Genomic DNA, 71,412 nt, shown 5'->3' on the forward strand with positions numbered 1-71,412 from the left:
AAAGAGAACAAGAAAAGAAGTGGAAAGAAGGGAATGGGGTGCAGATTCAGACCCCAGTGTGTTCACTAAATTGTTTTCTCTGCTGCTTGTTAGCATGATTGCTTTGTTTACCTTATATGTAAATGTTCTTCCATTGTCCTCTGCCTGTAATCAAGCTAGTCAGACAGGTAAATCCACATTCCTTTGTCTAGGGGCAGGCTTGATCTATCCACTGCCTCCCAAACACATTTTAAGAACATATTTCCAGCACACAAACATAATTCTTGATACACAACCTGTACATAATCACACAGTGATATTCCTGACCAGTGTGACACTAACTTCCATAGGATACCTTACAAGATACCTATCATGACAACAGTGTGTTAGGAGTAGTGAGTATGTCAGGCTGTGATGGGGCATCTGCCCCACACTGGCCTGTAAGGGGTTAATGTTGCCCTAGAAAAGCTGCACAGAAAGCAGCCAGTAGGAGAGGGACTGGGAGGAGCAGCCAATCAGGGCCTGGCAGGCCCACATAAGAAGAGCTGCAGAACAGAGCATTTTCAGTTGCTCCCTGGAGTTTGAGGAGGTAGAACTTGCTGCCTTGCAGGTGGAAGAAAGCTAGCACCTGGGGCAAAACAGTGCTGGGCAGGATCAGGGGAGTGAGAGTGAGCTCCTGGCTGGCTGATAAGACTGGCATGCTGAAGCCCTGAGGTAAGGCTGAAGAAGGTGCTAGGGCTGCGGGTGAAGTGGCCCAGGAAAAGACTGAGCAGTTGGAGGGGACGCAGCAAGTAGCAGCTATTTACAGGGTCCCTGGAGCAGGAATAGTGGGCAGGCCTGGGTCTTCCCCTACCGCTCCTTGCCACTGCGGAAATGGCTAGACAGTAGACTGCGGTCACTACTGAGACTACGTCTACACTACCCGCCGTATCGGCGGGTAGCGATCGATTTTTCAGGGATCGATATATCGCGTCTCATCTAGACGCGATATATCGATCCCCGAACGCGCTTATATCGATTCCGGAACTCCACCACCGCGAACGGCGGTGGCGGCGTCGATTTGGAGAGCCCCGGAGATCGATCCCACGCCGTGAGGACGGGTAAGTTATCGATATAAGATACTTCGACTTCAGCTACGTTATTCACGTAGCTGAAGTTGCGTATCTTATATCAATTTTTCCCCTTAGTGTAGACCAGCCCTGAGAGAAGTGGCTGGACAGGGACTACAGAGATGTCCCCCAGAAGTGGGGAGCACAGAGTGCGGCACAATCCCCAGGACAGCCAGGAGGAGCTGCCACAGTGGTGAGATCCACCCAATCACACAGGCCTGTTATGAGTTACAGTATAGTGGGTCCTTTGCCTGTTAGCACTGAGGAACTCTTAGGTCACAATATCCTCTCCTATTTATTTCTTCTCTAAAGTAAACAGTTGCAATACTTTCCCGTTTCTCTTCAGTTTCAGTTTGGCAACTGTAGTTCCAGGATGACAGACATAATTATGGAACTAACAATGACATTATTGAAAAGTTTTTACAAGAATTCAGAGAAATTAAAATGTAAACTGGTAGCAAGTTAATTAATACAAAAGCAGAAATAATAACAGTACTCTTCTGCAATTTGAAAAAGCAATCAACAAAGTGGTATGTGAACCTTGAAAATCTGAGTCCTGGACCAACATAGCTATAGAATATGGATCAAGTGACCAGATACTTAGAAGAAAGCAACATCAAAAGAATGGTTGGTGGCCTGTGGTGAGAGGGCACAGACTTTAATGCCTACGATGATGGTGAGGCAGATGACTTGTTTGTAGTAGTAGTATAGAAACAGACAAATTGTCACTACTAACACTAGCAATGATTGGAAAATGTTTCTGTGGGGTGGATTAAGGTGGGTAAGCACTGGAATAAATTGCCTAGGGAGGTTGTGGAATCTCCATCATTGGAGATTTTTAAGAGCAGGTTAGACAAACACCTGTCAGGGATGGTCTAGATAATTAGTCCTGACACAAGTGCAGGGGACTGGATAAGATGACCTCTCGAGGTCCCTTCCAGCTCTACGATTCTATACCAGCAGACTATACTGGCAAAGAGCTCTTTGTGTTGAAACAGTTTATATTGGCAAAGCTGTGCTGCCAGAGCTGGCATAGATTCTTCCACACTCCCCTGAGCAAAACAACCTATGCTGGCAAATGCAGTTTTGCTTGTATAATTGCATCTACAGTAGGGGCTTAGCATAGTTATGTCAGTCTGGGATCACACCTCTTCATACCCTGGCCAGCATAGCTATGCTAGTAGATGTCTGTAGTGTAGATGTAGCCAAGGAGAGAAGCTAGGCAGAGATGATACTGGTTCTGTATCTGTTTCATATTGTATATAACTGATCTGTAGAATGTTGCAGAGGATAAAAAAAAATCTACCAAATGAGAGAATAATAATAATAAAAAAAAAATCTTAAGACTTCCAGCTTCACACATAGTTGGAGTCAGAGCATCATCTAGTGGTCAGTTATTAAAAATAGAAATCTGGAGCCCAATTCATCACTGCCTTGCATCTTGTGCAGTCATTTACACTATTGTTAACTGACAGCAAAGTTGGTACAAAATGCTACCAGATCAGGATAGCATATTGTACCCACTCTGCACTGGTGTAAATGACAACAAAGAAATACCACATATTTGTGCTGCAGTTATCATCATCTGCCCTAATACATGTAATGTACATTGCAGTCCCAGTGGAAAAATCTTGAGATCCTTATTCCATGTTTACACTTTATCTAGGTAAACTGTAAATGAGTCAAATCCTCAAAATTTGGTCCATTGTATGATAAGCAAAATGAAATGTAGCAACTATGATGCTAACTCTGACAGGGACTGTCTTTTGTTAGGCACTTATACAGTGCCTAGCAAATGGGGCCTTGGACCATGCCTGCGGCTCCTAGGCACTAGTACAATACAAATGAATAATAGTAGTAATAAGAACCATTATGCTAACTGTGTGATATTTAGTCCTCTGTCTTTACCGGTTCTAATGCCTCTTTGTCACAGTACACTATTAATTTTAATACTCAGCCATACAGGATTCCTACTATGAAAATCTGATTTCCCAGCAGCATTGTCATTTTGACCATACTCATGGATTGGTATATTTTTTAATTTTCTTTAATAATTAAAACTGTTTTCCCTGAGACTACTAAAACAGCACACTGCTATTGAAATAACCCCTGCCTGCCTGATGTTCTCTCACAAGCTGACAGGAGATGCACTATGCACAGGAGGATCTGTTTTAAAACTGTCTGAAAATGAATGACTGGTAATATCCACACCCTTTTTCCACTTCTCTATTCTGCATAACTATTACTGGAGAAAGGATGGTCTAGTGACCAAGGACAGAGAGTCAGGGGATCTGGAGTGTGATTTTGGGGGTTCTCATAGAGGGTTGTTGCAGTCAGAGCAACTCTATGTCAGGCCCAGAATCTAGAAGTGCAAAGACAATGTAACGTGCTAGTCTCTCTGAAGATAACTCAATACTTCCAGTGTTCTGGTCTGATATGAAGCTCCACTAGCTGAAGAACTTGAACATGCTGAGCTGATGACAAGTTACAGGCCTCTGTGAAGTTACTGATTCAGCAGCTCTGAGCTGAAGTCATGGTGTAAGTCTTTGTGAAATAACTAGCTAAACAGATTTAGCATGCTGGACTGAAGTTGGTGCGCAGCCTTTTGGCCAATTACTAGTTCAATACCTCTAGCTTGCTGGCTTCACATCAAGGAATAGGCCTTTGTGAGATGGTCAGTGACAAAGTACCCCTAGATTGTTTAATTGATGCCAAGAGGCAGGGCACTGTGAACTCACGAGCTTGCTGGACTTATTTCAGAAGCATAGGCCTCTGTGCATATACCAGCTCAACAATGAGACAATATGGACAAGGGAATACATGTATCTGAAAGGAGTCATGTTCCTAAAATGGGAAAGGATAAGCCCAACAACAAAAAAATGTGTGTGGATCTGGTGGTTGCTGTCTGTGGTGAGGGCATGCTGGATCAGTAAATTGTATATGGTCCCATCAGGTGCTGGAGCTGCTACACCTGGACATTCCCCCCACCCACCCAACCAGTGGATGTAACCTGCTTCTGCAACAGGATGCACTGATGGAGAAGTTCTGCTCCAAATTATGTACCCTCAGAAACAGCAAAATAACTTAATATTTTTAACAGGTGAATACATGATACCAGTCTAAAGGTGTACTGCAACTTAATGTGACAAAAAAATCTTGATCTTCTGAGAATATATACAAGATATTGGGAGTGCACTGAAATTTATGCATGACTTTGACGTTTGTATGCAATATGAAAAACAGAAATCATTCAAAGCCATTTGGAACTCGGTTTTTTAATCTTGCAATGTTGAAATTGGAACAAAATGTTCCTGGGTACTAAATGATAAATTAGCCCTGATCCATGAGTAATAAATGTATACTGTGATGCATATTCCCTGACTGATTAAACTAGGACATTTTTGTCCACTTTGAAATAAGGCAGAAAATATTTGAATTTTAAAACAGAATGAAAGGGAAATAATGAATTTTGACAAATGTCAAATAAATTTAGTCAAAAGGCTGGAAAGCTAGAAATCTGTTCCTTCTTGCCAGAGGTTTGGCTTTCCACGTTGGTATTTAAAAAGTCTCATGCTTGGATCCCTCTCTTGTTATGCCTTAACTCTTTTGAGAAAAAACAAAAAAACTCCACCCTTTTCTGTCTTTTGTACTCATGCCTCCCACACAAGTAGGTATATACTTTATATAAACGTTTTTGGGGAAGAAGGAAATTCAAGATTGCAATGTCCAAATCTTGCTTGACAGAGTATTTTGAGTTAGATAGCTCTGAGCAAGATTAGGAAGAATTAGAATGTCAATCCAGTGCACTGCTTAGGGCATGTCTACATTTCCCTGCAGTTTGGACTACAGGGGTGTTAATAAGCAGCGTGGTCTGAAGTGCTGTTCTGTAGCTTCCCCCATTTGTACACTGCAGGCATGTACGACAAGGTTCCTAGTTTGCATTAACATAGTCCTGTTTGAAGAGGAGTATGTTAAGAAGAAGTAGGAACTTTTTAGTTTGTGCTCACAGCCTCCACTTGGAGTTATAACACTTGGTGCATGCTTCTATTAACACCTTTGTAGTCAAACTGCAGATGAGTGTAGACATACCCCAAGTTTAAAGGATGCTCATTTCAGTATACAACGGAATGTTTGTTCGAAATTTTATAGTTCACTAGTTTCTAATATAACTGTGGTTGCATTGGATGAAAAATATACCCACTAAAAATATAAAAATGAATGCAGAGTGAAAAGTAAGGTTTTGATTCTGCAATCTGATCCACATCTGTGTACGGGTCAGTGCCGCAGCCAAGACCAAAGAGTTGGGCAAGAGGATGTCAGCCTATTTCAACAATTCATAAAAAATGAAGATATTCTTTAAAAATGGAAAAGCAAATACAAAGAAACTCACTTAGTGCAGCACCTTAGCACTCAGCAATCTGAGAACAGACCCCCTAGAATTATTTTTAAAATTAGCATGTAGTTTTTCTTGGTCATTATCTGTTAAAAGCAGTTTTTAATAGTTCTTTATTATTAAAATGTAGCACTTGAAACTAATAAAGAGGAGGTGTACTCACTAGAAAACTCCTGCTCATATGCAGTAAAATAAATGTAAAGCTGTCTCAGGTATAAAAACAGTGCTTTTGCTTTGAACAAAAACTTCAAGTGTTCATCACTCAGATGAATAAAAATGCAACCAGAACAAAGGGTATTAAGAAATAAAAAGGTCAAAAGTCATTCTTCACAGAGCAAACTCTGTTTGGAGAGAAAGAAGTGATTGGATGCTTTTGTTGGGGCTGCATTGGTGGTGGCAACTTTTTGTTAGGGGCATTGTGAACATGTGGTTAGCATCTGAACTAAGTACATAAATGACACATAAACAATGTGGTGATTTCTGTCTTGAATAGGACATCAAGGGATACTGGAGTTACTCGAAAACATGTTTGATACTCTTAAACAAGAGGAACTGATTTGAATTTAAAACTATGCCAATACTATTCTTAAACACTATAGGTGAGATTATCTCCTATACCGGAGAGCTGCTCAGTGCAACAGAGATGGGACCCTCAGAGAGCCACTTACAACTCTGTGATTCTTAGAGCTGACTCTGGCAGGATTTAGAGCTGTTGCCATGCAGCTCTAGATTGCACCACTGATGGAAGATCCTCAATGGAGCTTATAAGTCATGGAGGACTGTTGTAACAGCATAGCTATGCCATTTCCCATTCCTACTGCCTTTCTTCCTAGGCTGGAGAGGAGCTGGGAAAAGGGGACAGAGGCAGTGCTTAATTTGTAATGAAAGAGGTGCTGGGGCTCAAGCAATTTTTTTTACATTCATAACTAATTCAGCAAGCCCAGAGGTGCCGGGACTATGAACTGGCAAACCTATAGGTGTCAGCCGTGGCACAAATTAAGCCCTGAACAGAGGTGCAGACTCAGCTGTGGCACAGTTCTACTCAGGAATTTGCACCTAGATTATGGCTCCTTTATTCCCACCTGATTGGTGCAACAGACCCATGCTGCGGAGAATCTGGCTTTATACATTACAACTATGAAAGAGAATGTTTCTTGAATAGAAAATGTAATTCCGTTTGCCACTAGGCGACTTAGCACCAATTCAAAATTGTGAATTTATCATCAAGAAATCACACCTCAGCAAGAGAACTGAATGAATGCTTTTAAGATCTAAAAGCATTATGCATTATGCTCATGAAGAAATGCTTTCATCTTAAGTGCATCAACATGAATATTAACTCAAACTTCATCTTCAGAGTTCATGAAAACTTATGTTCACTTCACCTCCAGATTGGCCAGTTATTTTCACTATGAACTTGCTTTCAGTGTTTAGAATTTGTTTGCAAATAGCTGCTTGGAATAGCATGGGTACTAGGTGGGGGCAATGTTCAAATTGTTTCAAAATTTCTTGTACAGTTTAAAAATTTGGAAAAATATCAGTTTTTAAAACTTCGTTAAAATATTTAGTTTTGTTTTGATTTCTTTAATAGTAAAGCTCTGAAGTCTCTCGTGAAATCAGACCTATTTGACTGGTTCCTAGCCCACCAAAGACAAGAGAAAAAAATGTGCATCTATATGAGTGGCTTTCAAGTGTTTTCACTTTCACTTCACTTTACTCTCAAAGTTACCTATGTTCCACACAAATATTGTGGCTTCTCACTTATTGTTAAATTCTTTAAAACAGAAAGTCATGAAAATTGTGGGAACTGAAACAGCATTTACACTCAAGGAAGGAATTCCACAACTTCAAATTTCCTTCATAACTAACTTTTGGCTTCCCTTATCTTGGATCTATCACACAATTGGGCCTTTGCAGCTTGTGAGGCATAGTTTGGTACAGTACCACATTTCATTTGGCTTGTTCTATCCATTTGATTCTTAACTGCTGAGCTGAGTAACATTTAACTTTTAACTCTGTTCTCTCCTCTCCAGCATCTTATAAAAACAAACTTTTTAGAAATAGATGCTTCTTAAGTCAAGAATTTTGAAAGTGATACACACAATCACAGCCAGCTAGGGGCTGTCAAAATCTGTACTGGTCTGCAACTATGAAGTTTATCAGCCTCCCGTATCTGCAGCAGACAAGATTTTGAAACTTAGTTTAATTTAGGAAATGGTTGATGAAGACCTATCAGCAACCTGGTGGATCTCGGGATTCAGGAAATGGTAGGGTGGAAGCCAGGATGGTAAAGCTCACACCTCCCAGTCCTTGTGTCTCCCCCCCCTCCACCTCCATTCCCATTTAGCATCCCCCAGATGAACAATGTCCAACTGGCAGCCTCATCTCATTAATTCTACGTTGTCCAAAGTAACAGAAGTCCAACTCAATATGTTTAAATAAAATTATTTCTAAAAGTCAGCAAAAGTTGGAGACAAATTGACTGGTACAAACTGGATTGATTAAGCTAGAACTATAATAAGGGGCCTGGAAGGCTCCAGGTAAAGTCATGGGTTGGCTTGGCAATGACTAAATGTTTATAGAAACGGGAGGAAATATTTATAGCTGAAATCATGAAAATGTGTTTTGCTAAGTTAATGTTTATCTGATCCCCTTCTGTACATTGTTAATATGGGCATCACTAAATGCAAGTTGGGGCGGGGGGGACACATGGACAGGAACAAGTGACCTTTGCTATCCCTAAGTTGAAGGGAGAAATGAAAAAAGAGGAAAGTGAAATTATTTGAATACAATGTTACAATATTACTGCACTGTCTGTGTTTCTATGACATTATCTCACACGTGTCCTGTCAAGCTGATTCTTCATTAAAATGGGTGTTTGGAAGTTCCTGTCCTCTGTTGGTGTCAAAGTATTCACGCAGCAAGGGATTGAAAAGCAAATTAGTCAAAGTGAACAATGCTGGAAACTCAGCTGCCATAAAGTAAACAGTGTAAAAATGAACACTGGCAGTCCAACTGCCACAGATTAAATGTCCTGAGAAGCAAATAATCAGTACACTACTTTTTTCTATCCAAGGTAAAAATAGTGCAAACTTTCTCCCCTTTAACTTTTCTCTCTTTAGTATGCATTCACCATCTCTGCACTTCTCTGCCTGGTCTCTGGGTTCTTCCTCAACGGGACAATGGCAAGTGCAATTAGAGGGGGAAAGGTGTGGGACAGCAGACCAGTATTAGTGGTGATGGTCTTAACATTTTTTCAGTATGTGGTAGCACTGTAAGATGTGAACTTGCTTGAGATCTCTAAGGCCTGGTCTACACTAGGCGTTTAAACTGGTTTTAGGAGCGTAAAACCAATTTAACGCCACACCCGTCCACACTGAGAGGCCCTTTATATCGATATAAAGGGCTCTTTAAACCGGTTTCTGTACTCCTCCCTAACAAGAGGAGTAGCGCTAGTATCGGAATTACCATATCGGATTAGGGTTAGTGTGGCCGCAGATCGACAGTATTGGCCTCCGGGTGGTATCCCACAGTGCACCACTGACCGCTCTGGACAGCAATCTGAACTCGGATGCAGTGGCCAGGTAGACAGGAAAAGCCCTGCGAACTTTTGAATATTTCCTGTTTGCACAGCGTGGAGCTCCGATCAGCACGTGTGGCGATGCAGTTAAAAATCAAAATAAAGCAAGAGCTCCAGCATGGACAATGCGGATGTGATTGCTGTAAGGGCAGGCAAATCTGTTCTATCAGCGCTCCGTTACAGAAGACGAAATTCAAAATCATTTTAAAAAAATCTCCAGACAGATGCCATAGCAGGGACTCAGCGCACTGCTGCGTGACAAGCGTAACGGAAAGCCAAAGAATCAAATGGACGCTCATGGAATGGAGGACTCAAGCTATCCCACAGTTCCTGCAGTCTCCGAAAAGCATTTGCATTCTTGGCTGAGCTCCAAATGCTTCTAGGGTCAAACACCGTGGGTCAGGGCATAGCTCGGCAATTTACGCACCCCCCCACCCACCTCCAGAAGTGAAAGGGAAAACAATCCTCTCTTGACTCTTTTACATGTCACCCTATCTTTACTGAATGCTGCAGATAGACACGATGCTGCAGCACTCAGCACTAACATCCTTGCTCCCCCCCGTCATGGGTGGCTGATGGTGCAATAAGACTGATATCCATCGTCATCATCAGCCTATTGGCACATGGGGCAGTGCAAAAGGACTCGTAACCATGCCGACTAGCATCCGTGAGGTCGATCAAGGGCGCCTGGCCCTAATTTTTCCTGGTAGATGGTGCAGTATGGCTGGTAACCGTCCTCATCATAGCAACAGGGGGCTGAGCTCCATCAGCCCCCACCCTTCATGTGTAAAGAAAAGATTCAATTGCCCCTGGACTAGCAGTGGGATGCTGGGCTCCTCTCCTCCACACTGCTTAATGTCCTGTCTGGACTATCATAGCAGCTAGAGGCTGCCTTCCACTCATTTCTCACTAACAAGTTACTGTGTCTTATTCCTGCATTCTTTATTACTTCATCACACAAGTGGGGGGGACAATGCTACGGTAGCCCAGGAAGGCTGGGGGAAGAACGGAATCAACAGGTGGGGTTGTTGCAGGAGCACCCCTTGTGAATAGCATACAGCTCATAATTTCTGCGGGATCTGACACAGAGCAGCTGTGTTCTCTGGTTCTATGATACAGTGGTTCTCTAGTACACTTGCCCATATTCTAGGCAGGACTGATTCTATTTTTAGATACCAAAAAGAAGGGATTGACTCAGGGAGTCATTCCCAATTTTGGCTTTTGCGCCCCTGGCTGATCTCAGCCAAGGGCACTTATGACAGCAGCAAATGGTGCAGTGCAAAAGGACTGGTAACCATGATCATCTTATTACCAATTTATGGTATGGTAGATGGTACAGTATGGCTAGTAACCATCTCTGCTGTCATGCAAAAGCAAAAGCATGCTGCTATATAGCGCTGCTGAATCGCCTCTGTGAGTGGCATCTAGTACACATACAGTGACAGTCACAAAAGGCAAAACAGGCTCCATGATTGCCATGCTATGGCATCTGCCAGGGCAATCCAGGGAAAAAAGGCGCGAAATGCTTGTCTGCCGTTGCTTTCCCAGAGGAAGGAGTGACTGACGACATTTACCCAGAACCACCCGCGACAATGATTTTTGCCCCATCAGGCACTAGGATCTCAACCCGGAAATTCCAAGGAGCGGGGGAGCCTGCGGGAACTATGGGATAGCTACGGAATAGTTACCCACAGTGCAACGCTCCATAAATCGACGCTAGCCTCGGACCGTGGATGCACACCACCGATTTAATGCGTTTAGTGTGGCCGCGCGCACTTGATTTTATACAATCTGTTTTGCTAAACCGGTTTATGTAAATTCGGAATAATCCTGTAGTGTAGACGTACCCTAAGTGGAAGAGAGAACGGTTGTTCCAGGCTTCTGGGAGAAAACCATCAATTGGTGCCACGGAACTGTTTTGTTGTCTGGTGACTGAGGGTCAGATTAATGACTGGAATTAATGAGCTACATGGGGTGAATGTGGGAGGTTTGCTCTGCCTAGAAACCTGATAGACCATTTCAAGTTCCTGCTAAATGAAAAGTTTGCCTGCCCCATGACCCAGGAACAAACTAAAATTCAGACCAACATAAGCAGGATGCTGAAGTAGGATGCAGAAGCATAAAACCACCACAAATGTGCCTTTGCAACACCTCCCTCCCTTCTACCCACAGCAGCTGATACCAGAACTGTATTTCCAAGAGACTTTGAAAGCGGGAGTACTCCAGACTTAATATTGCTGTAGGCCATGCACTGGACCTATTTCCTATGCCACTATCATCTTCAAAGTTCTGGCTGCCTCTGAAAATGCTATTGCCATGGTGAGAAAAAGTAAGTAAAGTCCGTTTATTCATGTCTGAACACAGGCACTGGCATAGCAGAATTTTCTGAAGCATTCTGGAGCCATCACCAGCTTTGCAAATTCAGCAGCTGACCTCCCAGTGATTTGTCACTCACCATCTACCCACACGCTCACCTGTCCTGTCGTCCCTACTAAAATGACCTGTCACCATTCCTTCCATGATAACTTTCTTGAGGTTATTTCCATCTCTATGCCTGATGTGCCCAAAGTTTGTGCAGAAAAGCACACTGCTATATATATATATACTCTGCAACTATGCTTGCTTTTGCAGGCAATATCTGGTTGGTACTTAGTCTGCTTTGCACACATGCAGGCAGTGATTTAGTGTGGGGCACACTGATTTTTTTATTCCTCCCTCCCCCCGTTGGAATCCATCTTGGACCACATGTGTCCAATGGGGAAAACCTCAGGAGTTAGGTTAGCTTAAGCAGGGGGCTCCCCAGGTTACATAATTTTTCACACTCTGGGCAACATAGCCCGGCTGATCTAATTTTTCAGCGCAGAGCAGCCAGCAGGCCGGGGCAGTCGGCGGAGGGCGCGGCTACCCAGGGCAACTGATAACCGTGCGGCCAAAGCTGCCCCAGAACAGCCCCGTGTGGACGCGTTCTGAAAGCGAAGTGACTTCGAACCCACTTCTACTGCGGAGCGCAGAGCACGCAGGGGGAGTCAGGGGAGCGAAGCCCCGGGATCCCTTCGGCCCCGCCCAGGCTCCACTCCGTGCCCGCCGCCCAAGGGGCCGCCCCCTTCTCAGCAGCCGAGGCGCGCGCCGGCACCGCCCGGAAGCGCACAGACTCTCGGGAGGTTTGCGTTCCCCGCCCCTCACGGCCGGAGATCTCGCGAGGGTTGTAGCTGCCGTCGCCGGGTGTCGCGGCCGGGTTCGCACGGCCTGTCTGACCTCGGTTCCCCCCCCCGCAGGATGGCGGCCCCCGGCTCTGAGGAGGACAAGGCGGCGGCGGCGGCAGGGGGCGGGCCCCCGGGCGTGGGGCGCTGGCGGCGGCGGAGCCGGACGCTGCTGGTGCGGCACCTGCCCGCCGACCTGACGGCCGCGGAGAAGGAGGATCTGCTGAGGCACTTCGGGGCCGCGTCCGTGCGGGTCCTGTCCGACCAGGGGCGGCTGGTAGGAGCGGGGGCGGCCTGGCGGGTTTCTCGCGGGAGGGTCTGAGGCGGGCGGGGCGGGGGCGTGGTTACCCCTCCCCCCTGCTCCGGTGCCGCTGTCTTTGCGGGAGGAGGCTCCACCTGTCCCCGTCCCATCGTTCCCCGGAAGCCGCGGCCCCCGGGGGCGCGGGGCGGGGCGCCTGACCCGCGAGGGGGACTGGCCTGGCCTCTCCCCTCTCCCGCCCCTTTCCTGGTCCCAGAGACGCGTTTGTTCTTGTCCGGCCGCCTCGGCACCGCTCCCTAATAATGATGTTTGAGAAGGAACCTCCCGGCTATTGGCACCTGTTTGCTGCAGAGTTAGATCTGTGTGGGGCTCCGTAGCGCAGTGGTTAGGGACCCAGGTTCCAGTCCCTGAACATGTAAGTTGGGCACCGAGCAACAGCTCCCTCGGGAGAGCAGGGGTTTGAACCTGCGTCTCCCACAGTGCAGCGGAGCACCCTAATCGCCACTTTCGCCAGGCTATTCTGGGGCATCCTCCCATCTCTCCATCCTGGACCCAACTGAAGTTTTGTTGAAACTGTTACGTTCCCATAAAACTTCAAAACATGTTGAAAAATTCCCGACTGGCTCTCACACAGAGCTTAGTTGATTTCAGTGGGCCTCCAGACAGACACAGGAGTCTGTCCACATAGAGCTTATTTCAGGATCGAGCTTTTGTTGTGACAATGATAAATGGATGACAGAAGATTTGTTTGGACCCTAAATAATACACCAAAATTATGCAATATGATTCCCATGCCCAATATTATTATGAAAGCATTCTGAAAATAACCACACAACTTTAGTTTTTATTGATGTATAGTGGGGCTAGCCTTCAGGGTCATAGGAGTAAAAACAATGTTTCCAGTTTGGGGTTGAAAGTTGTCAAACCCCATTGAATCAGGAATTTTAGAATGGCCTTTATAGTAAATAAAGGTATTTCAAACTCTAACTTAGAATTCTGTAGTGACAAAAATTATTATAATGGTGCAAGTGGACACTTCAGATCTCCCAGACATCAAAGATGTGTGGACTGTTGGTTAGAGGTGGGAAAGCCAAATTGTTTTTAAACTGCAAGATGACTTAAAAGCCTGAACTAGTGCAGTTAATAATTTATGTTGGACAGCTCCAGAATAGAGAAGCTCAATCCAGGAAGTAGTTGTGGCAATGCCCTATTAAATATTTGGTCTGTCATCTTGAAATGTGAATTTTCTTTATCATCTTCTGTTAGACCCTTAATGCTTTTTCACTATAACAGACTATAATGTTTAAACCTCCGTCTAAAATTCAGTTACTGGAACCATTTGGGAAAATAAAGTTAAGTATGTGTTTTTAGTGTTTGCAGGGTCTTTGTAAAAAGATGCAAAACAAATGCCAAAATAATAGTAAAATTTGGTTCCAGTATATACATATAAAATTATGCCAGCTAATAAAACTTTAGGCTGAAGTCTAAACTATTAATCAAATGATAGTTTGTTTCAGATTTGAAATCTGAGAACGCATTTTGGAACAAGTGGCTTGTACGTAGGAAAAAGAGGTAAATCATCCAGGCTAGAAAATAAGCAGAAAAACCTCCCAAATGTCAGAACATAGCATTAGGTGTGATGTTGCCTTTGCCACAGGAAAGGAGCGTTGGTAAGAATTGCTTTGATAAAGATGTTTCACCAGTTGGCACTGTTGACTTTGATTTTATTCACTAGAAAAGCCTGTATCATAAACTATGTCTAATACACAATTCTGATGACTTAGATATAGTATACTCACGTGAAAATCAGGGCTTGATAAACTTCCCCAACATCTGCTTGGCCACAGACTAAGCATGCTTTAATTTTACATTGGCAAATCTTCACTTCTTCCCCACAACCCTCTACCTCTTTGCAGACCTCCATTGCCTTCATGGACACAGAGCTGACTGTTTTCCTCCCTCTTGTTCCTTTTTGTGAGCCATGCATTCCCTGGTCATCCATCTCTTGCCCCAAACATACATTTAGTAGACTAAAAACCAGAAAACTTGAAACCTGCAAATAACTTAATTAACTTTGAAATTTTCATTTATAATTTACCTTTAAAATCTAATTTAAATATAATTTTTAGTGCTAAATCTTTGGTAAAAAAACTGTAGTCCAAAAGTGTGTGTATATGGCTGAGATCTCTCATACTCTGATCTAAAAAGCTGTAACCGACAAATAATTATGTTTTTTTTCCAGAAACATACAGCTTTTGCTACATTCCCCAATGAAAATTCAGCTGTAAAGGTTTGTATTGGACTTTTCATTAAATATTTTAGCAAATGTTTTTTCTAAGTTTCCAGCTAAATTTTAACATTTCCTGGATCTCCCAATATTGGAGTTTGGGAAAAAGATACAAAATAAAGTAATGCACATTGGAAAAAATAACCCCAACTATACATACAACATGATGGGGGCTAATTTAGGTACAACGAGTCAGGAAAAAGATCTTGGCGTCATCGTGGATAGTTCTCTGAAGATGTCCACGCAGTGTGCAGAGGCGGTCAAAAAAGCAAACAGGATGTTAGGAATCATTAAAAAGGGGATAGAGAATAAGACTGAGAATATATTATTGCCCTTATATAAATCCATGGTACGCCCACATCTCGAATACTGTGTACAGATGTGGTCTCCTCACCTCAAAAAAGATATTCTAGCACTAGAAAAGGTTCAGAAAAGGGCAACTAAAATGATTAGGGGTTTAGAGAGGGTCCCATACGAGGAAAGATTAAAGAGGCTAGGACTCTTCAGCTTGGAAAAGAGAAGACTAAGGGGGGACATGATAGAGGTATATGAAATCATGAGTGATGTTGAGAAAGTGGATAAGGAAAAGTTATTTACTTATTCCCATAATACAAGAACTAGGGGTCACCAAATGAAATTAATAGGCAGCAGGTTTAAAACAAATAAAAGGAAGTTCTTATTTACACAGCGCACAGTCAACTTGTGGAACTCCTTACCTGAGGAGGTTGTGAAGGCTAGGACTATAACAATGTTTAAAAGGGGACTGGATAAATTCATGGTGGCTAAGTCCATTAATGGCTATTAGCCAGGATGGGTAAGAATGGTGTCCCTAGCCTCTGTTCGTCAGAGGATGGAGATGGATGGCAGGAGAGAGATCACTTGATCATTGCCTGTTAGGTTCACTCCCTCTGGGGCACCTGGCATTGGCCACTGTCGGTAGACACATACTGGGCTAGATGGACCTTTGGTCTGACCCGGTACGGCCTTTCTTATGTTCTAAAGTAGAGTAAAATTTGTTTCAGGTATAAGTATGCTATTCATACTGCAGGTTATATCACAGGTTTGGTTATAGCAAACATAAAGTGTGTGTCCAACTACAATTGAACATTTGCTATAACGATTGCTGAAGGACTTCACAGGTGGTGATGTGTGCAGATTCAGGACCGTACCCTGAAAAAATGTTTGTCCTACTTTGATAAGAGCAGGGATGTTGTCATGTTGATAGGCACCTTGCAAACAAGATAGAGAAGTAATAATAATGTTATTTAGCACTTCTTGTTGGCAGATTTTATATTCATTCAAAAAGGAGGTAAGATTCATTATGTCCATTTACAGTTGGGAAAACTGAGGCACAGAGGGGTGAAGTGATTTGCTCAATGTCACCCAGCTGACCAGTGGAAGAGCTAGAGATAGAACCCAGGTCTTCTGCATGCAGTTTTAGGCCACACTGTGTACTATAATTTTCAAGAAAGTGATGTTGAATGTGTCAGTTGAATAGTGACTTGGCTACAAGTGGCTCTGCTGTTCTTTATCATGCCACAAATGTGAAAAAATGTTAGTTATCAACTCTAGTTGCACACCAAAATACAGGCTTGCTGACTTGCCAGAGCTTCATAAATTCACAGTTCAGGAATCTTGGTTCTAGATCATTGTTTTATATGCAATGAGATTTGAACCATGCTAACTACAACCATATTTAAACATGGCTGTTGATTCTAGGGTTCTAGCATGATTTTCTTGAGTTGTGTGGAAAGGAGTATTATGTTTGAGAACTGTTTTAGAACAGAATGGAGTATGTAGAGGCCCCCATATTTTCCTGAGTTGATATGATTAGAATCCTGTAAAGTGAGTGAGTAATTTGCAATTATTAATATTCAACTTCACTTGCCATTGTGTTGACTAGCTTGATTAAATGTCCCTGAAGTTCCTCAGTCTTCACTGGACAGTTTTTGATCCATACTTTCCCTCTCACCACATGACTATTTAGATTCTTTAATAGCCTCTTGTGAAGAAATTTCTCAGCATGTGTCTACACTGCAACTTAAGCCCAGGATTATTGGGATTTGAGTCCACTGAGCCGTGTTCGGGTGCACTGATCTTGAGTGTCTACATTGTATTTTAACCCTAGGTTAAGACTTTTATAACCCATGCTCAAACCTAGGACTTTGGCTTCCACAGTGCAGTGCACAGACCTGAGTCAAAGTAACTATATCCCAGAGTCCCTAGTGTCCCCTCTCCCCCACAAAATGTCTGCTCTAGAACCGTGGTGCACCATGGGAAAACTTTACTGCCTGCCCTGCACGCAACCAGGAAGCAGCTCGCTGTGCAAAGGGTTTGATTGGTTCGCACTACATTGCAAACTGAGAAGGTTCTCTGATAGTGTGCTTGCAGATCAGTGATCAGAAGAAAATGGGTGAATGCTGATCTGAGCTGCTACCATTTGCAAAGGGTGGGTGGCTTCCATTTTTAATAGAGTGGATTGTAGATGGTTGGGATAGAAAGGACTAAGGAAGTTGTCCCATGGAACTGTGGGATTCTTCTATCTGACTCCCAGGACCCAAGTCAATGGGGCTGTGTCTACGCTGCAAAGCAATAGGGCATGGGCCCTGCTTAAGTCAAGCTTGGACCCTCCACCCCTATGGGGTTCTGGGACCCTGTGTCTGAGCCCTTGGCAGTGTTCCCTCTAATTTTTTACATCCATGTGCAGAATTAATTTTGTTATGTGCACCAATATGAAGGTGATGTGTGGTGCACATAACAAAATTCATGTGGTGGGGGTGGGGCTGAGGGGTTTGGAGTGTGGGTGGGGGCTCAGGGTTGGGGCAGAGGGTTGGTGTGTAGCAAGAGGTGAGGGCTCTGGCTAGGGGTGCAGGCTCTGGGGTTGGTCCAGAAATGAGGGGCTCGGGGTGCAGGAGGGGGCTTAGGACTGGGGCAGAGGGTTGGGATGCAGGGGGTGCGGGCTCTGGGGTGGGCCCAGGGATGAAGGGTATGGGGTGCAAGCTGCCCCAAGGCTGCAGTGGGGAGAGAGGACCCCCCCCCTCGCTGCAGCAGCTCAGGGCTGGAGGAGAGGCACCTCTCCCCAGCTGCAGCAGTTCCTGTGGGGCGGGGCCGGGCTGGGCCGAGGGAGGGGCTCCTCTCCCCCAGCTGCAGCAAGTTCAGGGCAGGTCTATGCTGGGGCGGCGGGGAGGGCACCTCTCTGTGCCGCGGCAGGTCCGCACTGGGGTCGGCAGGGAGCGGTGCCTCTCCCAGCCGCAGTAGGTCCGTGCTGGTGGAGAGGCATCTCTCCCCGCCGCAGCCCTGGGCCCCTGCTCGGCTGTGCAGCTTAGAGGGAACTTAGGCCCTGGGTTAGTGCAATTGCAGTGTAGACACAAAGGGGGTTAGGCCTGAGTCTGGCTTCAAGCATGGGCTTATGTTGCTGTGTAGACATACATACCCTCAAAGACCTCTTGAAAGTTTACATACATGATGCCACCTGGTTTTGTTTCATTCATTGCTTTGTTGACATATTCAAAGACTTCTAATAATAGGTGAGAGATGATTTGCCTTTGGAGAAACTGTTCTGGTTAGACCCTATCATATCATATGATTTTCCAGGTGTTCTACCAGTCTATTTTTAATCATTGTTCTATTAATAAATATAGAATGTTTTAAGTTCTACATGGAGAGCAACAGATTAGCTGAATAGATTTTGGCTTTACTTTCTTATTTGAAGGATATCTGACTGTTACTAATATTGATACAGGTGTCATTTTTCCTGTACAATATCAACATTTTTCAAAAATAACTTGCTATAACCAAAGAGGCTTGATCTTTGTAAGCTAAAAATAAAATATGTAATCACTAAAACTTTGATTGTTGACAGCCTTGACTTAGCACTTCAGAAAATTAATACAAGTTAATGCATTTACTTTTCCCTTTACAAAAGCAACTTCCACGCAGGTTGGCAAGTGTTGTGGTAAGCTTTTGCCTGTTCCATTGTATCTAGTAGAAGTTTAGGTGAAAAATATCAGGAAGAAAAATTGATCCTTGAAAAATGATGAAAATATTATTCTTATTGGACTGTATTTCAATATTTCCATTTATTAACTTAACTGAATGTTAATATTCTTTGTTGCTATTGTGGTTATTTTAAGGCATTGTCAAGACTGCATCAGCTGAGACTTTTAGGTCACACTTTAGTTGTTGAATTTGCAAGGGAACAAGACAATGTTCATGTTCTTAGCCAATCTTCACTCTCAGAGAAAAATAAAAGGTATGTATGTGCATAATAGCTTGTTTCCATGTTTAGAATTTTTTATAACTTTGACCATAACAATAAGAAAAAACATTTTTAAAATGTTCACAATATCTTAATTGTCATTTATTTTCAGTCAAAAAATAAAACATGTCCATTTAAAAACATTAACATATTTTAATTCAGTTTCTACAGTAAGAACAATAATAGATCTCTAGACTAAAGGCCCAAATCCTGCCCACATTACTGACTTTAGGTCCAGTTGTGCCACCGTTATATAGAATAGTACCCTAATCCAGTGTTTCCCAAATGATTGATCTTGACTCACCAGTTACTCATGGAAAGATTGTAGATGGGTCACAGGTCTTGTGCAGAGGGCAGTCCATGAAGAAGGGGGATGGTTGGAGAGTGAGCCTGCCCTGCACTCACCCCACAGTGGTGGCTCCTGTCCCCTGAGGAAGGGCCCAGCTTCCTGCTCTGGGCATTGTGACCTGCATGACCTGGCTTGGGCCTTAGTGATTAATTCATAATATTATCGAATTACTTTTAAGATTTTGAATACAATACAAAAATGTGTAGTTATTCTTCAAAATATAAGCCTTTTTTAGCCCCATTCATTCTAAATCTGTAAGTATATAACCAATGAGTTGATAGTTTGGGTCTCATTTTATAATCTTTCATATAATACTTAATTTCCAAAAACACATTAGGGGATCAAGTAAAAGAATGAAAGACTTAAAATTTCTAAATTCATGATTTCAGGTCACAAGATTTAAAAATTCAAAATTATATCAGAATAGATCTGACTACCTGGTTGCCTGACTACTTACATTATACAGTGTATGAAAAGCTTTTGTCTGTCAAATATGTGTTTATGTAAAAGTAAAATCAACCACAGAGTAAAATAAACATTTGACTTGTACACACAAAAGAAGAGAAATTGAAATAAGGCTGAAATATTTCTCAAATCACAATTTTGTACTTTGGTATTGTACAAACCTCCAAGCATTAGGTAATATGACATTGTTTTTTTTTTCATAAGATTTGGCACTGTGGGGGCAAGGGGGTGGAAGGGGAATGATGCATTTAACTCTGGATTTCTTTGCTTTTTTTGAAGAGCTCAGGACAAGTCTTAAAGGTCTAGGCGCTATAATTACAGTACTAGCACCATCTACAAAAGTTGTAAAGGCCAGTAGACTAACCCACTGTATTTTGGAATAAATTTATGAATGTTACATGTGAAACGTGTTTCATATTCTTCTAGGCATTGTGAATCACATATTTCATTGGAGTTTTGCCCAACTTTAATTAATACTAATCTGTTTTTCAGGTCAGAACCACCAGTGGAAGAAGAGAGAGAACGGAAAGAGCCAAGCTGTCCTAAAATAGAGAATGGAATTGCTCCCAGGCATGGGTGAGTACTGATTCTTTGGCTGCTTAACTATTATATTCCTGGCATAGTATAGTTACTGTATTAGTCTGCTATCCTCTAAATACTTATTTATATTATTAACTTTACTCTAATGCTTAAAGTTTTAAGTATGGGCATAAGGGTTGGTGGAGTTGGGGCCTTAATATAGATGTGTAACCACACACAGCTTATTGGAGGTAGGGAGGGTGCACTGTAACTATTACAAACTGAGGAAAGAAAAGTCAAAGTTGTCTACAGTATGTTGTGGTTAACATATTTTAATCTTCAGGAATTGCTATACTGCATCTGACTCAAAGCCCAACTATCCTGTTTCAAATAGTAGCCAGCATCAGATGCTTCAGAGGAAGGTGTTAAGCAAACACCTGCAGAAGACAGATGATGGAGTAATCTATCTGCCCCCTTTTGTTAGGTCTTCTCTGACTACTAGAGGTCAGGATATCAGCTTAAGCCCTGAATCATGAGGCTTAATATCCTTTCCACTGGGTTTTATTTGTTTTTGTTTTGTATCATTAAGTATGATAACTCTGGACAGGAGATCAGTTCTTAAATTCAAGGTTTAGTTTTGTGCTGTACTTTTTTTGGCTGAGATGTCTGGATTTTATGCAGTGCTATATTCTATTAACCATAGTTGGCTTTGAGGATTTATTTTAAGAGGTATTTCAGAAGTTAAATATTTCTTTAATTTTACCTGTAGGGTTCAGGAAATGTAAGATTATTTGAAGTTGCTGCTGGTTTATTGATTTTTTTAAATTTTCTACAATGTTTATTTTTCCTCAGGCTAACCTTTCCTATAAACTCTTGCCTCAAATATCTGTATCCACCGCCTTCAAGTACAATCCTAGCAAATATAGCAAATGCCTTGGCAAGCGTGCCTAAATTTTATGTACAGGTAAGCGAAGAAGGAGAAAAGCAAAGGAATACAAGTCAAATACTAGTATTTTCTTTTTTTTTAAATAATATATACTATAGTAACTATCCTATAGAATAGTGCTATTACTTTAGTTCCTGTGGATAATTAAGACTTGATTTTCCAGTGCTAGGAGTTAACATTTTGCTATTAAATAAGTTGAGATAAATATAGAGAAGATTTAGTTGGCAAGAAGTGGATGTAATTTCACTAGCATTGAATACTTCACTGGATAATTTCTTTGTACTGTTTTTGACTCAGGTACCCAATACTGTAAATTGGCTCAGAGCAAACCCTTTGTGTTAATTGTACTTAGCCACTGTCAGGTGTGTCTGGCCTCCATTGCTAACTCATTAGCTACATTTTAAAAGTTTAGTCTTTATTTCTTCATAGCAGAATGTTAACTTCAAAGCTAAGCTTCATATGGAGTTAGATCTTCAGCTGGTGTAAATTGACATAGCTCTGACTTCAGTGGAGCTACACCAGTATACACCATTAGGGATCTCACCTGGGGTGCTTAGCTAATTTACAATAATAATGCTGATAGAGTACAATATAAGTGTTAAGTACTTTTTAAAAAAAACCCAAACCAATAACAGTAACTGTTTTTATTATAGTTGTACTGAGTTTTAACGTATACTTCTATTTGAAAAAAATTGCAAAAAGACACCCCCCGTAGTGGAGTGGAAATGGAAGATTGCAAATAGCTTATATGCTAGAACCTCAGAGTTATGAACACCAGAGTTACGAACTGACCAGTCAATCACACATTTCATTTGGAGCCAGAAGTACACAATCAGGCAGATGCAGAGACCAAAAAAAAAGTAAATACAGTACAGTACTGTTAGGTGTAAACTACTTTTTAAAAAAGCATCATTTTTCTTCTACATAGTAAAGTTTCAAAGCTGTATTAAGTCAATATTCAGTTGTAAACTTTTGAAAGAACAAGCATAAAGTTTTGTTCAGAGTTAGGAACAACCTCCATTCCCAAAGTGTTTGTAACTCTGAAGTTCTACTGTATTGATAACATTTCTTCATTTAAAAAACATGGCTGTTGTAAAAGTCAGTAGATTTTTACCTGTATGATTTACAATTGAGTAGAATACTAAAAAATCGTATTAAAGAGTTAGAAAGTACTGTGCCAAAGAGCTAGTTTGTTTATAAAGAGAATTGTTACCTAATTTTTATTTCAGGTGCTGCACCTTATGAATAAAATGAATCTACCCCCACCCTTTGGACCCGTTACTGCTCGACCACCCATGGTAAGAAATTTTGTATATTACATTTAATATGTGTGCCTTTTCCTAGGAGGTTCATCAGTATTTGCTGTTGATTAGACATTTGTGCAGCTGTTGGATGTGTTGGTATGGGCTCCAAACTGGTGTATGTCTATTTTCTGTCACAAGGAAAACTGAATTTTCCAACAGTATGAGATGAAAACCAATGTGTTGTCACCTTTTGGTAATATCTTTCAGAATATTTCAAAAGTAATGGAGGGCAGTAAAATGGAGATTATGGTAGTGCAAACAATATCTTGTAGCAGTTATAGGAAACATGAAAATCATTTGAATATCACATGGTTAGTCTATTGCATAACTAACACATGAAATGTTCTTTGATCTATGCATTCGTAGAGAGTTCTTATGTGATTCTGACTTCTGATATGAAAATCACATAATCACTCACTTTGGCCCTAGGATTTAATGGATTGTTATGAAGGGGAAGAGAGAGGGAGGACCTGAATCTATGGCCCCAGTTCTCCACTCTGGATACAGGGAGCTGGCTCTAGCTCCCCGTCTCCAGCAGATGTTAGAGCTTCGGCGGGCTTACTGTAAGTTATGCCATTAGCAGGATCAGACATAGGGAAGCTCAGGTCCCACAGCTTTCCCTGGCATATCACCACCTTCTCCTTTTTCAGGGATTGGGAGGGTAGTTTCTTTAGGAGGTTACATGATGCACAGTAAATTTAGCAGACCAGTGAATTTTCCCTGATATTTTTGAAACTATCCTGTGTATCTTATAGGACAGGATCAGGTGAAAATTAGTAACTGTTCAAAAGACCCAGTCTCTAAAGTGCTGAGCAGCTTCTATAGGGAACTGAATGTTTTCATTTTCATTGACTTCTGCACTTTTTGCAACGGTCTCCATGTTTGTTCATCCAAGTGGCTGTAAGCTTTACAGCAAAGTGCATTGGGAATCCTATCAGGGTGAGGTTATTTTGGCAGGAAACTGCTCAGAATATTCCTACAGTAATTTCATCTCTGTAATCAATAACTAATCCTTACTACACCTGTAGGTAAATAAGAATTATCCCTATTTTACAGAGGGAAGCAGTTTATGGCTTGTTCAAAGTCAGAGGAGATTCAGCATAATAGCTAAGATTAGAATTTGGGAGCATCTGGCTTCCCATCGTATGCTCACACCATGTTCCTTTCTAGTCTGTAAAACTAAGAATGGAAAAGCAAAACTTCTGGAGAAGATAGCTATTTTTCCTTCCTTAGTTTCTGAAGTGCTCTAATTAATCTTTTCTTTCCCCCACCCTTCACTCCCAATCTTAATTTGAAGAATTAAGTATTTTGTTACTATTTTTGAATTTGAATTGTTTGATGTAAAATTCTCATGAAACTGAATTTGCCAGGAGTGAGTAGATAGATCTCAATAAACATCTTGTTTTGAAAAGCTTTCTTTGCTATCTGCCAATTTATCACATTTGAGGCTTTTTATTTATGCAGAAGAAATTAAAACATACATTTTTCCAAAATGAGTGTTTAAAGACTTCAATTTTATATCTTTCATTGATTAGTATGAAGAATATTTACCAGCGCCTGTGCCGCCACCACCTATCCCACCACTGCCTCCGGAGGAGCCTCCTTTGCCTGAAGAAGAGGAAGATCAGGAATCTAGCAGAGAAGAATCTGAATATGAAAGTGCTGATGAGGAAGAAAAGGAGAGGTTTGTAATTATCATAACCAACCATGCTTTAAAAAAAAAAAATGCTGTTCTTGTAGGTCTCAATCCAGCCAAAATCATCCTCTGCCTCCTGGCCCACAGAAGCTCCAATTTTGTGACTGAATATCCCCAGCTATTCTAATATATAGGTGGCCTTTCCTGACATAAATTTTAAAGAAGCTTCAGTTCTTAATATTCTCCTTAAGGCTGACAGCACTCTTCTGAAAGTCAGGGCAAGGATGAATATAGTCATGTGGCTCAAAAATTAACACTACTAGTTTCCGTACACTTTTACTCTCCCAACTCTTCCAATATTCCTATTGAATAGGGTGGATCTCTTATCTGTTAGGGAAGACATACAGAAAATCTAGTCTATGCTCTGGAAGTGATGTCAGCTTTCTACCCACCTGCATGCTGAGTGTTCAGTCCCATATGTGGTGGGATGAACAGAGCTCTATACCGAATATGATGCAGGAGGTGCAACGCTCATTTGCATGTGGTCTCCTCTCATTAAGTAGCTGTGCCACTTGCTTTTGATTTTTGGATTGGCTCTTTTATTTTATGACATTTGTGGAAAACTGACTTTCTCTAGCCCTCCACCCCACTATTATCCTGCATTGAAGCTGGTGTCAAGGGGTTGCCTGACTTACAAGGCCAGAAACTGATTGTGTATTATATGCATTATGCCATGTATTATGTGGGATTAGGCCTTTAGGGCAGTCTTTAAAAATATTTCTCACTGCTAATCTGTTGCTTCCAATTTAAAAGTATCTAAAATTCCTTGAAAGATTGAAGAATTTAACTAATCCTAATTAGAACAAATACTTTTAACATTACTTTGAGCAAAGATTTCCTTTTATGAGTCGTAATATAGTAGTGAAAATTCTGTGTTTCTTGTAAATTTACCTTTTTTTTTACTTTGGTGAATTTAAGCAGATTTTATACACCCTTTTCTCATGCCCAAGTACTACTCTAATTTAATAACCCACGTTCTCCTCAATCTAAATGTTCTACAGTAACATTATTTACTGTATAATAAGTAATGTGTAGCTGCATTCTGCTAGTGCAGGGGTAGGCAACCTATGGCATGCGTGCCGAAGGCGGCACGCAAGCTGATTTTCAGTGGCACTCACACTGCCCAGGTCCTGGCCACCGGTCTGGGGGCTCTGCATTTTAATTTCATTTTAAATGAAGCTTCTTAAACATTTTAAAAACCTTATTTACTTTACATACAACAATAGTTTAGTTATATATTATAGACTCATAGAAAGAGATCTTCTAAAAACATTAACGTGTATTACTGGCACGCGAAACCTTAAATTAGAGTGAATAAATGAAGACTCAGCACACCACTTCTGAAAGGTTGACAACCCCTGTGCTAGTGTATCACAGATGTGTGGGATATAATAGAACAGTTCAATACATTTGAGTTTCAGAAGTCCTGGTCAGAAATAAGAGGCTACATTTCTAAGATGGCATCTCTAGATTAAAAACTGAACTGTTTTGAATGTCTTTATTGTGTTTCCAATTTAGAATGACTAAATTGATGGAATTAGCAGCCATTCAGCCTAAAAGACCAATATCCACAAAGCAGCGTAGTGTGAGAAAAAAGCAGAAGATAAAAGACTTGCTGAATGCTCCCACATCTGCTCCCCACAGGTATTGTATTAATATTATTTGTATTTCTGTAGTACTCATCGTGTATTGAGTATAAGGAATAATCACAAAAAAGTGCCTTGCTCAAGATTTTTTATTTTTCTACCTCAGAACCTTTAATACAGTGTGTCCTACTGCAAGATGAACTGCTGTAGGCGATCCCTTCCAATTGTTACTAAAACTTCCCTAAACAGATGGCACTTGTATCATGCTCTGAAGTCTCCAAGACTTGAGCTTTGCTTGATCTCAAGCCAGTTCCACAGCCATGGACCCTTTATTGAGACTGTTCTGGCCTCAACCATATCTGTTTGTTTCTATCAATTTGTTTTATATCAGGTTTGAAATAGATCTGAACAGAACCTTCATTTTCTCCTCTACCCATTCTGGCTAAAGGCTGGAACATGGATCTGAATAGGCTTAGGCCATCTCTAGTAGGGAAATATGAAAATACAGAAAATAATAATTTTGTTTAAATGTTTTAGCAACTCCAGTTTTATTCCACTGTGTCCCTAAAAAACAGAAGTAATATTTTGATCTGACAATCAACTGTTTAAAAATGTATTTATACAAGTATACACTTTTCCCTACACACTTGAAGAAAACTAAATGGCACATTTTTATGCTGTGTTAGAATAGCTGAGGACGCTTGTTAATATTTTTGCTTTGTGGCTCATTTAAATAATATAAGACAGTTCTGCTTTTGCAGAACTCTAACAGAAAACTGTGAAGGAAAGAAAACAATCACTTAATTTTCCCTCAGCTTTTTGAGGAAAAACTAGTCTAGACTTATTTTTGTCCTGGTGATTTAAGAAATTGGTCGTTAAAGATGAGTTGCAAAAGATTTTTTTTTTAAATCGGACTGTGCCCTTTTCTGCTTCTTTAAGATGAAAGCCTGGAAGTTTTGGAGGGTGGGTTGCGGGGGTTATTGTGGTTTAAAATATTTTTTTCTACTTAGACCAATTTAGTTGATACTAACTTTAACACCTTCTAAAATTCTATTTCAGATAAGGCACGTTGTAGTTTAGCATGTGCCAAATTGGTGCACTTAAAGCTTAGGCTGTCCCCTAGGCATTAACTTGACAGATTGCTAAAGTGCATCTTGCCCTTTCTTTACTAGAATTGTACATGTTGTTAAAGTGAATTAGCTAACGTGATCTGACATCACACCTTTAAATCCTGGTCTAGAAGTAGCCCTGGAAACATGAGGGGTGTCAAGTCTGGTCTTCCATAGTATTGCTGAAGGGCCCTTGTGGAATCTTAGAGTACAATTAACGTGCACCCATGCACTCTAATTGAAAGAATGTTGGTGCTGAATATTTAACAAAGATATCTTTTACCCAAAATGTTTACCAGTCATTGAAGCCAAATAACAATTTTATACAGTCTGCTTCTCAAATCATTTGCTTAACTTACATTCTTAGTTCTTGTTATGTCGTTATATCATTTGTTCTCACTCATAAGAGCATCTTCCAGCCAAGAGAGGACCTGTTTGCTAATATAAAAGACTCACAGACATTAAGGCTAGAAGGGACCACCATTGTCATGTAGTCTGATCTCCTGCACATTGCAGGCCACAGAACCTCACTCATCCACGCCTATAAAAGGCCCATAATCTGTGACTGAGTTACTGAAGTCTTCAAATCTTGATATAAAGACTTTGAGTTACAGAGAATCCATCTTTTACTGTAGATCAAACCAGCTAGTGCATCCAATGCTGCAGAGGAAAGCAAGCTCCCCTCTCTTCCTCCTCCCTGGGTTTCTGCCAATCTGACTTGGGGCAAAATTGCTTCCGGACCCCAAATATGGTGATCAGTTAAACCCTGAGGATGTGGTGACACGCAACAGCTGGACACTGGAGAAAGAATTTTCTGTAATCATTCAGAGCTCTCCCCACCTAGAGTCCCATCTCCAGCAGTCATGGATGGGCTATATGCCATTGTAGGCATCCTCGTTATAGCATCCCCTCTGTAAACTTATGCTAAGTCTAGAAACAATTTAGTGTCCTCCCTTCCCCCCCCCCCTCCCACTACCCACACTTCTCCCTTTGGAAGACTGTTCCAGAACTTCACGCCTTTCATGGTCAGAAACGTTCATCTAATTTTGAGCCTAAGATTGAAGCTAAGCTTTTTTTTTTTTTTTAAACTAATATCTTTTCAATCCTCCTTTGTGTAGAGACATAAAACAAGACTAATTTATTTTCCTTGGCATGCAATCTTTAAGAAAGTGTATTTAGTTGTGCCTCATATTATTCCATTTAATATTTCTCTTAAGATAATTTTCTTTTGTATGCGAGTCTACCTGTAGTATACGGTAATTTCTGGTCTTTGTTTTTGCTGTTTGCCAACTAAACATATCTCATCACTCATGAACTAAATGTAACCCACAAAAAGTTAAGTCTAAAGTTTAAAGTTGCTTTGAAAATTAGAAAACTGATCTGCTAACGGTAAACAGCATGAAATATAGTTGGAAAAGATACATATATTTTGTTTGACCATGCCTGTTCCATTGACCATTTAAACTTTAAGTGAGATTGACATATTGTTGTTTTAAACAGTAATCTGCACCCTACGCTATCACCTTCGGATGTGTTTGAGCAGCTGCAATCTGTAGGTCATAAAAAAATTAAGTTCCAAATTTCTGCAGACATTCCGGACATTCTTCAGAAAAGTTTAGAGAGAGACCAAAACAATGGTAAGAATGCTTATCCTTAAATTCTTCTGTTAAATAATTTGAAATATTTTAAGGTGCAAAGAACGGGCAAGGTAATATGTATATAACAACATCATATATGAGTTGAATATTTTTATGTTCTGTGACTTGAAGAATGATGACTCTAAATAGTGCTGGTTTATTTTAATATTTATTTAATGTGAGTTTTCTTTTAAGGAATTCAACCCTAAGGCCTGGTCTACACTTAAATTTTGGGTCGACATAGCTGCGATGCTGGAGCGTGAAGAGTTATGCTGACCTAACACCTTGTGTAAACTACCATCTGTTGGGGAGACAGTGTTCCTACAGCGATGGAAAAACCTCTTCCATCGCTGTAGACTGCGTCTATGCTATGGCATTATGGTGGCATAGTTACAGTGCCATAGCAATGCCGCTCTGCTCACCATAGTGTAGCATGTCATTCAATCAGTAAACCTGCTGCCTTAAATTTCATTTTTTTCAGGAATTTTGTCTTTTACAAGACTCTGTTCAGTTTCAATTCAGGATGGGGGTAGGATTTTATGGCTCTAAGATTGCCTCATCAACACAAGATGATGTAGTATTTTTCTCTTTTTAAAGTGAATTTTTTGTGTTAATATTTTTAACAATCTTACAAATTATGCTGAAGACTTCACCTGGGGTAAAGAGGCATTTCAAGACACTTCATGTGTGCTTCATGTGATTTCTTCAGATCTTTGAAGAAAGCAGCCTTCCTGTAGTTGTCAGTTTCTGTAATGCCTCAATGTGCACTTGGCTCATATTGTCCCACTGTCTTTATAGTGCTGGGGCATAAAGGTTTCTTACGGCGTTATTTCCCAATATTATGAAGTTCCTGTAGATATTCTTATGGAATATAAAATGAGAATTTAGCAAACCTTATAAAACAGCGTAATGCTGACAAGAGGGAAGAATGGATCTTGCTGAAAGGTGTTTTCTCCAGTAAAGTAAATGCTGGAGCATTATGTGAAGCAGATGTCTTCTGTCAAAGTAGGAATTAGGACACATTGTTCTTCATGCATCTGCAAAAGACAAATAATCATTATGTATGTACTAAAATTCCTTTCTATCTTGACTTATATTCAGAACTTAACCCCTTTTAAAACTTCAGGATTTTCTGGCTTAGGGTACGTCTACACTACGGGACTATTCCGAATTTGCATAAACCGGTTTTGTAAAACAGATTTTATAAAATCGATTGCGCGCGGCCACACTAAGCACATTAATTCGGTGGTGTGCGTCCGCGGTCCGAGGCTAGCGTCGGCTTCTGGAGCGTTGCACTGTGGGTAGCTATTCCCTAGCTATCCCATAGTTCCCGCAGCCTCCCCCGCCGCCCCTTGGAACTTCCGGGTTGAGATCCCAGTGCCTGATGGGGCAAAAATCATTGTCGCGGGTGGTTCTGGGTAAATGTCGTTAGTCACTCCTTCCTCTGGGAAAGCAACGGCAGACAAGCATTTCGCGCCTTTTTCCCCTGGATTGCCCTGGCAGATGCCATAGCATGGCAATCATGGAGCTTGTTTTGCCTTTTGTGACTGTCACTGTATGTGTACTAGATGCCGCTGACAGAGGCGATTCAGCAGTGCTACACAGAAGCATGCTTTTGCTTTTGCATGACAGCAGAGATGGTTACCAGCCATATTGCACCATCCAAACCCTTCCATAAATTGGAACTAAGATGATCATGGCTACCAGTCCTTTTGTACCATTTGCTGCTGTCATAAGTGCCCCTGGCTGCTCTTAGCCAGGGGCGCAAAAGCCAAAATTGGGAATGACTCCCTGAGTCAATCCCTCCTTTTTGGTATCTAAAAATAGAATCAGTCCTGCCTAGAATATAGGCAAGTGTACTAGATAACCACTGTATCATAGAACCAGAGAGCACAGCTGCTCTGTGTCAGATCCTGCAGAAATTATGATCTGTATGCTATTCACAGGGGGTGCTCCTGCAACAACCCCACCTGTTGATTCCGTTCTTCCCTCAGCCTTCCTGGGCTACCATACCATTGTCCCCCGCACTTGTGTGATGAAGTAATAAAGAATGCAGGAATAAGACATGGTGACTTGTTAGTGAGAAATGAGTGGAAGGCAGCCTCCAGCTGCTATGATAGTCCAGACAGGACATTAAGCAGTGTGTAGGAGAGAAGCCCAGCATCCCTCTGCTAGTCCAGGGGCAACTGAATCTTTTCTTTACACATGAAGGGTGGGGGCTGATGGAGCTCAGCCCCCTGTTGCTATGATGACGATGGTTACCAGACATATTGCACCATCCACCACCAGAAAAAATTAGGGCCAGGCGCCCTTCATCGACCTGACGGATGCTAGTCAGCATGGTTACTGCCCCATGTGCCAATAGGCTGATGACGAGGACGGTTACCAGTCCTTTTGTACCATCAGCCACCCATGGCAGGGGGGGAGTGATGATGTTGGTGTTGACGGCTGCAGCATCGTGTCTATCTGCAGCATTCAGTAAAGATAGGGTGACATGTAAAAGAGTCAGAGGATTGTTTTCCCTTTTGCTTCTGGGGGTGTGTGTGGGGGGTGAGTAGATTGCCAAGCTATGCCCTGACCCACCGCGGACACTGTGTTTGTCCCTAGAAGCATTTGGAGCTCAGCCAAGAATGCAAATACTTTTCGGAGGCTGCAGGAACTGTGGGATAGCTTGAGTCCTCCAGTCCATGAGCGTCCATTTGATTCTTTGGCTTTCCGTTACGCTTGTCACGCTGCAGTGCGCTGAGTCCCTGCTATGGCGTCTGTCTGGAGATTTTTAAAAAAGGATTCTGAATTTCATCTTCTGTAACGGAGCGCTGATAGAACGGATTTGCCTGCCCTTACAGCGATCACATCCGCATGGTCCGTGCTGGAGTTCTTTTTTTATTTTGATTTCGGACTGCATCGCCACCCGTGCTGATCGGAGCTCCACGCTGGGCAAACGGGAAATATTCAAAAGTTCGCGGGGCTTTTCCTGTCTACCTGACCACTGCATCCGAGTTCAGATTGCGGTCCAGAGCGGTCACTGGTGCACTGTGGGATAGCTCCCGGAGGCCAATGCCGTCGATCAGCGTCCACACTAACCCTAATCCGATATGTTAATACCGATACTAGCGTTACTCCTCTCGTTAGGGAGGAGTACAGAAACCGGTTTAAAGAGCCATTAAAATCGATATAAGGTGCCTCCTAGTGTGGACGGTTGTGGCGTTAAATCGGTTTTACGCTCCTAAAACCAGTTTAAACGCCTAGTGTAGACCAGGCCTTACAGTCCATCCCTTTCCCCCCTTCTTTTGGAATGTGAATCAACTCTTACAAACATTGAGTACAATGTTGTATTCAACTTTCAGATCTTTATGCAACTTCAGAAGAAATAACTAATGCAGGATTTGGAAAGATCTTCCCAGCTCCTAGCTCTAATGATAAAGAGGACACAGAAGAAGAAGATGATGATGATGATGAAATACCATCAGAATTTGTTTCTAGAAGGGAATTGGAAAAAGGCAGACTTTCTAGAGGAGGTATTTTCTCTAGTTTAGATTCTATTTTAACATATACAAATCAATATTTTAAAATTACTGAAATTTTGTTTTAAATTAAGTTACATTACTATTACATAGTCTATAATTTACTATTTATGTTGTAAGATATTTGTTTTTGTTAGTGTATAATTTTTTTAAATGAGGTTTTAAAAAGCAGTGAAATGCAGATTTATTAAGTCATATAACATGCATATTGATTATTTTTCCCCATCTTTCTGTTGTGGTCAAGAAATGGAAAAACTTTCCATTTTCAAAAACTATGAGCCAGGTGATCCAAACTGCAGGATTTATGTGAAGAATTTGTCAAAACAAGTTCAAGAAAAGGTGAGTAAGGATTTATGAAAATGTTCTGTTGTTTTTCTTTGTTTGCTGTCTTTCCTTACACAACCATTTTAATTTCAGGATCTCAAGTTTATTTTTGGAAGATATGTTGACTTTCAATCAGAAACTGAACGAATTATGTAAGTTATTCCAATTATTGGTAAAAATTAAACTGCACTAACTTTTACAGCAATAGTGAAAACTACAGTTGAAGTTGCAGTCATTTTGAGCCCCTTTTGACTGCTTCTAATTTTGGGGGGAGAAAATCATTTTGGCCTGAAAATGTTAATTGTTAGGGGAGAGTAGAAAATTTTTGTATACAGTTATTAAGTATTTAATCTGGAAGTGGTGTACCTATTAACAGAATATTTTTTGACACCTACCGCATAACAGTGGGGAAGGACTGGATGGTTTCTTTTAATGCAACATTTATAATTTACTTGGTGTGCACACAACTGCCACCTACTGAGTGGAGTGGTACATTTGGGTCTAAAGACCCTGCACTGTGCCTTTAGAACACAGAGCCGAATCCCAGTTCCTGATGTCGCTGGACTGGCCAAAGTGTACAGCATTGTAATGATTGAAGTCCTAGGTGCTTATGCATCTGTTAAATGTTTGGTTGTGTATGTGGTATTTGTTGCAGTAGTACAGCAACTTGCTGTCCTGCCTTCTAATGATGATTTTTGACAAGTGGCTAGTAAGTTTGCCTGGAAAAATACATCACTGTCTAATGACAACCCTGCCTGTACCAGAATATAGGCATCACTGCCACTTCCATTCGCTCCTCAACTTGCAGTATGTGAAATTTATTCCTATTGTAAACTGTGGTGGAGATGGGGTAAAATTTAAACCTTTCATCCGTTTCCCAATTTTATTTCCAGGTTTGACATACGTTTGATGAAAGAAGGTCGCATGAAAGGACAGGCTTTCATTGGCCTTCCTAATGAAAAATCAGCTACCAAAGCCTTAAAAGAAGTAAATGGATATGTTTTGTTTGAAAAGCCCATGGTAGTTGTATCCTTTTCTGAACATTTTCATTTTAGTGCCTTTAAATTTAGGTCAGTTCCTGAGATTCTTGCTTCCTGTTCTTGTAAACTCACTCTCTTTCATAAATGACTATAGAAAAGAATAGGTATTTCTTATTAAAATTACAGACAATGTAATAATCACTTAATTCACATTTGCTTCAATGATCATTTAAAACTTTATGGGTTAGACTTTCATTCTGAGACAGAAGAATAAATGTGTATGTATGACTTTAAGATTTAAAATAAAATCACTTATGTCTTTGTCCTGCAAACACTTATGCATATTCTACGTCCCTCACATAAGTAGTCCCATTGACTAAAGTTACGCAAGTGTGTAAGTGTTTGCAGAATCAGAGGCATTATTGTGGAAGATTCTGACTCACTCTTAAACTCTCCTTACGGATCAACAAGTTGTTCCTTCCCAAAGTTTGTATTCAAGTTAAAAAAAAAATCATGTGATGTAACAAGTTTAAATTCAGAGGTGTTTTTTTAGTTAATATATGCCAATTAAATCATGGATCACACAGAAAATAATCTACTTTTTAACTACAAATAAGTGCTGTGATGTTGAAATAGTTCCATCTGATTTGAAGAAAGGGTAAGTGTAGCTTCATGTGACTGGAGTAAGAGAGAAAGTTGGATTGAGTACATGTATGTTACGTATATATTCCAAACATTCATTCTTCAAAGTTTTGTTTACCTTCTAGTGAAATTATTATTTCTCTAGTAAATGATTCTGGTTTCCTGCTAACAATTGTCACTTATATTTGGCCTTGTAGTCCTTAACAAAACCTTAGCAATTTGCACGATCCGCTAGACCAAAACAGGATTCCAAAGAAGAGAAAAGAAAAAGATAGAACAATGCTAAAGGTAAGTAGATTTAGTGAGAAAGGAAAGAGAACGTTCAGACTTTTAAAAAAAAACAAAACAGAAACCAGTCCATTATTTGAGCACATGGGGGGGAAGGGGGAAGTCTACGAAGGAAATGTATCAGGAAGCCAGTGTGCAAGGAGGCTGTCAGTTTTGACCTGTGTTAACGTTTCACTTCTCCCTTTTAGAATCAGAGTCTACATCCCAGTCCTCAATTGTAGCAATGATGTGTGTTGACATTCAATCCTCAAACCATTGACCCTAAAGTTAACTTTAAGGGATTGTGGCACATAGGAGAGAGTAGGATACTGCCAGTCTAACACCTCAGGATCATACTCCAGCAGGGCTATCGGCCCCAGAAGTAATTACTGCTTCATTGCTATAACCCCATAAATAGTACTTCAGTTTCCTTGCTGCATCTCCCAATGAGTCTTTGCTTTGGTGACCCTGTGTTTAGTCAGTGGGATCTGTGCATCATTGCAGGTCCCTTTAAGCCTTGTTTGTCTAGGAAATAGCATGGTGTTAGAAAATGTTTTAGCTAATGTGATGTTAAACAAGATTTTCCCTTTTTGTGGACATGGATAGTTGTGATTAAAAAATGTGTTTGCTGCTTGTAAGATATCTGTCCACACTGCCAACAAAAGCATATTTAACATCGTGTTAGTTTGAAAACATGTTCCTATTTCCTAGTATAGATGAGGTCTTAATTTGAGCTTATCTGAGAAAATGCCTCCAAAAAGTTCTTATGTTTAAATTTTTTGTCTATTGGTCATTGTTAGTTGAAATGAAGTTAATTTCAAAGTTGCTGTTTCTGATGGAAAAATAACAGCACATTTTCTTAAAATTGTTTTGAGATGCTCAGCATTGCTGTCGCTAATTAAGTATTTATTAAAATAGACATTTTTCTTGTAGATGTGTCCACTGGAGGCCATGCTATCTAACCTATATATTGCTTTTAGCGGTATTTCTAATGTTTTTTAATTGTTGGTAAGATTCCCTCTGAAACTTCTGTCTTGTGCAATATTGAGGTGGTGTGTAGTCTACTTTTGAATAAGCTTTGGTTCCATTTGGCAAAGTTAGCAGTTTGATTTTTATCAAATTAAAAACAAATGCTGTTCACAAGTATTTTCTTACATTGGTTGAAGACATTCTAGGCTTCCCAGTTTGTTCCTTGTAAAAAAAGAAGTCACCTAGTCTAGTTTCTGACTACACTAACTACTAGTTTCAATTGGCATTGAAGTTATATAAACAGAAACGACTAGACCTTCATTTGATCACTAATCATGTTTTTAACAGTCAATTCAGAGTTACTATTTTGGAGTCAGCTGTCATACTTGCCTGGCCTTTATTTACAATGTAAAAGGATTAGATTTGCAGATAGCAAATTAAAAGTCTCTAATAAACTGAGTTAGTCAAAACACCTTCATTTAAACCCATCCTTTTGTATCTTAAATATCATGGAATACGTAACACCGTTGTGTGTACAATTGGTCACTACAGAACTCAGGCAAAGTGGCGCAGTGGAGGGCTAAGTTCGTTTAACTTTGAATTACTTTGCTTTTGCTAAAGAATAACAAACATGAACCCTAATTTTATTTGAATATATTTTCTTCTGTGGTTGCCAAGAGCCAAAATGACTTAATGTACACTAGCTTTTGATGCAAAATAGTGGTTTCTATGGTATGAAATCTGAAGATTCAGGTTTATAAGTAAATTTTGTAAATCAAGTAAAATAAAAATACTGTAAAATGTGAATTGTATACCCAGCAAATGTAAATTGATACACTCATACTACTTAAGTGTCACTTTATATGGCACTTTATTAGTGTCAAATTATTTATTAAACAGTGAAAATAGCTAAATTTAATGGACAGTAATTATTCTAAGTATTGCTACTTTCTCCTTTATGAAGATACTATAATACAGTGGTTCTCAAAGCCGGTCCGCCGCTTGTTCAGGGAAAGCCCCTGGCGGGCCGAGCCGGTTTGTTTACTTGCCGCGTCCGCAGGTTCGGCTGATCATGGTGCCCACTCTAGGCCAGTGGGGGCTGCGGTAAGCGGCGCGGGCCGAGGGATATGCTGGCCGCCCTTCCCGCAGCCCCCATTGGCCTGGAACGGCAAACCGCAGCCAAACCTGCGGATGCGGCAGGTAAATAAACCGGTCCGGCCTGCCACGGGCTTTCTCTGAGCAAGCGGCGGACCGGCTTTGAGAACCACTGCTGTAATGCACGTGCTTTCCCAGAAGATGAAAAATATATAGTTTTGACTTTTCATTGGCTGGAATTCCCTTTCCCTTCGCTAACTAATATTTTCGTGAACGGTTGGGTGCCCAGTTCTGATATAAATAAAATGCCAGCTATATGAGAGAGCAGTGAAGAAGCTAATGTCGCAAAGGTTACTGGCTTCAGGGAGAAAAGTAGCTTAAAAGACTGCATTGGATGGAAGCATAATTTAAAAAAATAAAAAAATGGAGCTGATGGAAAAACAGAACCTTATATAAAATGCAGACCACTGACTGAATGGGACAGTAAATGCTGGGATTTTCCTAATAGTTCCTCAATTTGTTAAGAGTCTCACTTGCTTATGGGAGTGTAGTCATCATTAGTGAGAGCTCGTGTGCACCAATTTGCAGATAAGGGATCAAAACAGCTATATTTTATCGAACAATCTCGTAATAGGTAATAAAGTTGTATAAATGCAATACTGAGAATCAAGTAAAATTAAACCACATTCTGCTGTTCTTCTTTAGAAACATTCCTGCGTAAATACTGCAGTAATACTGTCATGCAGAGTGTATCCTTTCTTGTTGTATCCTTTTTTTGTGCAATGTTTTCCATAGCACTCAAATACCTCCAAGTTCTCTTTTAGTGTAGGTGCGGGGAGGAATTTATACTCTTTTTACAATTTTGTAAATCTCTGTTCAAATAAGTAAGATACTTTAAAATTATAAAGGGGACTTTTTCAGGGAGGAAGTTAGTGAATCAGGTCACTTACTTAGAGGGACACCATGAATGTTTCTAGTCTCAAAATGTGACCTTTCCTCCCTGTTCCTTCTCTAAATCCATATAATTCTTTATTTTATGGGCCAGATCCTGAACTGGTGTAAATTGGCCTTGTTCCATTGACTTCAGTGGAGCGATGCTGCCTTATATCAGCTAATGTTCCTTTTTTAAAAAAATAGCAACACCACACTGTGTGTTAGAATGTTTCAGTTTTGATGGGGTGGTTATAAGCAGAAAACAATCCTTGATGTTGTCTTTTTAAGTAATACATTCATTTAATGACAGCTTGTGTCCCAGTTTATGGGACGCAACCTGCACTTAGTTTCTCTCGTAACTTTTTCCTTTTTTTAGAATAGAGAACAGAAAATCTAGCAATGTCTCATAATGAAGTAATGAAGACTGAAGCTAAACTTTATTCATTGCTACCTTTGTTTCCCACTTTCTGGTAGTGTTTTACGGCTACTAATCTATAATTTTCTTGTGGGGGTTGTATTACAGCATTCTGTGATTAACCTTACTTTTTTTTAACTTTATAAACTAATACATGCTGTATGTAGTAAGCCAAATTTAGCTGGCTCAGACATGATTTACTAATTTTCTATATCTTAAGATTTTTCAACTTTCCAGTTAAGCTTCTGACAACTGAACACAGTAATTTTCCAGTCATTTATACTTTTAACATGCCTTTATAATGTTCCAGGTTCCTTTTGTGTTCCATCTCTTTCAAGTGTTACCAAGCCACAGGAAGATGCAATGTGATCAACAGGACTATTGAACAGTGCGTAGTAGCATTTCAAATGTTTTTAAAACAAGACTTAATTCTCTTCATTCTTAAAGGTTCCAAATGCTTTTAAACACATTGTAGCCTATCACAAGACAGATATATGAAAAATGTATATTAGTCCGCTTGTTAAATCTCTAATAAATTATTCCTTTTCCCTTCACTTTGTGTTATACTTACTCTTTTTTTTGGTGATGAGGTGTTTACCTCTTACAGAAACACAATACTGAATTAGTTTACATGTTTATGCCTCAGAGCTTTAATGTCAGAAGACACATTCCTAGGCTCCAGGGTGAATGATATTTTCTTCCTGCCTTGAGGATATTGATGTGCTCTCTGAAAGTAAAAATGGGGATAAGAATCAGTTTTAGTGAATCAGGAATTCTTGTTTTGCCTTGGAAACAGTACTGAACTAATGCCTTGCTATTGTGTTGGGGGCACAGTACCAGCAGAGAGAGTTGTTGTTTTTTTTCATTCAAATGAACATGAGTTGCTGCTGGTCGTTCATTCTTGGATTGAGAATTACACTAGTATGACCAATGTCAATAAAGTAGGGACCATATCTGCAAAAATATATTAATAGTATCAAGTTCAAAGAGGCCCCAGTCCTGATTGAGGCCTCTGGACATTACCATAAGATAAATACCAAACAATTATAATTTTAAACACTGCTAAGCCAAGGGAACAATGTAGGCTAGCATTCTTACTCGATTATTGAAGCAGCAGTGCTATAAATCAATGCTTTTCGACTATCTGAAAGTACAAGATACTAATTTTCAGAACTATAGGAAAGACAAGCAGTTTTATATATTCTAAAATCATGTGGGAAAGACTATGTAAAGGTGCTTAATTGGCAGTGAAATACAAATATTTTGAGGAGCAATAAACCTTACCATCAAATCCAGATCTAGTACTTTGTAAGGCAGGTGGAAGGGGTTATAGACTCCTCGTCCCCACTCCAGTCGCAACAAGGGAAAGAAAGATCACTCTTAGTACTTACTCATTACTATTTAACTAAACCTATGCAATACGTCTACATTCTTTCTTCAGTGAAACCTGGTTTTATTATCATTTAAAACGCTTTCATATGAGTTCTTGAGTTTAAGAAACCCTACTTGTTATATTTTTTAATGCCTATATTATAGAGGTGTGTATGTGGGGAGGTTAGGATGACTTGCATCAAAACTTTTAACAAAGCTTTAATAAAACCTTAAACAGCACACCAGCCAAATAATCATCATAATGTTCTTTATTTTGAGCACAGTTTATGGAGATGGAACACTAGCACAAGCTATGAATAGACATTTTAGAAAACTAACCTGTTGACACAAAAGAGCAGGGAGCTTTTATTGTTTTTATAGTCTATCAAATAATTGTCTTTATTAGTTTTAGTTATCTTAGTTGTACTAGACACACACCACTCATGATACTGAAAGGTGTTTTTTCCCCCACTACCATAAATAAAAAAGCTAGTTCCCGTATGTTGGTTTATTTCTGAAGTTTAGCAATCAAACAAAATAATTGGTTGTTAATTGGGGTTGGTTAGTTATACTGTAGAGTTAAAGACACATCACAAGTTAAGTTACTTAAATTTGCTAAAGAAAAGCAGAATAACCTACAGGAACAAGTGTTCAGGTAGTCATTATGTCAACTTCCCAAACTAGCTTTGGCTCATCGTCCACACTTGAGAAGTAAGTGGTACACCTGCCATGCCTCCATGGTCCATGAGCAATGTCCCTCTCTTTCTACCCTTTTTCACTAACCAACTCACCGAAGCCATGGTGCTTCTCTTATGTGTTGGGTCTTTTAACACTTAAGCCTTGACTTCAGCAGTTTGCTAAATTACTAAATTTTGAGAGCAGCCATGCTACAAAAACAACTCAGGTTACACAGAGTGATTTGATTAACAACTCAGAGTTACAGCTGAAGACTGTAGCTATGTCCCTACTGCATTATAAGCTCATGCTTCAGTAGTACTTATGCATCTACCCACCGCCCATGGCAGACCATCTAGCTCAAATTTAAAACACCAGATAACTCAAGCTAGAGATTTGTGTATGTAGCTGGGAGTTGGGTTAGAGGCAACTCTAGTTATACCGTGAGGTAACACTGCAGTGAAGACAAGCCATTTGAGAAAATTTTCTTTGCGTTTCTAGCCTATACATTTATAAACAAAAGCTTAAGTTTTGCAGACGCTGTTTCAGCACATCTGATGGCTACTCATCAGTATCTGTAAATAACAGCTTAATCTTATCATACTTTCTAGTCTTGCCATATCTCTTCCCTACTTGGGAAAGAATTTTTACCTCCTGTGTATGATTTTAAAAGGATTAAATGCGTTAAGCTTTAACACCTTTTAAATTATCCCTTTTTAGCAAGGCAAGGGAGGATTTCTCAGTGTGTAAATATAAAATGTAAAGTTCATTCACGTTTAGTAACGAATGGCTTATAAAAATCACAAAGCTTAAATTACACTTAATTCTTACTCAGTACAATGTACATCATTTAGATATAGTTACTTATAACTAGTTTTCAAACAGATGCCAGGCTATAACAGTAAAGCACTTGGCTAATTCTCAGAACAGATGTGCTTGAATAAAGTACTCCTGAAGGTTTCTATTAAGATCTTCTAGCAAAAGAGTCCTTGATGCATCGTCAGGAACTTGGGACATCAGAAAGTACCTTTTCTATACAGCATAAATCTAAAACTTGGCCAGATTCTTGGATGTGACTTGATCATTCTGTGCCGCATTGAATCTGCCTGTAGAGCAAGTGTATCCAGTCCTCAGAAGGTCGCTTGAACCCACGGTAAGTCTAGTCATCTTCCGTGAAAAGAGAGGCTTGAAACTAATGCAAATGGATTGTTGTGGTTAAATGGAAAATGCATGCAGCTTGGCTGCACTTGTGCTGCAGAAGACTGAAGTTCTTAAAGAGCATTTCCACCCCCAGTCAGTTTATTTTTGTGGTAAATCCCAACGAATCATGTAGCTAAGTGCCACTTGAATTTAAAGCTAGCCTCATGTGAAGTGTATGCTGATAGCACATGAGGAGTAAGAGACATCTAGTGCCAAAGCAGATCTACTTCCTAAAGAATCGAAAAGAACGCCTTCCTCAACTACCCATCCCACAGCTAGAGCTCACAAGAAAACACTGGCCATCACTACTGCTGTGAGAAACAGCTGCCGCTTAGAGAAGATTCTGAGATACTGTTGGATGTAGAGGTACTGAGGTGGAGGCTGGATGATGGAAACACTGAAGGGTTTGTCAGGGAAGATTACAGAATGGATTTTGGTGAGGATGGGTTGGGAACAGGACTCTTTCCAGGGAATTGCTTACAGGCAAAAAAAATTGTAGCAGAGCTCCTTTTGTGAAGATACCACTGTGGCTTTGGTGAATTTGTTCCTTCGTTTTCATTTTAATGGTGGGAGTGGTGTATTTTCCCCCAAAGAATTTCAGGAAAGGGTGAGGTAAGTAATTTCAGCATCGATAACACAAATGTTTAGAAAGATGTATGGGATTTCCCCCTTTTTTTAAAAATCCATTCCTGGGTGGGGTGTTTCTCCTCTCCCCTCCCCCCCAACACAACATGTCTTTCAAGGAAACTCATGGTGGGCCTTACCTCCCACTGTTTTGTTTTTTAAGTACCTATTTGCAGTAGTTCACGTTACTAGTATTTTCATAGCAGCACACATTTAGCAAACAAATTGCTCAGGTCATGCTCAGATTTTTTCCTCTTTGGTGGCACTCTCCTCAGTTTCTAAAACTGGATTCAGTTTGGGTTTGTGTGACAGTGCACAAATGTTTATCCTAGCAATGGAGCTCTAGTAGTTTTCACTATGAAGAAAACATTTCTCTACTCCAGCTGCATTTATCTTAGTAATAGGATAAACTCCAGTCTCGTATGGAGAAGACAGTGTGGCTACAATAAACTAGGCGGGTCTATAGAAGACAATATTGGTTGGTCCACCACTACCACTTTCTGTCATACCTAGATATTCTTTGAAAGGGACTGAATTCCTTAATGAGTTGGACCTGGCATCCTTAGTCTGTCTAGCTGACAGGATCACAGTACAAAGCAGAATGCAGTCAGGCTACTGAACAGATGAAGTATTAAGCAACACACACACGGTTTACAATGTTTTAAAATCTCTCTGCTGTATTCCCTGACGCAGACATTGCTTCTATGTGTTCTGCCAAACAACCATCATTTCAGATTCCCAGGGAATCAATAGGATGGAAGCAAGACGGTGATACATAACAAGAATCAAATAAATAAAACATATCCCCATTGATCCCCTTTTCAAATCTCCAGAATCGAGACAGTGCCCATTGCTCAGCAAAGGGTTTGAATTTGAAAATAAAGTTTAAAAAAAAACATTTTTCACGTCTTTGATTTATTGTGATGTTTAAAAACAAACAAACCTCCCTCCTAAAACAAAATACATATTTTTTAAACAAAACTGAATTTTTAAATCAATAGCCCAAATACATCAGTAGAGGGCAGCATTAAGAGACTTATGATTACTAGCAGTCATTTCAAGAAGCAGTCCTGGCAGGCATCAGAGGAACGGATTCTATCTATTGCTCCTTTATAGACAGAAAAGGTCTGCCTTTCAGTGACTGACTTAGTCATATGATATTGCCATCAGTTCTACTTCGCACTGCAGAATGTTGAGATGGTTGTAATGCAGCAGGAAAACTACTGAAAATGCCATCAACCAGTCAAAAATGTATGTCTTCAGATTTGCTTTGTATTTATTTTAGTGAAATAGTAGTATAATGAATTTGCTCGTTTCTTGTATTTACAGGAAAAGACTGACACAGGGCTATGGTTCCTAACAAGAGCTTTATTTAGAGATACCTTGATTTAAGGAAACAGGTACTAATCAGTTGAGAGAGATGCTAAGGAGAAGAACCAACAGATTGCATGGGATTTAAATTACTTCCCTCTGAGGAAATCAATGATCTTTTGAGATGCTCATCAGACAGAATAGTCCTGGTTCTAATCTCACAATTGAATTCAACAGTGTTAGTCCTTGTATGTACAATTGACTTACACCTGTATAAAACTTGTGGGAGAAAACAATCAGGCCTAGTAGATAGATTTTGAAAATAAAGTAGTATCAACTGATGTCCACTGTGCCAAATGGATCAAACAAAAACAGGACTACAGTATGATATAAAACAGGGATGGACAACCTGAGCCTGAGAAGGAGCCAGAATTTAACAATGTACATTGCCAAAGAGCCACAGTAATATGTTAGCAGCCCACCAGCAGCCCCACCAATCAGCGCCTCCCCCTCCTTCCCGCACCTCCCGATCAGCTGTTTTGTGGCGTGCAGGAGGCTCTGGGGATGAGGGGGGAGAAGTGAGGGCACTGCAGGCTCAGGGAAGGGGGTGGGAAGGGGTGGAGTGGGGGCAGGACCTGTGGCAGAGCCAGGGGTTGAGCAGTGAGCACCCCCAGCACACTGGAAATCTAGTGCCTGTAGCTCCAGCCCCGGAGTCGGTATCTATCAAGGAGCCACATATTAACTTCTGAAGAGCCACATGTGGCTCCAGAGCCATAGGTTGGCCACCCATGATATAAAAGCTCTGAAGAAGGCACAGTTTTATGCCATATTCTAGTTCATTAAACCACACCTAGATCAGTTAATCATAAAAGAAGCGCAACACGTCATAGTGATTCCTCTTTTACAAACTGAGAAAGGATCTATAATTGCATCCCTAACCACTTTTCTTCAAGTTCTTACTCATGTTGATTCCATTCTAGGTGTGTGCATGCCCACGTGCACAGTTGTCAGAGACTTTTGCCTTAGCTGTATCGGTAGAGTCAGCTGTGGTGCCGCCTGGAGTGCCACACTCGTGTCAGTATATTAAGCGTTGCTGACCCTACACCCTCTTCTTACCGTCGGTGACGATTGGTTGGAGAACCTTGTCTTGCAGATCGCAAGAGCATTAGCAGTTCTTTACAACCTTTATCTTCTTTGTGCACAGTTTGTAGGTATTTTAAGTTAAGTGTTAGGTTAGTTGGTAGTTAGAATCTCGGCTGGGACTTCGTCCTGGAGCAAAGCATGCCCTGCTGTCCGGGCTTCAAACCATGTTCGTCATGCAGCAGGCCGATGCCTATCAGTGACCTCCACGACAGCTGCTTTACATGTTTGGGGGAGTCCCATAGAAAAGACAAGTGTCAAATCTGTAAAAACTTTTGACCTAGAACCCAAAAGGAGTGGGATATCCACTTGAGGGCCCTCCTTATGGAGGCTGCGCTTTGTCCTGCATCAGAGCTCTCCCACACAGACCCCAGCCCGAGCACTTCAGCTTTGGTGTGGAGTGCACCGCCAGCACCAGTGCCTAAGAAGTGGAAAAAAAAGATGATTTCCCACCCCACCCCAGACACCGGAAGGAAAAGGGGTCTGAGGCAAAGAACTGATGTCAGGCCATGTGCCTGCCCCGGGACTTCACAGGGGTACCGCAAAGGTCAGACCCCCCCACCCCAGCCTGACCAGGGATCCAACTCTGGAGAGTGGAAGGGGACCCAGGTCTCTCCCAGGGCCTTTGTTGTCTGAAGTGGGCCTGGCGGCTAAAGAAAACAAGTAGGCCGACTGGCACTGCAGGCGCTGCACCAGGAGGCAGACTCGGCTAAGACCCCAACATCTAAGGCATGCCGATCATGGGACAGCCTCTTAGGGCAGTGGAGCACCCTCAATCATCAGACCACAGCCACAGATCTCCATCTCCATGGCCTCAGACCCCGGCACTTTACCCTAGGTCTCCAGCTAGAATGCCCAGGTCCTAATGCACATTCCATGTACAAGACATGGGACACTGGAGTTGAGGAATCAGTCCCCACACCACCGGTACCAGGGAGCTTCCCATCACAGATCACCATGGCCCAGGTTGCTTTTGCCCAGATGGTCGCCCAGATGTCTGTCCCCACCCAGGCAGGGCCGCTCCTTGTCACAGCACCGATCCCCTTCACCCTGGTACCGTTCACTGGGCAGGCGTCATTCCTCGCCCTCCCTCACCGGTCACTGACCAAAGTCATTTGGCAGACTCAGGCCTCGACGGCTCCTCCCTGGTCGCTGGAAGGACAGCAGTCCGAGTTGGAACGGGAGTTTAGCACCTCACCAAGAAGGGTAGATTTGCTGCTGACTCGTGAGACAGGTGTGGCACTGCAGTGACCACATGGCAGCAGAGACAGTGGCCCAATCAGTGGCCATATTGGAACCTGTGGGGCAGCGTTCCCTCTAATTTTTCCCACCCAGGTGTGAAATGAACCAGCTGAGTGGCTAACAGCAGAGAGGCTAACAGAGGGAGTTTGACTGGGATCTGTCCAAGAGGAGCTACTCTAAGTGCTGCATTAGGCAGGGCTGTATTGGTGGTGAGTATCTGAGTGTCTGTTGTGGGGACGGTTTGTCAGTTTGACCATGTGCTTGATTGTTTGAAAAGTGTGAATTGGGAGTGCTTTGTTCCAGGTGGGCCTGACTGTTATAACAAGGCAGCAAGCTGCGAACCAGCTGAGCGGCGAACAGCAGAGCAGCTAACAGAGGGAGTTTGACTGGGAGTTCATCTGGGGAGAGCCCACTGAGGCTTTTCATGTTTTCATGTTCATCTGGGGAGAGTCCACTGAGGCTTCTCTGAGTAGTTACTGCAACAGCTGAGGAAGCTCTTAGAAGGAAGGGGATATGGATGGTGAGCGATCAAGCTGTTGTGACCTGCAGAGGATGTGCCATGTTGGTCTTTCTTCCACAGGACAGAAGCAACTTTGTCTGTACAAAGTGCAAGCTGGTCTCCATATTGGAAGAGAAGGTTCAAGAACTGGAGAAACAAGTAGCAACCCTGCGTTGCATAAGAGAAAATGAAGATTTCTTGCACAGACATCAGGATACGCTTCTGCAGGGACAACATTCTGAAGAGTCAGAGCAGACTGTGCAGTGGGGACAGAAGGACGGTGAAGACAATTGTCAGCATGTGACCTCTAGAAGAAGAAAGAGGAGCATCCATGTACCAGCAATGCAGATACAGATAAGCAACCATTTTCATTTTCTCTCCACGGGTACTAATGCAGAGAGTGGACTAGATGATACATCTGAAGGAAATGAGCAGAAGGAGACTGAACCGATTGGAAGGCATGAGATGCACTGTCCTAGGGATGGGGGTTCCACGACCACCACTCCCAACAGAAGGAGGCAGGTGGTGGTGGCCGGGGACTCCCTCCTAAGGGGGACTGAGTCATCTATCTGCCGTCCTGCCCCGGAAAACCGAGAAGTGTGCTGCTTACCAGGAGCTAGGATTCCCAATGTGACAGAGAGACTGCCGGACTCATCAAGCCCTTCCTGCTTCTTCACGTGGGCACCAATGATACTGCCAAGAATAACCTTGAGCGCATCACTGCAGCCTGCGGCTTTGGGAAGAAGGATAAAGGAGTTTGAGGCACAAGTGGTGTTCTCGTCCATCCTCCCTGGGTAGAGACTGTCAAATCGTGGAAGATTTGATTTGGAGAGAAGGCTTTGAATTCTTTGACAATGGGATGGTGTTCCAAGAAGGATTGCTAGGCAGAGATGGGCTCCACTAACAAAGAGCGGGAGGAGCATCTTCGCAAGCAGGCTGGCCAACCTAGTGAGGAGGGCTTTAAACTAGGTTCACCGGGTGAAGGAGACCAAAGCCTTGAGGTAAGAGAGGAAGTGGGATACCAGGAGGAAGCAAGAGCAGGAGAGAACAAGAGGGAAGAATTCCTGACTCATACTGAGAAAGCGGGACGATCAGCGAGTTATCTTAAGTGCCTATACACAAATGCAAGAAGCCTGGGAAACGAGCAGGGAGAACTGGAAGTCCTGGCTCAGTCAAGGAATTATGATGTGATTGGAATAACAGAGACTTAGTGGGATTACTCACATGACGGGAGTACTGTCATGGATGGATATAAACTGGATGAGCACAAATCCATGGGGCCAGGTGCACTGCATCCGAGGGTGCTAAAGGAGTTGGTGGATGTGATTGCAGAGCCATTGGCCATTATCTTTGAAAACTCATGGTGATTGGGCGAGGTCCCGGATGACTGGAAAAAGGTTAATGTAGTGCCCATCTTTAAGAAAGGGCAGAAGGAGGATCTGGGGGGGACTACAGGCCAGTCAGCCTCACCTCAGTCCCTGGAAAAATCATGGAACAGGTCCTCAAGGAATCAATTTTGAAGCACTTCGAGGAGAGGAAAGTGATCAGGAAAGGTCAGCATGGATTCACCAAGGGCAAGTCATGCCTGATGAACCTAATTGCCTTCTATGATGAGATAACTGGCTCTGTGGATGAGGGGAAAGCAGTGAACGTGTTATTCCTTGACTTTAGCAAAGCTTTTGATATGGTCTCCTACAGTATTTTTGCCAGCCACTTAAAGAAGTATGGGCTGGAGAAATGGACCATAAGGCTCTACGAGTAGTGATCAATGGCTTGATGGTTAGTTGGCAGCCGGTATCAAGCAGAATGCCCTAAGGTTTGGTCCTGGAGCCAGTTTTGTTCAATATCTTCATTAATGATCTGGAGGATGGCATGGATTGCACCCTCAGCAAGTTTGCAGATGACACTAAATTGGGGGGAGTGGTAGATACGCTGGAGGGGTGGGATAGGATACAGAGGGACCTAGACAAATTAGAGGATTGAGCCAAAAGAAATTTGAGGTTCAACAAAGACAAATGCAGAGTCCAGCACTTAGTGCATGGGATTCTTCCTTCTTGGTACAGACTAGGGACCGAGTGGCTAGGCAGCAGTTCTGCAGAAAAGGACCTAGGTGTTACAGTGGACGAGAAGCTGGATATGAATCAACAGTGTGCCCTTGTTGCCAAGAAGGTTAACGGCATTTTGGGCCGTATAAGTAGGAGCACTGCTAGCAGATCGAGGGACGTGATCATTCCCCTCTATTGGGCACTGGTGAGGCCTCATGTGGAGTACTGTGTCCAATTTTGGGCCCCACACTACAAGAAGGATGTGGAAAAATTGGAAAGAGTCCAGCAGAGGGCAACAAAAATGATTAGGGGGCTGGTGCACATGACTTCTGAGGAGAGGCTGAGGGAACTGGAATTATTTAGTCTGCAGAAGAGAAGAATGAGGGGGGATTTGATAGCTGCTTTCAATTACCTGAAAGGGGCTTCCAAAGAGGATGGATCTAGACTATTCTCAGTGGTACCAGATGATAGAACAAGGAGTGTGCAGTGAAGGAGGTTTAGGTTGGATATTAGAAAAAACGTTTTCACTTGGAGGGCGGTGAAGCACTGGAATGGGTTACCTAGGAAGGTGGTGGAATATCCTTCCTTAGAGATTTTTAAGGTCAGGATTGACAAAGCCCTGGCTGGGATGATTTAGTTGGGGATTGGTCCTGCTTTGAGCAGGGGGTTGGACTAGATGACCTCCTGAGGTCCCTTCCAACTCTGATATTCTATGATTCTATGAATTTTGTTATGTGCAACAAAATGGAGGTGGTGTGTGACACATCACTTTCATATCAGTGCACATAACAAAATTCATGTGGTGGGGGTGGGGCTGAGGGGTTCGGAGTGTGCTCAGGACTGGGGCAGAAGGAAGGGGTGTGAGGGCTCCAGCTGGGGGTGCAGGCTCTGGGGTGGGGCTGGGGATGAGGGGCTCTGGGCTGGGACAGAGAGTTGGGGTGCAGGAGTGTTAGGACTCCGGCTGGGGGTGAGAGCTCTGGGGTGGGGCCACGGATGAGGGCTTTGGGGTGCAGGAGGGTGCTCTGGGGCTACGGCGGGGAGAGAGGACTCCCTGCAGCTCTGTCACTGCAGCAGCAACTGGGCTGGAGGAGAGGCGCCTCTTCCCACTGCGGCAGCTCCAGGGCTTGGACTGCAGGATATGCAGCCCTCTCCCGGGTACTTGTTGGGACACATGGTGGCCTGCATTTACATGGTCCGGCATGTTTGGCTCCACCTCAGGCCCCTGCAGGCGTGACTGGCATCAGTCTACATCCCCAACAGACACGGCATGGACTGGATGGTCTGGATTCCGAAGTGCATACTGTCGTCACTCACCTGGTGGCAGGATCCTACATCAGTGTTGGCAGAAGTCCCCTTTGCCACTCCTTCCCCCTCGGTGACGCTTGTCTCCAATGGGGTGGGGGAGCCCACCTGGGCAATGTGTTGGAGCTGGGGTGGGGGAGCCCACCTGGGCAATCTCAGCACGCAAGGTCATTGGTCCAATTTATGACCGCTCCCTCCATATCAACTCAGAGTGGTTCTCCTGACCTGCCAAGCCTTCCTACCTCACGTAGTAGGCAAAGCAGTCCAAGTCCTAATGGACATCACAGCAACTATGTTCTATATCAACAAGCAAGGCGGCACAGATTGTCTTCCCTTTGCCAGGAAGCCTTCAGGCTCTGGGACATCTGTCTGCAGCATGACATCCATCTCGTGACCACTCACCTCCCTGTGACCAAGAACGCTTTGGCCGATCACCTCAGCAGGACCTTCTCATCTCACCTTGAGTGGTCCTCCATCTGGAAGGGGTCAGCTTCATCTTCCACAAGTGGGGAACTCCCCAGGTGGACTTGTTTGCATCTAGACAGAACAGGAAGTACCACGTTTTCTGCTCGATTCGGGGAATCAACAGGGGCTCCCTGTCAGACGCTTTTCTGCTCCCATGGTCGGGGGGTCTGTTTTACACCTTCCTCCCCAGTTCCGTTAATTGAGAGTCCTCATGAAGATCAAGCAGGACAGAGTGAAGGTGATCCTCATAGCACTGGCTTGGCCGTGCCAGCACTGGTTCAGCACCCTGCTGGAGGTGGCTGCTCCATTACAGCTGCCGCTCTGACCAGACCTGCTGTCAAAAAACCACGGCAGTCTTTTGCATCTGAACCTGGAGGCACTGCAACTGACGGTTTGGCTGCTGCATGGTTGAATGCATAGGAGTGGCAGTGTTCCGCCAAAGTCCAACAGGTCCTGTTGGACAGCAGAAAGCCCTCCACCAAAGCAACCTACCTTGCCAAATGGAAACAGTTTGACTGCTGGAGGTCAGATAAAGGCATTCGGCCTGAGCAACATCACTGCAGTTAATCCTGGACTACCTTCTGCATCTCAAGCTCCCAAGGCCTGTCCCTTCATCTATCAAGGTCCATTTGGCAGCTATATTGGCCTTCCATCCACCACTTGAGGGTAGGTCAGTTTTTGCCCCGGATATCATGGTCAGGTTCCTCAAGGGCCTTAAGCGCCTTTACCCGCACATCAAGGACCCCGTTCCCTCCATGGGACCTGAATCTGGTACTGTCGCAGCTCCTGGGTCCCCACTTCAAGCCTCTGGCTTCCTGCTCTCTCCTTCACCTGTCCTGGAAGGTCGTGTCCTGGTCGCAATAACATCTGTCCACCGTGTCGCCGAGATTAGGGCACTCACCTCGGAACCGCTCTATGCGGTCTTTTACAAAGACAACGTCCAGCTGAGGCCACACCAAGCCTTCCTGCCCAAGGTGGCCTCTGTTTCATACAAGCCAGGACACTTTCTTACCTGTCTTTTTTCCAAAGCTGCATATGTCAGAGGAGGAGTATAGGCTGTATTCCCTTGACGTCAGGTGGGCACTAGCCTTCTGCATTGAAAGGACCAAGCCATTCTGCAAATCGATGCAGCTGATAGGATGAAAGGTTGCCCAGTGTCTGCACAAAGAATTCTTCTTGGATCACCACTGGCATTCACTACTGCTGTGATCAGGTGAAGGTGCAACCCCCGGGGATTGTAACTGCCCACTCAACCAGGACGCAGGCCTCTTTGGCAGCCTTTCTGGCCCAAGTGCCTATCCAGGAAATCAGTAGGGCAGCCACCTGGTCATCTGTCCATACATTCCCATCCCACTATGCACTTACCCAGCAGGCCCTGGATGATGCTGGCTTCAGTAAAGCAGTACTACAAGCCACCAAACTGAATTCTGAGCCCACCTCGGATACTGCTTGTGAGTCACCTAGAATGGAATCAACATGAGCAAGCACTCGTAGAAAAACAGTTACCTATCTTTTGTAACTGTTCTGTGAGATGTGTTGCCCATGTCCATTCCCTGCCCTCCTACCCCTCTGTCGGAGTTGCCAGCAAGAAGGAACTGAAAAGGCATAGGGTCGGCGGCGCCTAATATACTGACGAGTGAGCACAGCACTCAATGGGGCGCACAGCTGACCCTACGGATACCACTAAGGCAAAAGTCTCCAACAACTGTGCACCTGGGCGCGCACATACCTAGAATGGAATGGACACGAGTAATACATCTCGAAGAACAACAGTTACAAAAGGTAGGTAACCATTTTTCCTTTGTTACTCAAAGTGGTATTCTAGTAAATACTAGAGTCGCTTGTTTTAATCCCAGACAGATGACAATTGCATTCTGAAATTTGCTCTGAATTGAAGGGAGAGTGTGCCTAGCTAGCACTATTGAAAGCTTGGAAATTTATATACTGAATTACAACAGCATTCTACAATTAAATGCAAAAACTAAGTTAAGAAGTAAGTTTGGAATGCCAATGTTATGTTTCCAGACCATCTGTAACTCTCTTAGGCCTTGTCTACACTACAGGGGAAATCCAATCTAAGATACACAATATGAGTTATGTGAATAGCGTAATTCAAACTGATGTATCTTAGACCTACTTACCGTGGGGTCCACACTATGCGATGTTGACAGGAGACACTCTCCCATCAACTCCCCCTAAGCTTCTCGATCTGGTGGAGTACAGGAGTCGACGGGAGAGCGATCTGCGGTCAATTTAGCAGGTCTTAACTAGACCCGCTAAATCAGCTGCCAATGCATTGATCGCTACTCGTCGATCCCCCGGTAAGTGTAGACAAGCCCTTAGACTATATAGTATTTTGCTGCCTTCAATTTTTTTTATTATTGTTTGCATACACACTGTTTCAAAGTAATTACTGTAGAAACTACAACTTTGAATTTGTGCATATCAGATGATAAGAAAATCTCAGCTGAGTGTTTGATCATATTTGAATAAGCGGGTGATATCTTTGGTGTGAGTGAGGTACCATGGGCTGCTAACCTAGTTCAGCATCTGTTTCCTCACATGCACTTTTATTTATTTATTTATTTTAAGGCTGACTGGATTTTCACTAACTCTTGGTGTTTTCAGGGGACTGAATAGGAGGCTTGTTCTCCTAACTTGTCACCTGGGGGAAATTGACTAGCTCTTTCTATAGAGATTTCAGGAAGTCAATGATATTGTTCAGAGGGTCAGCCCCAAGCCTGCTCCTCCATGCTGTGGCAGCAGGATGTATGTGCTCCTCTGTGTGGTATTCTGCTCTTTGAATACTGAAAGCACACTGAGGGTATGGCTACACTTGAGATTTGCAGCGCTGGTGGAGGCTTTCCAGCGCTGCAATTAGTAACTGTCCACACCTGCAGGGCACATCCAGCGCTGCAACTCCCTGGCTGCAGCGCTGGCCGTACACCTGGGTCTGCTTGGGGTATAAGCATTGCAGCGCTGGTCGTAAAGTGTGGCCACACACCAGTGCTGTTATTGGCCTCCAGGGTATAAGCAGTGGTGAGCTGCAGCCGGTTCACACCGGTTCGCGAGAACCTGTTGTTAAATTTAGAAGCCCCTTTAGAACCGGTTGTTCCTGGAGGAACAACTAGTTCCAAAAGGGCTTTTAAATTTAACAAAAGCTCTAGCAGCTCCCTGCCCTTCCCCCGGCCCCAGCTCACCTTACTCCGCCTCTGCCTCCTCTTCGGAAGCTCCTCCGGCTTCTCCTCCCCCTCCCCAGCTTCCCACGAATCAGCTGTTCGCGCGGGAAGCCTGGGAGGGCTGAGAAGGCTTCCACCAGGTGAGCTGGGGCCAGGGGGTGGGGGCGCCAGCGGGAGGAGGGCTCCAGGCGCTGTGCTACCCGGCGAGGTCGTGGCCGGACCCTGGGGCCGGGCGGCGCGGCTCCTGCCCCCTGGGTCCAGCTGCGACCTCGCCAGGCAGCGCGGCGCGGCTCCTGCCCGGCCCCCGGGTCCGGCCAGGTGGCGCAGCTCCTGCCCGGCCCCCGGGTCCGGCCGGGCGGCGCAGCTCCTGCCCGGCCCCCAGGTCCGGCCGGGCGGCGCGGCTCCTGCCCGGCCCCCGGGTCCGGCCCCCGGGGGCGGCGGGGCTCCAGGGTCCGGCCCCCGGGTCTGGCCGGGCAGCGCGACTCCTGGGTCCGGCCCCCGGGTCCGGCACTGACGTCGGCTGGGTGGCTCTGGTCCCAGCCCAGCCCGGCCCCCACTTCCAGGCAGCGTGGTAAGGGGGCAGGGAGCGGGTGTTGGAAGAGGGCAGGGGAATTGGGGGGGTGGATTAGTGTTGGAGCGGTAAGAGGGCAGGGAACAGGGGGATTGAACGGGGATGTAAGGGTTCCCGGGGGCAGTCAGAAAGGAGCAGGGGTTGGATGGGGCGGTGGGGGGCAGTTAGGGGTAGGGATTCCAGGGTCAGTCAGGGGACAGAGAGAAGGGGTGGTTGGATGGGGTGTAGGGGTCCCGGGGTGCCATCAGGAATGACAGAAGGGGTTGGATGGGGTGGCAAGGGGCAGTCAGGGGACAGGGAAGGGAGGTGGATAGGGCACGGGTCTGGGGGAAGGGCTGTCAAGGAACTTGGGGGGGGGTTGGATGGGGCAGGAGTCCCGGTGGGGGAGGAGGAGGGAACCGGTTGTTAATATTTTGGCAGCTCATCACTGGGTATAAGGATATATCCCAGAATGCTTTTAACTAAATTACTCCCTTTGTTTTGTTATGCTGCCTCTCTTTGTTTTGTTGTGAACTCGGGGCTCCAGGAGCTGCTTATCTAAAAAACAAACACAGCTCCTGTTTGCCGTGATCAATCTGTAACTGACTGAACAATCAAATGAGATAAACCCACTACCTTGCTGTGAATGAGGCAGGCACGGGGAAGAGTGTTTGCTTGACGAGAGAAACAGCAGGGGGAGGGAGAGAAAGGGAGTCCGTTGGAGCAGCTGCTTATCTGGTCTGCAGGCTGTTTGCAATTAAGAGTAAGGGGTTGGGAAAATTTTCTGATTTTGCAAGGCAGGGAGCTGATACACAGTGTCAGCTCCAAAAATCCACTCTCTCTCTCCCCCGGTCCCTGTCACATTGCACCCCACCCCCCTCTTTTGAAAAGCACGTTGCTGCCACTTGAACGCTGGGATAGCTGCCCATAATGCATCACTCCCAACAGCGCTGCAAATGTGGCCACACTGCAGCGCTTTCCCTACACAGCTGTACGACCAGTGCTGTAACTCCCAGCGCTGCAACTCTCAAGTGTAGCCATACCGTGAGGCTCAGATTCTAGGACCCTGTGAGGTGAGAGAGTTCTAGAGCTCAGGCTGCAGCCCAAGCACGAACATCTACGCTACAATTAAACAGCCCTTTTTCCCGAGCCCTGTGAGCCTGAGTCAGCTTGCATAGGCCAGCTTCCAGTGTCTAGTTGCAGTGTGTAGACATACAGTCAGGGTGCACTGAAGGATTTCACAATCACCATCATTAATTGATCTGCCTTTACTGCAAGCTAATCTTCCACCTCATCTCAAAGAATTAGAAAACCTCTGCAATGGACCCTCCTTTCAAACATTAACTGAACTGACTGAAAGTAAGGGCAAAGTTTATATTCAGCTTGCTATTTTGTGTGGTCTTATCATACATTTTACCTACATGATTACTCACTTTACTATGGACAAGGACATGTAACTGTTCTCCTGGAGTTAGGACAATATAACCAATTATAGTCACAGCCAGCACACACAATCATTAAATAGCTAGTCAAAGCTTTAACCTCACTCTTGATTGCTAGGATTGCATGTACATGTGCAACTTACAGTTGTTGTGTGAATGTAATGACAAACTTAACTTTAAAATCAGATTGCATGGTGTAGAATTGCCTGGTTTTTCTAGCAGTGATGTATAAAACAAGGTGTGATTCACGTGTCCAGGAAAGAAAAAGATTCCAAATGCCATAATTCTGCCAACCATGTAAGCTGCTTCTGTCCTCTCCAGAGAAGATCAAAGGTTCAGTGACTTAATCACAGATTCTCCCTCTTTGTTACATACATTCTCCTCCAATCAGGGAACAGAAACAATACTATGTGATCAAGCAGACCTAGCACACGATGGTGAATCTACAAACTACAGTTCATAAACAATTCCTAGGCTGAAACTTGTTCATAACCTACCCAACAGTTACAGATAGCCTATTTTTCTGCTTACAAATTGATTTTTGTGCTAAATTTGTCAAAATAGCTCACCTCCCAATTATGATTGTGAATTACGATAACAGCTGGTGGCAAGAGGATCTTGCAGCAGAAGCTGCGCTATATAAACTGGCACACTTTGCAGTTGAACAAGTTCTAAAGAGTACAACTACACAGAAAGGGTGAGGTAGAACTGCCTCGCTTGTATATTTATTTCAAGCAAAGGGAGGGTTATGATGTATAAGTTTTTGTTTTGTTTTGTTTTTTGACATTTTTTGATAGACCCTTTCCCATTCCACTCATTTGTTTGGTGTCTGTAACATGATGTGGTTTTCAGCAGCATTTTCCAACCCAACATTGTTTACAAGTGAAGGCTATGTGACTTGGGGTACAGAAATCCTGAAGACTTAAGTCTTCCCAAAAAACACATGCTGCACTAAGCTGAGTGTAAAAGAGCCTGTCTTGTTTTTCAACCATCATTGTAGACCACCTCCACACTGGACCTCCCTTTCAAACATCACCAGAGCTGAACAAAAGTCACATCAATGTTTATTTTTATCTTGGTATGTAGGGCTTGTCTACACTGGTAAGTTTCTGCACGATAAAGCAGCTTTTTGCGCTCAAACTGCAGACGTGTACATGCTGCCAAGCCACTGTGTGTGCAGAAACTCCTCAGTTTGAGCGCTGCAAAAAAACCACCTTGAGGAGAGTCTTAAGGCAAGCCTCTGTTCGTCAGAGGATGGAGATGGATGGCAGGAGAGAGATCACTTGATCATTGCCTGTTAGGTTCACTCCCTCTGGGGCACCTGGCATTGGCCACTGTTGGTAGACACATACTGGGCTAGATGGACCTTTGGTCTGACCCAGTACGGCCATTCTTATGTTCTTATGTAATGGTGTAGGTAATCCACCTCTCCAAGAGGTGGTAGCTAAGTGGATTGAAAAATATCTTCCGCTGACCCCATGCCAACTATATAGGGGTTAGGTTGATATAGCTACAACTCTCAGGTGTGTGGATTTTTTTGCTTTTGCAAAAAAAAAAAGCAAATGTAATTTTTGGATGCAATAACAGAGGCATAGCATGCAAGTCAAAGGAGGTGATAGTGCCGCTGCACTGGGAGCTGGTTCGGCCTCAGCTGGAGAACTGTGTCTAATTTGGTCACCAGTGTATAGGAAGGACGTAGAGAAACTGGAAATGACCAGAGGCAAGCGACAAACTTGATGAAAGGGAGAGAATTCAAGCCATATGAGTGAAGGCTAAAGGAAGTGGGTATGTTTAGTTTGGGAAAGAGGAGACTGAGGGGGACATGGCAGCAGTCTTCCAGGATTTCAACAATTTCCACCCCACCACCAACCTCAGCCTGGACCAGTCCACACAAGAGATCCACTTCCTGGACACTATAGTGCAAATAAGCGATGGTCACATAAACACCACCCTATACCGGAAACCTGCTGACTGCTATACTTACCTACATGCCTCCAGCTTACATCCAGGACACACCACACGATCCATTGTCTACAGCTAAGCCCTAAGATACAACCGCATTTGCTCCAATCCCTCAGACAGAGATAAACACCTATAGGATCTCTATTAAACATTCTTAAAACTACAATACCCACCTGGGGAAGTGAAGAAACAGATTGACAGAGCCAGAAAGGTATCCAGAAGTCACCTACTACACAATAGGCCCAACAAAGAAAGTAACACAACGCCACTAGCTGTCACCTACAGCCCCCAACTAAAACCTCTCCAGCGCATCATCAAGGATCTTCAACCAATGCTGAAGGACGATCCCTCACTCTCACATACCTTGCGGGAAAGGCCAGTCCTCGCTTACAGACAGCCTCCAAACCTGAATCAAATACTCACCAGCAATTACACACCACACAAAAAAAACACTAACTCAGGAAACAATCCCTGCAAAAAAAAACCCATTGCCAACTCTGTCCACATATCTATTCAAGGGAAACCATCATAGGACCTAACCGCATCAGCCACACCATTAGGGGCTCGTTCACCTACACATCTACCAATGTGATATATGCCATCATGTGCCAGCAATGCCTCTCTGCCATGTACACTGGCCAAACTGGACAGTCTCTATGCAAAAGAATAAATGGACAAAAATCAGACATCAAGAATTGTAACATTCAAAAACCAGTAGGAGAACACTTCAATCTCTCTGGACACTCAATGGCAGACTTAAAACTGGCAATTTTTTAACAAAAAAAATTAAAACAGACTCCAACGAGAAACTGCAGAACTGGAATTAATTTGCAAACTGGATGCCATCAAATTAGGCATGAATAATGACTGGGAGTGGATGGGTTACTACAAAAAATAATTTTTCCCTCTACTGATACTCACACCTTCTTGTCAACTGTTGGAAATGGGCCACCTTGATTGCATTGGCCTCGTTAGCACTACAAAAGGCCTCGGTCTGGTATTCACCCCTTCTTGTCAATTGCTGAGAATACGTCACATCCACCTTAATTGAATTGGCTCGTTACTACTGACCCCGCACTTGTAAGGTAACTCCCATCTTTTCATGTGCTATTCTGCTTACTGTATTTTTCGCTCTATGCATCTGATGAAGTGGGTTTTAGTTTATGCCCAAATACATTTGTTCATCTCTAAGGCACCACAACGACTCCTCGTTGTTTTTGCTGATACAGACTAACACAGCTACCGCTCTGAAATAAAAAAAGATGAAGAAAAGTTGTTCATTCTTGCCACATAGGGCAGGACAAGAGGCACTGGGTTCAAACTACAGCATAGCAGACAGGGGCGGCTCTGTGTATTTTGGCGGTGTACCTGGGAGGTTCCATGGTCCCTGCCGCCGAATTACCCCCAAAGCCGTGGGACCGGCAGACCTCCCGCAGGCATGCCACCGAAGGCTGCCTGATTGCTGCCCTCACGGCGACCGTCAGGCCACCCACCCCGTGGCTTGCTGCACCAGGCACGCGCTTGGAGTGCTGGTGCCTGGAGCTGCCCCTGATAGCAGATTTAGATTAAATTTCAGGATAAACTGCCTAAATGTAGGAACAGGAAGCCAATGGAACAGACGCCTCGGGAAATCATGGAGGCTCCTTTACTGCAGGTTTTCTAAAGGAGGCTGGACAGTCATCTGTCCTGGATGGCTTAGACACAACAAATCCCGCATCTTGGCAGAGGTTAGATGAGCTGACCCTTGCAGTTCCTTTTCACCCTGTGGCTGTAGGATTCTATGATGTAAAATGCCAGTGTAGACCAGACCTTAGTCAAACACAAAGGATTCACTAATGGATTGGCCATTGTAGGTGGTGCTGGTGGCACCACTGTTGGTTAAGGCTGTCTGACACCTTCAATTAGGAGACCTCATTTTCAGTTGCTTATAAATTTGCCAAACTTTAAGCATTTGGACTGAAATTTCACACAGAATATCAGAGTTAGAGGGGACCTCAGGAGGTTGTCTAGTCCAACACCCTGCTCAAAAGCAGGACCAATCCCCAGACGCCTAAATGGCCCCCTTCAACGATTGAACTCACCACCCTGGGTTTGGCAGGCCAATGCTCAAATCACTGAGCTATCCCTCCCCCAAAGCCATACAACACAGCACCACCGGGGATTGAACCGAGGATCTCCTGTGCTTAGCTGGTGCTTTAGCCAGCTAAGCCACGGTGCCTGCTTTAAGAAAGTGTTTGCAACACATACCAGGTGTCTGCTTCTGGCTGAATTGTTTTTTTGAGTTTCCAGCATAACATTTGAGCCGACTTCTCAAATGAAGCTAGGAGAAAAGATGTGTTGCCCATGCTGAAACATTCTTAGCTGACTTTTATCTCCATGGAGCTGCTTGGGCTCCTCACTGGAACAATTCTAACAGCTACCGCTCCCCCGTTAAGAACCAGAGCCCTGAAATGGAAGAGGATGACAAGGTGAAAGTGTCTCTGCATTAACACACAGCTGGCTCCTGAGGTCTTTACACAGTTCTTACTCCAATGGCAGTTTTGCCTCAGTGGGGCTTGAGTAAACAGTAGGCCATGGCCTCAGAATTTGGCCTTGCATTCTACATCTACTAACCATTTTCATCCTGAAGAATCTACTGTGGCACTGACATGCAGCCACCTTGGGGCTGGAGGCCATCAGCCCAGGAGGGTACAGCAAAGAGGGACATTTTAACCCATGATACTGAAGCAAACTCATCCACTGTGGCAAGGGCCCTTGGATGTTTAATGGCTGTGCAGAGCGGAAAGGACCACAGACCTATTCTCTGTCCCATCACGTCCACGTTGCACTGGGTTTGTCGAGCAGGTGATCTCCTCAGCAAGAAGTGGGTACCTGTGAATTCTGAGACAGACACGTCTTCCCTGGGAATCCCCCTCAGGTAGCCGTGTCCCACACCTCTCTCACTCCAGCATCTGCAGCAGTATCCCACACCAAAAGCTGACACAGTGATGTGCACCATTTCTAATATAGCTCTGTGCAATTCCAGGGAGGTTCAACTCAGCCTCTAGCAGGTAAGCAAGCATTTGAATGTAAACAGGCTGGAGAGAAGCCTGTCTAGGCTTCTGTGTTCTTTATCCAGCTTTGGGAGTAAACAGTAATTAAGGGACCTTCCCAAAGGGAGATAAGAACTCTTGGGCTCTGAGCTGAGTCAGAGAGGAATTGGCTGCTCTGTGCATTTGTGTATATTTAAAATTGTAGTTGATTAGTAAGAAAACAAATGATAATGTTTAAAACTCCCTGTAAAGTCCCAGGTGGGATGGGTAGATAGTAGACAGACAGATCTATAGAAAGATGCCTGAGGGGAGACAGATGCATTTTCTGCAGGCACACGGTGCTGTTACTAAGGGATCAGAGTAATTCTCACCAGTAATTATCATCATACTGTGCAGAACCATTCACTGAAGAATGTTCAAAACACCTAGTAAAGGAAAGTCATTATGACCATGCCACATTAAACAGATAGGTAAACTGAGGCACAGGGAGACGTTATTTGACCGAGGTCACACACAGATTGAGTGGCAGGATGATAGACAGAACCCAGGCATCCTGACTTCCCTGCCATAACCACGATCTCTCCGTCACACAAAGAGGGAAATGGACTCCTGCTCTGGCAGGGGCTGTTCATTGGGTGGGATGCAGAGGTTAGGCTGGAAGAGGAAGCCTGTGCCTTCACCATACACGTTTTAGAACTAGCTGGAGCTCTCCACTCCTGTGAGGTGTGAACTCCGGGACTCCACTTCTGCTCCCACTCAGAAACCTGCCAACTCATCACAGTCACTAGGGTGGCTTCGGGGGAACAGACTTAGAAAAAGCAACACCAACAGAATACTCCTGTGAATAGAGTACAGTTGAGGTCCTGCCTGGGGACAGAGGCCTCACCCCAAAGCTGCCAGGGAACAAGAGTGTGGGGGAGCTATGAGCAGGATAGAGACTGGATTAGTGTTTGCATTGGATTTGTTCTCTGCCTCTTGCTTCACTTTCTCCCAGTGTCTCCTAAGTGGAATTGAAATCTTATGTTCCAGGCTGAGTCAGACTTTCCAGGACTGCAGCAGCTGGAGGGCACTTGGATTCCCACAGCTGGACTCCCTGCCTGCTCATCTGGCTAATCGGGGTATTTCTCCAGTGCGGAGCACCAGGGTTTTAAGCACTGATGAGACTGAATGAATTCTCCTGACAAGGGCAACAGGGACGCCATGTTCACCTGCATTCAAGTTACTAACGCTCTGTACCTGCCAAGCGTGGTTTGACCTTCATCTGTAGCTAAGGCAAAGGGAGGGGGAGGCCCTCATTTGGCTGGATTAGTGTGTTGATTATTTTTGATCATTATTTGTGTTGTGGAAAAATCCAGAGGCCCCGCTCCAGTTCAGGGCCCCTTGTGCTGGGCCCTTCACAAACACTGAAGGAGAAACAGACCCTGCCCGAAGGGGCTTGTAAGTCACATTAAGACAAGACACAGCTACTGTGTGCAGCAAACCAGAATGTGGGTAGGTGGGAGATGGGGGAGGAACAGCACTAAGAATGGGTGGTTCCACAGGCTGCTGGGTTGGTGTGAGACAGCTGAAATGCACAGCCCTGCCCTGGCTCCATAACGATGCTGGCTGTGGTGGGACCCAACTGAGAGTGCCAATTCTGTAGAGGGCAAGCATAGGAGTTTATTACACACAGCGCTGGCGGAGTGTCACCTTGCTTATTAGGCTCAGAGACACTGCCAATCAATTGATTACAATAGAATATATAGATTTTCCATGGGCGGGAGGAAATAACAGGGTAGGTAGTTCCACACCCCGGGATAGGTTTTGCAGCAAGACAAGATAGCACATTAGCCAGTGGTTAAAAGGTTACATAATGTCTCCGCCCGTGGTCTCAAGTTAGCAAGTTAACATTTAATTAATACTTTGATAAAATGTTATTAATATAAAATAACCCAGGGGTTCTCAAACTGGGGGTCGGGACCCCTCAGGGGGTCACGAGGTTATTACTGGGGGTTGCGAGCTGTCAGCCTCCACCTCAAACCCCGCTTTGCCTCCAGCATTTATAATAGTGTTAAATATATAAAAAAGTGTTTTTAATTTATAAGGGGGGGGCCACATGCAGAGGTTTGCTATGTGAAAGGGGTCACCAGTACAAAAGTGTGAGAACCACTAAATTAACTCCTCTGGAGACTTGGGGAATGCAGGGGAGGGGGGTCTCCCTTGGTAGGGTTGGGAAGGAGGTAGGTAGTGTCGGATATTGCTCTTCTCATGTGATCCTCCCCCATGGAAAAGATAACAGCTTGGCTCTTTGTGTTAAATAGCTGTCTGCAAGCTCAAACTGCTGAATGAGCTTTAGGGTAGGGAAGGCTGTGCCTTCCCAAACAGCCTGGCCCTGCCCCCTATCTGACCCCATCTACTTCCTGCCCCCCAACTGCCCCCCTCAGAATCCCCAACCCATCCTGCACCTTGTCCCCTCACCACCTCCCCAAGACCCCCCAACCACCACCCCAGGACCCCACCTCCCACCAACCCCCCCGTTCCCTGTCCCCTGACTGCCCAGACCCCTATTAGCCCCCCCACCAAGTCCTGACAGACCCCCAGAATGCCCACAATCCAACCCCCATTTTCTGACTGCCTCCCCAGAACCTCTGCCCCCTACCTGTCCCCTGACTGTCCTCAGGACTCCCTGCCCCTTATCCAACCCCCCTGGTCCCCCTGCCATGCTACTTACCCCCACCTCCCCCGTCTCCCGGGGGCTCAGCGCACCACGTCCAGGAGCGGCCCTGGACAGCGCTGAGGTGGCATGGCTCCAGTGGGGCATGAGCTCGCAGCCCTGCCCCCTTACCACGCAGCTCCGAGTGGGGAGGAGCACAGGCCCCGCCCCCTTACCACGCAGATCCGAGTGGGGAGGAGCTCAGGCCCCGCCCGAGCCACGCTGCTTTAGCTCTGTCCAGGGCCACTTTTGGGTTACCCCCGCCTCTCCTCTCTCTCAGAGCCTTAGCACACCGCATCCAGAAGCTACCCTGGCCCCTGGACAGTGCTGCCGTGGCATGGCACCGGCGGGACCGGAGCTCGCAGCCCCGCCCCCTTACCATGCGGCTCTGAGCAGGGAGGAGCTCAGGTCTGCTCCCTGATAAAATCCTGCAGGCTCCGTTGTTGTTCCACCTGTAAGGTCAGGAAGGCCTGCTTCTCGGTCTGTTGGGCCAACTGGAGATTGACCAAGGTCTGCTTCATCTCCTCCTGCTGCTTCACCAGCCATTTTAGGGTCTCTTCCATCTCCAGGGTCACCAACCACAGTCACTGGCATCAAATCCTGGATGAGTCCCCACATGTAACACCAGTCTAGGCACCAAAAACACCCAGAGACCAACCGAGGTGCAGCACTCGTGTCCTTTTATTGTTTGTGCCTGTTCCCACCACCTATTATTTACAAGTATTTACAGAGACCAACACTCTGGGAGACTACTAACCTCCCAACCAGCAGGGATCTAGACACCCCCCCCCCCCTTTCCTGTCTCTCCCCTCCCTTCCTGTCTCTTAGCCAGCTTTATAGGGCAGGCTGGCTACCCAGACCTGCAGGTGGAGCCACTCTGGTAATTAGAGCATGGCCCCTCAGCCAGCCCAACTAACCCTTTTTCCTCTTGAACAGGGCTAACGGGCCTGGCTTCTCTTTCCTAGCCAACACCCTGTTATAGGTGCCACAAGTACTCCTGTTCTAATCATTTTTGTTGTTATGAGGTTGTTAAATTATTTCCATGCAGCTTGCAGGGACCGAATGGCTGGGCAGCAGTTCTGCAGAAAAGGACCTAGGGGTTACGGTGGACGAAAAGCTGAATATGAGTCAACAGTGTGCCCTTGTTGCCAGAAGGCTGATGGCATTTTGGGTTGTATAAGTAGGGGCATTTCCAGCAGATCGAGGGACGTGATCATTCCCCTCTATTCAGCACTGGTGAGGCCTCATTTGGAGTACTGTGTCCAGTTTTGGGCCCCACACTACAAGAAGGATGTGGATAAATTGGAGAGAGTCCAGCGGAGGGCAACAAAAATGATTAGGGGGCTGGAGCACATGACTTATGAGGAAAGGCTGAGGGAACTGAGATTGTTTAGCCTGCAGAAGAGAAGAATGAGGGGGGATTTGATAGCTGCTTTCAACTACCTGAAAGGGGGTTCCAAAGAGGATGGATCTAGACTGTTCTCAGTGGTAGAAGATGACAGAACAAGGAGTAATGGTCTCAAGTTGCAGAGGGGGAGGTTTAGGTTGGACATTAGGAAAAACTTTTTCACTAGTAGGGTGGTGAAGAACTGGAATGGGTTACCTAGGGAGGTGGTGGAATCTCCTTCCTTAGAGGTCAGGCTTGACAAAGCCCTGGCTGGGATGATTTAGTTGGGTTTGGTCCTGCTTTGAGCAGGGGGTTGGACTAGATGACCTCCTGAGATTCTATGACTCTATGATTGCAGGCACTTCACTCTTCCTTTTAACGTCTGTTAGCAAGCTACCTCGTTCTTATGTAGTTCCCCTTTCAGAAGTTAAACGTTACCGTGGTGAGCTTTGTTGGTATTTCCCTCCCTACAAGGATGGTAAATTTAATTACATTATAGTCACTATTACCAAGTGCTGTAGATATATTCACCTCTTGGACCAGACCGTGTGCTCCACTTAGGACTAAATCAAGAATTTCCTATTGCCTGGTGGATTCCAATACTAGCTGCTCTAGGAAGCAGTCATTAGTGGTGCCTAGAAAATTTTCTGTCTGCATCCTGTCCTGAGGTGACATGTATCCAATCAATACAGGGATAGTTGCAATCCCCTATTAGTATTGGGATTTTTTGTTATTGTAACCTCTCTAATGTCCCTGAGCATTTCACAGTCACTGTCACCATCCTGGTCAGCTGGTCAGTAATATATTCCTACTGCTATAGTCTTATCCAAGTATGGAATTTCTATCCATAGTCTATGGTTCAGTTTGATTCCTTTAAGAGTTTTACTATATTTAACTGTCTCTTTCTTTCACACACAGTGCCACTCCCCCACCAGCATGACCTACACGGTCATTCCTCTACATTTTGTGCCCTGGTATTCCCCTGTCCCATTCATTATCATCAGTCCATCACGTTTCCGTGAGGCCTGTTATATCAATGTCCTCATTTAATACCAGACATTCAAGTTCACCCATTTTAGTATTTAGACTTCTAGCATTTGTACACAAGCACTTAGAGACTTTGTCGATATTTAGATGTCTGCCTTCATAGGATGTAATTGAATGGGACTTTCTTTTGTCTGTTTCTCTTCAGTCCCTACCTGCACCTATCACTGTCTGTCCTTGTCTCTTGTCTAGGATATAGAGTATCCCTTTCAATAAATCCTTGCCTAAGAGATTTACCCAGGCTGTTGGTGGATTCTCCATCACTTGGCAATTTTTGAATCACGATTGGCTGCTTTTTCTAAAAGCTCTGCTCTAGGAACTATTGTGGGGCTGGTCTCTGGCCTGTGCTGTACAGAGAGTCAAACTAGATGATCACGATGGACTTGGACTTGGAATCCATGAATCATTCTCCTTAGGTCCCTTTAAGTGAAGCCCATGGGAGCCCCAGTTCTCACTGGACAGTACTAGAGAACAGACCCCCCGTATGACTGTATCTTCCCTGCCCTGTCTTGATATCCCAAGGAAGCTGGTGCATTTTTTCCAGTCCAACCCCCCATCCCTACCTCCCCACCCCATACACACACACTGGGCTCACTACAGCTAAGCAACTGAAGCTCTTCGAGTTCCACTGAAGTCAAGGCACTTTGCTGAAGTGGGGACCTCAGTAAATAACCAGCTGGCTGTAACCTTGGTCCTTCTTTATCCATCTCCTATGCACCGCTGTTTGCCCCTGCCCCGTGCCATGTGCCAGGCTGGAAATTACATTGCCAGTCCATTGGCACAAGGACCAGGGTCTAAATCTTAGTTGCCTAAACACCCTTTGAAGATATAGGCCCATGTCATTATATCTGAGCCTGGCACACTTCTCCCTGAGGCCCTGCCCCCACCCCACCCCTTCTCCCCGAGCCCCTGCCCCCACCTAACCCCTTCTCCCCGTGGCCCTGTCCCCACACCACCCTAAGCCCCAAGTACCTGCCCCCATCCCGCCCCTTTTCCCCGAGGCCCTGCTTCCACCCTGCCCCTTTTCTCTGAGGCCCTGCCTCCACCCCACCCCTTCTCCCCAATTCCCTGCCCCCTTATTCTCAAGGCCCTGCCCCCATCCCGCTTCATCTCCCCATTCCCTTGCCCCCATGCAGCCCCTTCTCCCCGAGGCTGTGCCTTCATCCTGTCCCTTCTCCCCGAACTCCCCACCCCACATTGCTCCTTCTCCCCAAGGCCCTGTCCCCACCCCACCCCTATGGGGGCCTGCATGTACCTTAAAAAATAGCCTCGGTTTAATGATGTCCCGACATGCAGGTCTAGTACCCAGAAAAAGTAGATGGGTGTGACCTAAACCTGACGAGAAATGTTACGCTGAGTTTTATATTGCCTGCTCCGACCAGAGTACAGTGTACTGCCAAAGACAATGGCAACGCCTAGCAGGTTGAGTCAGGCAGACTTGTAGCCCATGAAGGGGTACCTGCGTGCACTGTCTGCCTGTACGCTACACAATGTAGGCTGTGCATCAGCAGACATGTCGTCAAGCGACCTGGGTCTAGGCTCTGCTACTGACTTGCTGTGTTGTCTTGGCCCAGTCAGCAAATTCAGCAAAAATATTTCTTTTGAAAATTTGGACCAGGTCTAATAATAATACAGGCATGGCTGTCGCTCTAATTCCCAGATTTATCAAAAATAAAACTCCACAACTCAGTTTACTTTTATTTATTTAAACTCTACATGAAAAATAAGAGGGCTATCAAAAGGTCACAAATGCATTGCAAACAGAACAGTTTGTACTATATAATTTCAGTGTTATGACCCTCCAGAGTCAAAATCGAGAGATTGGATCCAAAACCATTATTAAAAAAATAATAAATTTGGATTCTGTTTATTCACCTTCTGGGTTTTCAATCTTTAGGATGCACTTGGGTCACATTTTTTCTTTTCTGAACAACCATGAATGCCAGAAACTTACTTATTGTTGTCATGGAAGCTGAGAGTCTCATATAATCATGTGACTCCCGCAGTTGAGGCTTTGCATCAAATGTAGCGAATCTCCTGATAAAATGCAAGCATGGGCAATGTTGTGTGAATGTGTACAGTAAATGGAGATATCCTTAGTCATACTGAGCAGAGAATTGCTTATCAGATTTTCTTCTGAAAATTTTCCTCTCCCTGTCTCTGAATTGAACAGTGCCAGGGTGGAAGATGGTGGCTCATAAGAACGGCCATATTGGGTCAGACCAAAGGTCCATCTAGCTCAGTATCACGTCTTCTGACATTGGCCGGTGGATGTTGACAGACAGACACCCGGTCTGGGGACCAGTCCCATCCAGAGCCTCACAGCGCCTGCCTGATTCACTGTGGTGTTACTCCAATTTAATGCCATTCTCCAAGGGGTTATGCTGGTGAATGCCATTCCAAAAGGATACAGTCTCTAAGGTACAGTCTCTAAGTACCTGGGGTACTTAGGGGTGCTGGGGAGGGGCTGCAGGGAGCCAGGGTCTTGCCCACCTCTGATGCCTGCAGTCCCTTTGTGATGTCAGGACCCGCCTGGTCCTGGCCCTTTATGATGCGTCACTGGAACAAACAGCCCCTCAGGCGAGATCCAGCCACAGCAGTAGCAGGGAGTGCAGTGTCTCCACCCCCAGTGCGCGTCCAGACCGTCCTCCCCAGCATGTTTGATGCGGGAGTGGGGATCATGCAGAGCTGGTTCTGTGCCTGCTTTGACAGCTCCTGGGTGTTGTACACCTGCGTCCTTCTGGTCCTGGTCATCTGGGTGGCCATCGTGACTCAGCACAGCTTCTCCTGGAGAAGCAGGATGGTAGGAGGACCCTCCCCCCACCCCCAAGCCGTCCTGCGCTCTCAGCAGAGCTTGCCTGAACACAGCCTCATGGAAGGGAGGGTGGGTGGGTGGGAGCGCCCGAGGCCCCCTGTTCTGACCAGGCCCCGTTGGGCTGGTGGGGCACATCCACAGAGAGAGACAGGGCCACAGACAGAGCTCGTGGCTCCATTCATTGGTTGTTCCTTACTGCCCCGACCACCAGCTAGTGCTAGAAATGCCAGGGCTCTCCCTCGTGGTCCCAGGGTTCCTGGCACCCCTGGCACTAAGCCAGCTCTGGCCAGTTATTTCCCTCCGCTGGGGGAAGCTGACCAACAAACCCTCCCAGCTCCCTCCCAAAGCCACAAGCTTTCCTGGGTCCCTGGCCTCCCAGCCGGCCAGGGAGAGGGCAGGCAAGAGGTGGGGGGAGAAAGGGGGAATCCAGGACAGATCTTTGGGTTTGGTCAGTTGGGGATCCTGCCTTGGGTCCCAGATCAGTTGGGGAGCTGGGCTCGCAGGTGGGAACCATGGGAGACAGGGAGAGAAGAGGAAGCCAGAGCACATTGTGAAGCCCAAGGGCCTGGTCCCTATTCGACTCATAACACTGGGGGCAGAAATCACCCACTCTGGTGTTGCGATGCCCCGATGTTGGAGGGTGGGGGACCCAGGATTGTTCCAATGACACTTGGATGGGGAGCCCGGGGCATGGCCGAAGGAGCCTGAAGTTCTCCAGCTGCAGGAGGTGGAGGGAAGCGTGGGCACCCCTGGCACCAGGCTGGCACTGCACAGCCTCAGTCTGGGTACCACGTAACTCTGCCGCTTCCTTGGCTCCCGCAGGCTCTTCTGGTCAGCAGGCTCCGGTGGAGGGGGACGGAGGACGAGGGAGAAGGTAAGGCCCTGCCTCACGTTCCCTGACGGCTCCCTGGCTCAGAATCCCAGGGCTTCTCCCAAGCCCTCCACCCTGGCCCAGGGGTCCCACATGAGGCCCCTCAGACTTGGCCTGCCCCTGGGAATAGGAGCAGGAGCCAAGGTGCTGACTGGAGCCGGGATAAGCTGACATGCTGCTAATGAACCGTCGTCTGGGGGCTTTGCAGCAATGGAGGCAAACACCCGATTGTCTGTCCCCTCTGGCAGGTTGTCCCCATGTCCTCCAGGGCTTTGTGCAGGCTAATGGTGAGCATTGGGGGGAGCTACCTGCCCTTCCCAGAACAGGGAAGCTTTGCCAGCAGGAGGCACTGCCCACTGCCCAGCAGATCTTGTCTTAATTTCACCCCGTCTGCTCTGTCTTGGATAGGGGTGTAGCCCCCTGGCACTCCATTGTTGTGCATCGTACCAGGGCTTGCAAGGCCAACGCTGCTAGGTGCCGCCAGCCCCTGACATTTGCCAGAGAGATTTCCTGGGATCCCGCACACTGGCGAGACCCATTTCTGCAGGATGGGGCACCGGCTGGGTTATTTGCACCAGGACCATGTGCCATCCGGGTTTCTGGTACTGGGATAGCGCACCGGCCAGATTCATGGCCCTGGCACAATGCCCGGGCCGGGTTCACGGCGCTGGGACTTCACCGTGGCCAGGTTCACAGCACTGGCAGTGTTTGAGAGGGGGCCCGGCATGGTGCTGGCGGAGTGTTTCATTGGGCTCCAGGCTCTCACAAGCTCAGCATGCCTGGTTCTGGAGCAGCAGCGCAGAGTGGCCTGGGGCCAGGGCACTGGAATGAGGGGGCCGGGGGGCCATGCCCACTGACTTTTGACTGGCTGTAAGGGCGAGCAACAGGAGGCAGGGCGTGCAGAGAAGAAAGAGCAAGCAGGGGGCAGGCTCTTGGAGGGAAGCAGTGGCAGAGGAGCGGGGCTTGGTGTGGGGGCGAGGCCTCGGGAGGAATGGGTCACAGGCGGGCGGGGCGCTGGGAGAAGGAGTGGCACGGAGCAGGGCCTCGGGGTTAGGAGCAGTGCAGGAATGGGGATTCAGGGTTGGGGAGGTACAGGTGGGTGGGGTCACTGTTTGGGTGCCCGTGGCCCCCGCTACGTTCAGGCCCCATCTCTCCTCAGAAGCCCTCTCTGCTGTTCTGTTTTAGGTGCAAAGAAGCAGCGGGTGAAACAGCCGCGTGACTGGCTGTGCCGGGACCCCCCACGCCGTGCTCGCCGAGCTGCCAGGCGCCGCTCCATCCGCCAGCTGCTGTGTGACAACTCAGATTGTGCCCTGTGCAACGAGGCGGCCCAGCAAGCCGAGCGGCTGGTGTACGCTGACAGGGCCAGCGCATGGGTCCCTGCCGGGCCAGGGTCACCTCCTGCTCCCACCTCCCGCTCCAAAGGGAGAAACCTGCTGGGTAGATCCATGTGGAGAGGCCTGGATGTGCTGCAGTGGTGCCGCTCTAGGACATGTGTAGGCGACCAGGTCCTCCCACCCGCGCAGGGCCCCTTCCCACCCAGCAAGTCCCGCTCCCCTCCTGAGCACCAGGCAGGCAGCCGGAAAACGGAGGGAGGATGAGGAGGGGCTGCCCCACCCACAGCAAGTCAAAGGCTCCTCCACGGAGCAGGACGAATGTCTCTTCTGCTCCTCTCTCTGGGATGAGACTCTCCTTCGCGGGCAAGAGCAGGCCCAGAGCTCCTCTTCTCTACAGCATGAGCCGCTCCTACTCGCTTGGGAGCTGAGAACTGGATCGAGCCAGCACGAGCCATTTCTTCCCAGGCATGAGGAGTACCCCAGCCCTGCTCCTGCCCAGCACGAGTCCTTCCCTCCAAGCCAAGCGGAACGTGGCTGAGTCGGGAGTTTCCTCCGCAGAGGCAGAGCAAGGAGCCCCCAGGCCGCTCCCCAGAGGCAGGCGCATTGCCCCAATTGTGTGCCGCTTCTGGCCAAGTCCCCAGGCGGGACCAGGATGTCAGGGCAGGAGGCCAAACGGCAGCGAGACCGAGAAAGCACAGCACCCAGAGCCACGGAGGAAGCTCCGATGTCTCTGCCTGGGAGACCCCTGGTGCAGGTCAGCCCTGGAGCCCTGCGTGTGGCTGGCAGGCTCGAATTGGCCGAAGCGGAGACCCTCTTCCTCCAACGTGACGTCAGGGCGAGTCTCGAGCGGCACATCCAGGTGAAGAGGCTGCAGCACACCCTGGGGCTGTCCTGCACCCTGCAGAGCGCTTTGAAGATCTTCATGCCCCCAGCACCAAAACCCATCGCACGCAAACCCTCGGGGGCAGGCAGGGTGGTGACGATGCCACAGGCCCTGCCCTTCCTGAGCGTCGGCTCCAGGACAGAGCTGGAGCGGCATCTGCAAAGGATGGTGCATCTGAAGAGATGGGGGCTGCCCAGGAGGATCCAGGAGTCCTTGAGGCTGCTGATGCCAGCCACACCTCCACACTCCCGGCTCGGCCCCCTGCCGTCTGGGAAATGGGCTCCAAGGGGGCCAGGCCCAGTGACAAGGGCAGCCCAGACACCCGGCCTCAGAGCTAGAGCCCCAGCCCAGGCCTCCCAGGGCCCCGCCAGAGCGTCCAAATCCGCACCCGGCTCGCACTGCTGCAGAGACACTCGGGAGCTGCAGGGGCACATTGCCAGGAAGGGCTTGGAAATCAGACTAAGCGCGCTGCCTGCCGTGCTGAGGAGCTCTCAGAAAATAGCTGCCCTGGGGCGCAGAGAC

At 44.9% G+C, this 71,412-nt stretch overlaps 2 protein-coding genes across 4 annotated transcripts in view; both read left to right on the top strand.

The window, feature by feature from the left end:
* Positions 1-12,194: 12,194 nt before the first annotated feature.
* On the top strand, positions 12,195-38,379 carry RNPC3 (RNA binding region (RNP1, RRM) containing 3). Of its 2 annotated transcripts, none has more exons than XM_045028631.1 (15): positions 12,195-12,538; positions 14,763-14,810; positions 18,941-19,059; positions 20,372-20,455; positions 21,251-21,362; positions 22,574-22,642; positions 24,184-24,332; positions 25,863-25,988; positions 28,540-28,676; positions 32,024-32,194; positions 32,445-32,539; positions 32,618-32,676; positions 33,418-33,550; positions 34,362-34,434; positions 37,183-38,379. In XM_045028631.1, the coding sequence occupies exons 1-14, from the start codon at positions 12,338-12,340 to the stop codon at positions 34,419-34,421; spliced, it is 1,563 nt and encodes a 520-aa protein (XP_044884566.1). In that variant the 5' UTR covers positions 12,195-12,337; the 3' UTR covers positions 34,422-34,434; positions 37,183-38,379. The 2 variants fall into 2 exon arrangements, with proteins under 2 accessions (XP_044884566.1, XP_044884565.1); XM_045028630.1 differs by having other exon boundaries at positions 12,196-12,538; positions 38,136-38,379.
* A 27,692-nt stretch (positions 38,380-66,071) lies between these two features.
* LOC123375878 overlaps positions 66,072-71,412 on the top strand; it is a 5,505-nt gene continuing 164 nt past the window's right edge. The window contains exons 1-3 of one of the 2 annotated variants that reach the window (XM_045027243.1): positions 66,072-67,408; positions 68,625-68,676; positions 69,859-71,412. The exon at positions 69,859-71,412 is cut by the window's right edge and continues 164 nt beyond it. In XM_045027243.1, coding sequence (XP_044883178.1) covers positions 67,379-67,408; positions 68,625-68,676; positions 69,859-70,271 — 495 coding nt within the window. In that variant the 5' untranslated portion in view covers positions 66,072-67,378 and the 3' untranslated portion in view covers positions 70,272-71,412. Of the gene's footprint in view, positions 67,409-67,482; positions 67,791-68,624; positions 68,677-69,858 lie in introns of those variants that run through there. The other variant, XM_045027242.1, reaches the window with a different exon arrangement.

This window comes from Mauremys mutica, chromosome 8 (genome assembly GCF_020497125.1).
Source record: "Mauremys mutica isolate MM-2020 ecotype Southern chromosome 8, ASM2049712v1, whole genome shotgun sequence".
NCBI classification, from domain to species: Eukaryota; Metazoa; Chordata; order Testudines; family Geoemydidae; genus Mauremys; species Mauremys mutica.

Excerpts from the sequence above, each read along its gene's own strand:
- RNPC3 (XM_045028631.1), top strand. The coding sequence starts at position 12,338 with ATGGCGGCCCCCGGCTCTGAGGAGGACAAGGCGGCGGCGGCGGCAGGG. Across the intron at positions 25,989-28,539 it reads CCCACATCTGCTCCCCACAG|TAATCTGCACCCTACGCTAT; the intron begins GTATTGTATTAA and ends TGTTTTAAACAG. Across the intron at positions 28,677-32,023 it reads AGAGAGAGACCAAAACAATG|ATCTTTATGCAACTTCAGAA; the intron begins GTAAGAATGCTT and ends TTCAACTTTCAG.